This window comes from Oryza glaberrima, chromosome 11 (assembly GCF_000147395.1).
Source record: "Oryza glaberrima chromosome 11, OglaRS2, whole genome shotgun sequence".
NCBI classification, from domain to species: domain Eukaryota; kingdom Viridiplantae; phylum Streptophyta; class Magnoliopsida; order Poales; family Poaceae; genus Oryza; species Oryza glaberrima.
Window position 1 is genome coordinate 8041218 of NC_068336.1, and position 72089 is coordinate 8113306.

Genomic DNA, 72089 nt, shown 5'->3' on the forward strand with positions numbered 1-72089 from the left:
GTCTAAAGGGATCATCCAACCAAGTTCTAGTCCTTTCTCTTCTCCGGTATTGTTTGTTAAAAAGAAGGATGGCACATGGAGGTTTTGTGTCAATTATCGACATTTGAATGCCATTACTGTGAAGAACAAGTATCACCTTCCTATAATTGATGAATTATTGGATGAGTTAGCTGGAGCTCAATGGTTCACTAAGCTTGATTTGCGTGCGGGATATCACCAGATCAGAATGCATGTGAATGATGAGCACAAAACTGCATTTCAAACTCATCATGGCCATTTTGAATTTCTAGTGATTCCTTTTGGGTTAACTAGTGCTCCTGCCACTTTCCAAAGTGTGATGAATACAATTCTGTCTTCTCGGCTCAGGAAGTGTGTTCTAGTTTTTGTGGATGACATCTTAATCTATAGAAAAAGTCTGGAAGAGCATCTACAGCATTTGCAGACTGTTTTCCAGATTTTGCATAAGCATCAGTTGAAGGTTAAAAGGAGTAAATGTTCCTTTGCTCAAAAACGGTTGGCATACTTGGGACACATAATCAGTCCTAATGGAGTTTCTACTGATACTGAGAAAATTCAGACAGTCAAATCCTGGCCAGTGCCTGTTTCAGTTAAAGAGCTCAGAAGTTTTCTTGGATTAGCTGGTTATTACTGCAAGTTTGTGCGCAATTATGGCGTTTTAAGCAAACCTTTGACTAATCTGTTGAAGAAAGGGCAGCTTTATCTTTGGACTTCTGAAACCGACAAGGCTTTTGAAGCCCTGAAACAAGCACCGGTGACTGCACCAGTTTTAGCCATGCCTAATTTTTGGCTGCTTTTGTTGTGGAAACTAACGCATCCGATAAGGGCATTGGTGCAGTACTCGTGCAGGACAACCATCCAATTGCATTTTTAAGCAGAGCTTTGGGGCCACGTCATCAAGGGTTATCCACTTATGAGAAAGAGAGCTTAGCAATCATGTTAGCTGTTGATCATTGGAGGTCTTATCTACAGCATGCTGAGTTCTTTATCGACAGATCATCGTAGTTTAGCCTTATTGGATGATCAACGTCTCACCACCCCTTGGCAGCATAAGGCTCTCACCAAATTGTTAGGTCTCCGTTATCGAATTATCTACAAGAAGGGTTCTGATAATAGGGTAGCTGATGCATTGTCATGTTATCCTAATAATCAGCAAGTTGAACTGTCAGCATTGTCTGTGGCAATTCCAGATTGGGTTCAAGAAGTTGTGGAAGGTTATAAAGATGATCTTGATTCTTCCTGTAAGATTCAGACTTTGTGTATTAATTCTGGGGCGGTGCTGGATTTCTCTCTGAAAGATGTGGTTCTATATTTTAAAAACCGTCTTTGGATTGGTAATAACATTACTCTTCAGCAAAAGATTTTGGCTAACCTACACTCTGCGGCTGTGGGAGGACACTCAGGTATTCAAGTGACTTATCAGCGGGTGCAGCAACTATTTGCCTGGCCTCATTTGCGAGCTTCCGTCACTCAGTATGTCCAAGCATGCTCTATTTGTCAGCGAGCAAAATCTGAACACGTCAGGTATCCCGGTATGCTCCAGCCTCTCCCAGTTCCTGACCATGCCTAGCAAATGGTTTCATTAGACTTCATTGAACGGCTTCCAAAGTCTGCTGCATTTAATTGCATCCTTGTGGTGGTTGATAAATTCTCTAAATACAGTCATTTTGTGCCGTTAAGCCATCCTTTCACAGCCCTGGACGTTGCTGAAGCATACATGCAGCACATTCACCGGCTTCATGGTCTTCCCCAATCTCTGATATCTGACCATGACCGTATATTCACCAGCACTTTGTGGACTACTCTTTTCAAATTGGCAGGCACTCAACTTAGAATGAGTTCTTCTTATCATCCTCAAACCGATGGACAAATGGAACGGGTGAATCAATGTTTGGAAACTTACCTCCGTTGCTTTGTTCACGCGTGTCCATCTCAGTGGAGCCGATGGTTCGCACTTGCAGAATATTGGTACAATACGTCTTTCCATTCAGCTCTGGGGACAACTCCTTTTGAAGTGCTCTATGGGCATAAACTGCGCTATTTTGGGTTCACTGCTTCTTCAGCTTGTCAGTCTGAAGATTTACTGGATTGGTTGCATGAAAGGGAACAGATGCAAGCCTTGATCCGCAGTCATTTGATCTGGGCTCAGACCAGAATGAAATCCCAAGAAGATAAACATCGCTCGGAACGTTCCTTTGCTGTGGGCGATTGGGCATATCTGAAACTTCAGCCGTTTGTTCAACAATCGGTGGTCACACGAGCTAATCGAAAGTTGTCTTTTCGATTTTATGGACCGTTTCAGGTAATTGCTCGCGTGGGGGAGGTGGCATATAAACTAGCCCTTCCGGCTACCAGCTTGATCCATCCGGTTGTCCACGTCTCTCAGCTCAAGAAGGTGCTTGCTCCTAGTGAACAGGTTCATTCTGCTCTTCCTGTACTTCGTCCGACAATAGATGAACAGCCTCAACCTGTCCGCATTGTGGAGCGTCGTTTCATCCACAAGGGCGCCAAGATGGTGGAGCAGATTCGTGTGCAATGGTCAGGTGCTGATCCAGCAGTCCTCACCTGGGAGAATCCACATGAGCTTCGTCACCAGTTTCCATCTGCCCAAGCTTGGGGACAAGCTTCGTTTCAAGGGGAGGAGAATGTCACGCCGTCATCCCCGGCATCAGCCCAAGACTCCCAGCCCAGGAGGTCCAGGCGTGAGAGGAGGCCTAGTAGTAGGTTTCCCACGAGTGTGTGGACCCGGTAGAGATTGGTCGGGCCACTGTCAGTGAGAGAGATCTAATGGCATGTTGCCATATAAAGATCGGTAGAGAGAGAGAGAAGGGTATGAAAAGTATTGTACAAACAAAATCCCCAAATATTCGAACTCTCCTCTGCTTGCTCATCCCTGTCTCAACTCTGTTCTTCCTTCTTCCTCCTAAAATCGCCAAATCCTCCACCGATTTCTCCTCAATTTCTCTAGACCAGCTGCTGAGAAAGTTAGATCGTGACACTATATGGGTGTTTGGAAAGCCTGATTTAAAGAGGCTGTCAGAGATGCTCTAAAGCGAGGGGCAGAGGCGCAGAGCAGCAAGCACGAGCCTGACCGACTGCGGCGGGTGCCTGTGGTGGCGCTGTGCACTTGTTTATGTGTCCCTTACTCCCTTATTGCATACTTATGTGCTTTGTGGGTTGTGGGCTTGTGGCAAGGGTTTGATGGCTCTCGTCCAGCTTGGCCGTGGACCTATGCTGGTTAGCTGGGCTGCAGCAAGCTGGGCCGTGGTGACATGGTTTGTTTTGATGGGCTGTTTAGTATAGCATATGTGTGCGGAATAAGATCACTTTGACTACCTCAATTTACCACCTAATCTAAATCGTATCACTCAACCGCAATACCAGAAATCTCGACCCCTAAACTTACAAAACCGGTGCAATTTGACTCCCTTGGTGGTTTTGGAGGACGGTTTTGCAAACGTGGCCGCACACGTGGCAATGTTGACCTGGTCTTTGTCCCACATGACATTGACGTGGCGCTTATGTGGCATTAAAATAAAAAAATATATGTGGGCCCATTTGTCATTAAAAAAATTGTGGGATCCACTAACATGTAGGTCCCACATGTCATCCTCTCTCTCACTACCCTTCTTCTTCCTCCTCTCTCCCTTATTTCTCTCTCTCCCCCTTACATGAGCCGGCGGCAGCCTCTGCACAAAATCATTTGCAATATTGGTTAAAATCATCTACTTGAGAAGTCCTCAGACTCTGCACAAAATGGATTAATTCTCTCTGAGCAAAATGAGAGAAGTCCTCAGACTTTGCTCACACTCTGCACGCCATGAGCATCACTACATCAAACTGAGCAAAATGGACTGTCTCAAAAAACAAAAGACCCATGAAATTACTTGAAACCAATCAGCCATGCAGAATCTAGCTAGGCAGCTACTCTTCCATCACGAGATGGAGTTCCTCCACCTTCTCGGCCCCTTCCACATCGGCGCTGGACATCTTGGCCAGTCTGCCCAGCTTCTTCCACCTGCTGCTCCACACCGACAAGAGCACGAGCGAATGGGGATCGGAGCCTGACCTGATTGGTAGAGGTAGAGATGCCGCATGGGGGATTGGGATCCAGAGTTAGGGCGAAGCCTGAGCTGAGCTGCTACGCCTACGCGCCGCCGCGCACTTCGGCGAGGCGGTACCACGCCATGCCGTGGCGGAGGAGGAGGAGGAGATATGTTGATCACTGTCCGCCGGTGGCGCCTCGTGGTAGGGTTCGCTCCCTCCCTCCGCCGCCCCCGCCATTTCTGCCTTTCTCGGCAGCGGTGGCGGGCGCGCACACGTGCCGTTCATCGCCCGCCGTCGCCGCCGCCGATCCGGACGGCCCTCCCCACGCACAAAGACAGGGTCAACACTGCCACATATGCGCCATGTCAGCAAAACCACCCTCCAAAACCACCGAGGGAGTTCAATTGCACCGGTTTTGTAAGTTCGGGGTTCAAGATTTCTAGTATTGTGGTTGAGGGATAAGATTTAGATTTGGTGGTCAGTTGAGGGTGTCAAAGTGATCTTATTCCAATGTGTGCTCCAGATCTTCACATCAACTCAGCTCGTTATCAATTCCTAACTAGTCAAACCGAGTCAGTGGAGGATCCAGAAAATTAATTCGTTGATGTCATAACATATCTATCGGTGTCATAGTATGCTAATTATGCTTAGATCATGGTGTTACAATATATGGATAAGCAGTTTTGCTATATTTTTTGCTGAAAGTCGTCGGTGTCGCCTAACACCGGCCCTTATACCCGGCCCTTATACTGTAGATCCGTCCCTACCAAGCCGAGTAGAGCTAATCACGAGCCGAGCGAACTAACGAGCCACAAGCTTTTCGTTGAGCTCTACACCTGTCACATATAGTCATTATTGGCGGGTGGCCGTATGACCCAACACAACACTTGTGATGGGTGTTTGTTGCCGTCAATCATATATGAGTTATGCCTATTTAGTTCGTGAAAAGAAATTTTTTGGGTGTCACATCGGATGTATCTTTGACCGGATATCGAAAAGGGTTCTCGGACACGAATAAAAGAACTAATTTCATAACTCGCCTAGATACCGCGAGATGAATCTTTTGAACCTAATTAATTCGTCATTAGCACATGTGGGTTACTGTAGCACTTATGGTTAATCATGGACTAATTAGGCTCAAAAGATTCGTCTCGCGATTTCCCTATTAACTGTGCAATTAGTTTTTTTAATCTATATTTAATACTTCATGCATGTGTTAAAAGATTCGATGTAATGTTTTTGGTAAAAATTTTTGGGGAACTAAACCAGGCCTTAAATAGGTGGTAAACTGCCAAGTCATAGGGGAATCCACATCTATGACGGGTCATAATTATGGTTTTTTATAAATATTTCCTCTATCACATAAAAAACGAACATAATACTATGAATCTGTAGAGAAATTTGTCTAAATTTGTAATATTATAATGTATCATATCTTGTACTATCAATTCTGCTACTAAGGGCCTGTTTAGTTCGCGAAAAGAAAATTTTTAGGTGTCACATCAGATGTTTGACCGGATGTTGGAAGAGTTTTCTGAACACGAATAAAAAAACTAATTTCAGAACTCGTCTGGAAACCGCGAGACGAATCTTTTGAGCCTAATTAATCCGTTATTAGCACATGTAGTTACTGTAGCACTTATGGCTAATCATGAATTGATTAGACTCAAAAGATTCGTCTCGCGATTTCCTCCCTAACTGTACAATTAGTTTTTTTTATTTATCTATATTTAATGTTTCATGCATGTATCTAAAGATTCGATGTGATGTTTTTAGGAAAAAATTTTGGGGACCTAAAGAAGGCCTAAGAATGTCCTCTCGACACACATGAGTTTAATCCGTAGAGAATGATGTCCTCTCGACACACGAGTTTAATTTCTTATCACTGACAAGGCATCTATCTGACAGACATGAATCTGGCTGGCATGTTCCTTTGTAGTAGTGTGTACATGGGAAAGGGATTGAGATCACATGCAATAAAACTTAGGATTGCAAGTTAATGGCTGTACGGTATCTCATCTATTCATTTATCAGATCAATCATGCAAATCAAATGCTACATTACCATTGATCGCTACAGTGGTTTTCCATAATATTCTTCCTTATGTGTGAACAGTGCTTCAAAAATCTCAGCCCTTAGATGCAGTTTCGATGATCCCAGTGTAACTTCTTAAGTCGCAGTCACACTCAGTACTACAAAAGTGATTGTTCTGAACGAGCCTCTATGATTTTTGCAAACGGATCATAACTAGTGGTGTCTATAAAAATCGAGCGCCATTTTCGCATACGGCTACTTAAGACGCCCGTATAAAAAAATCGATTTTTCCATACGGGCCTTTTAAGATGTCCGCATGCGGCTCCTTTAAGTGGACCACATGTCAAAATATATTCACATCAACAGTTTTTTCCTTCCTCACCACTTAAAAATTTTTCATCTCTTCTCCTCTCCTCTCTTTCTCCTCTCTCTGGTATCTCATCCCTCCCTTTTCTTTCTCTTCCTCTCTCTCACTCTCTTTCTTTCCCTCTCTCTCCACGCGGCCGAGGAGGAGTCGCCGGGAGCAGGCGGCAGGCGGCGCGGCCGAGGAGGAGGCGCTGGGAGTTGGCAGCGGGCAATGCTGCTGAGGAGCCGGCGCCGAGAGCAGGCGGTGCGCTCCGCGATGAGCAGGTGGCGGCGGGAGCGGGCAGCGTGCGGCGGGGAGCGAGCGGCGGCGGCGGATGGCGGCGGGCGACGGCCGGGCAGCGTCGGGTGGCGCGGGTCCGGCGCAGGGGGCCCTCCCTCACATGGATCTAGCGGTGGCTCTGACCCCCACGAGGACGACAAGTGGGCTGCGACAATGACGACGACGCAGGTGGTGGCGGCGGCGGCAACACCGACAACGACGACAAGTGGATGGCGACGCGGGCCTCGTCCTGCCATGGTCCGGTGGCGAGGGGCCTCGTCCCGCCCAGATTCGGAGGCAGGAGTGGCCAGCGGGATCGGGGGCGGCCAGCGGCGGGAGCGGGAGCTGGCGGCAGCGGAACCGTGGCGGGCGGCGGCGGGAGCGAGGCCAGGTGGCTGCGGGCGGCGGCAGGAGAGGGGGCAGGTGGCGGCGGGCGACTAGGGTTTGTTTTTTTTTTTTTTGAAATTTTTTTCGCGGTTTTTTTCTCTTTGCATGCGGTCGGCTTAAGCGCCCGCATGCAAAAATCGGATTATTCGCCCGCACGCAAAAAGTGGCGAATAATTTTATTTGTTCGATGAAAATTTTATTTTCTTATAATAAAACTTACCCGGAGCATTTCCTTCCAGCAATTGGCAGACCCACATCAAATCGACCGTGATGGATGGACCACAATCTTATCAATGCATCGTATTCGCATTGCCAATTGAAGACCAGTTGACTCTGTTCTAAAAAGAAGGACCAGTTGACTTTTGAAATAGAAGGTTCGAAACGGATCAAAAGAAATTACGTTTACGAAACGAAATGTGGAGCACGCGCAAGGTTTGTCGTTATAAAATGGAATAAGTTGTGAGATAGTCTCGTCAGTCTCATGCTCCACATTTCACACTGCATTCTGTTGTATCAGAGACAGGTAGTAGCAATTTAATTAGGAATAGGGTGTCTCTATAGCCAATCATTTGTAGATGGATATGAAGATGGAACGCGATTTCCACATGATCAACGGGGACGGAGACTCAAGCTACGCCAACAACTCTAGTATCCAAGTTTGTAGCCAACTCCATTAAATTTGGAACGCTTCTTTTTTATTTCCTTTTACTTTTTACCGCTAAACGTAACGTAACTAATTATTTCTTTTTTATCTTTTTTTTTACTCTTTACCATGGTTTTTTCACTGAGTATCAATACTATTTGTTTGTATATCTTTGATAGTAATAGCAATATTTAGACATGCGTTCTTCATGTTAACTTGAGGGTTCAACCAAAATTTTGATTGGAATTCATCCATGTATTCATGTACAACAGAGGAAAGCCATTATTGCAACTCAACCAATGGTTGAGAACGCCATACAAGATGTATGCGCAGATCTTCAACCTCAATCAATGGTCGTGGCAGACCTAGGGTGCTCTTCTGGTGCAAACACACTCCTCTTTGTTTCAGAGGTAATCGCTACGGCAAGTGAAAAAATCCCTACCGATAATAAAACCAAGGAGTCCACCATGGAGGTCCAATTCTTTCTCAACGACCTACCTGGTAATGACTTTAATCACATCTTCCGGTTACTGGAGCAGTTCAAGCAGTCAACCATGCAGCACTGCACCCACAGAGGGTTACAACCTCCCCCACACTACGTTGCCGGTATGCCGGGATCCTTCTATACTAGGCTCTTCCCTTGCAATAGCGTTCATCTTTTTCATTCATCCTTCAGCCTCATGTGGCTCTCTCAGGTACAAGACATTATGTTTGATGACTTCTCGCATATCATTGTTGGTGCTACGTACTATTGTCCCATGTAGACAAATTTATGACATTTGAAGTGATGGCCATTTGAATAGGTCCCAGAACATCTTGATAACAACATGAATAAAGGCAACATTCACATAGGTGTTAGTACACCTCCGTTGGTAGCACAGCTCTATCTGAATCAGTTTGAGAAGGACTTCTCTCGGTTCCTCCAGTTGCGGTGCAAAGAGCTTGTGCCCGGTGGCAGGATGGTGCTCACAATTCTTGGGAGGAAGAACAGTGACGTGATTCATGGAGGTGGGGCAATAAATAGTAATTGTGAGTTGCTTTCACAGGCACTGCATACTCTTATAGCAGAGGTATAGCTTTTAAGGAGGTATAATTTTTTTTCTACATTTTAGCACATCTACAAAAAATTGTCATTCTTTACTGCAATGCCTAAGGTAAAAGGAGTGACATTTTACTTTTATTACATAGAAAATTTTAATTTTTATTTGAAATACTTAATTTTGAACTATAAAAAGGTACATGTAGATTGGTCTTGTAAGGTACTCGTACACTTTCCGGAAACTTATAACATTTACAAATATATTCCAATATATATCAAAGTTATATCTTAAAAACTGAAAAAGTCAAATGTCATGTATGGTTTACCATGGGATGAACCTCCTGGTCAATCTAACTAAAGGTTTGTGATGAAAGAAGATGCCATTTAACTCTTCTTATATTGACTCTTAAAAAAAGGGGTGTGTGGAGCAGGAGAAGCTCGACTCATTCAACATGCCAATGTATGGCCCTTCGCCAGATGAGCTGAAGCAGCTGGTGCAACGGAGCCAGCTATTGGACATGGTGGACATTCAGGTCTTTGACCTGACGTCTGATGCCGTGGAGAAGTCTAAACTAGAGGTGGGCGCCACCGCCTCTGCCACACAGGATAATGTTCATGAAGCAATCGGCCATAACAATGCCGCGACCTTAAGGGCAATAATGGAGTCCCTGTTCGCAAACCATTTCGGGGAATCAATAATCGATGACCTCTTTGCAGTGTATGCACACAATGTCACCCAGCAACTTGAGACTCCAGAGAAGAAGGGTGGCGTCACGGTCATTTCTATGTCATTGCAGACAAAGGTGCTAAAGTGATAACCAACTATATGAGAACTTCGTGCGGTGCATGCAGTGGGAACATTGCATAACACAGAACAACAATTACGAGTTGTGAACTGATTAATTTATATTTGCCATATTTCATGTGCTTTCTGTTTCGTGTACCTTGATCAATTACCAAAGCATTTAAATGATTGAGATTTACTGGTTTGGCTTTTTGGGAGAAGATATATATTTTGCCATTCAAGAATCATGGAAAGGCTACAAACAATTGAAATAATGTGGCTTATCAATAAATAAGAGAATTAGCATTAACTACTAGGGGTCGATAAATTTTAAAAGTATATAGGATTAGGTAAACTGGTCGCCAACCCATGCGTCACGAGGACTATTTTACTATCATTACTTAATCATATCTTGAATATGATGCTAATTAAATTTTACTAATATATTCAAAAGGAAAATAAATTACAAAATTATATAGAAAACATTATATTATTTTTTCTACCTCTATTGATTTTCTTATATTAATAATTAATAATTTTTGAATGAGTAATGTCAGTGTCAAGGAGAAGGCATACCTCCTATATATGTGATCGTGGAATACGGCAATACACTAATGGAGAAACCATCTTTACTGGGTAGGCTAAAAACCACATTAGCCCCACTAAACATATTTATAATCCTGGTTCAAATAGGAAAGTGCTACTTTTTGATCTTTACTTCACCAACCGGGAGTAAAGATAATTTTTAGTCCCCGTTTGAAAAGCATCAGGCCCCCATTATTATTAATCCCGGTTGGTGTTACCAACCGGGACTATAATCCATGCGGCTTATATAACTAACACTTGGCGAAAATCTCGATCGATCCGATCCCCTCAATCTCTCTCTCTCTCTCTCTCTCTCTCTCTCTCTCTCTCTCTCTCTCAGCGGCGGCGGCCGGCGGTGGGAGGGGAGGGGAAGTGGTGGCCAGCGGTGTGAGGGGAGTATACGGCGACAGGGCGAGCAAGCTGACGGGCTGCAGCGCACGAGGAGGTGGCGGGATAGGCCAGCAGGTGGTCCAGCTGTGGAGGCGGCCTCCCCTTCGCTGGATCCGAGAGGGGAGGCGGCCAAGCGGCGACGGCGCCCTCCCTGGAGTACTCCTCCTTCACTCCTCCCCTTCCCATCTCTCTCCTCTCTCGGCTGAAATAACCGGGACTAAAGATAGATCTTTAGTCCCGATTAGTACCACCAACAAAGCCCATCAAAGAGGGTTATTGGCCATGCCAATACCTGCTTATACAGATGTTAACTTTCCAATGGTTCAATATGCGGATGATACTCTCATTTTCTTGGAAGCCTCTGCTACTCAACTTTTTGCTCTTAAGGCACTCTTGAACTAATTTTCTCTCTCCTCGGGATTAAAAGTGATTTTTTCTAACTCATGTATGATCCCTTTAAATTTGTCAGATGAGAAAGCACAGTTGCTAGCTTCTACTTTTGGCTGTACACTGGGTACTCTCCCTTTCAGATATCTGGGTCTTGCTCTTGGCACTACTCGCCCAAAAGTGGTTGATTTTTCTCCACTCACTGATAGAATTGAGAGAAGATTAACAGCTAGCTCTTCTTTTCTCTCTTATGCGGATAGGCTAACTTTGGTGAATTCAGTTTTGTCTTCCCTTCCAACATATTATATGTGTTCTCTGTCTTTGCCAATATCAGTAATAGACTCGATAGACAGAGCCAGAAGGCATTGTTTGTGGAGAGGTAATGATCTGAATTCTTCCAAGAAATCTCTAGCAGCTTGGTCTAAAGTCTATAAGCCAAAGGACAAAGGTGGGTAAGGTGTCATTGATCTAAAAGTTCAGAATAGAGCTCTTCTCATGAAACATCTGCATAAATTCTATGGTAGGCCAAATATCCATTGGGTGAATTTGATATGGTCTTCGTACTATCTAAATGAAGTGCCCGGGATTGCACAAAGTTGTGGCTCCTTTTGGTGGAAAGATGTCTTTCAGTATCACATTATTTTCAGAGGAATTGCAAACCCTGATCTAGATTCTGGGAAGGACATTCTTTTCTGGGAAGACATGTGGGAAAATGGAGTTCTCTCATCCAAATGACCAAGATTGTTCTCTTATGCTAAACATAAGGACTCAATTGCCCAACACATGGCAAGGGGCCCTCAGGATCAGTTTCATCTTCCTCTCTCTCATCAAGCTTATGAGGAGTATAAATATCATGCTTATATATATGAAGTCAGTCTCTCTATCTGATTCCAATGTCACTTGGCAGTACATTTGGGGAACAGGAAACTACACTTCTCAGCGCTTTTATAAGCTTTGTTTCTGGTCTCTGTCGCCTCCTATGACCTTCAAGCTAAGTTGATCTGGCAAAGCAAGGTGAATATGAAAATCAAAGTCTTTGGTTGGCTTCTTCTTATGTACAGAGTGAACACTCAAGATCTTCTTGATAGAAAACATTGCGAACCCTTGAATGCTTCTTTATCATGTTCCATCTGTTTAATTAATGTCAGAGAAACCAGGGAGCACCTTTTCTTTGATTGTGCATTTAGTTAGGCTTGTTGGAATAAATTGGGATGGTGCTGGAATTCATCTTTGGAGTTTCATCAGATGCTTCATAACCTTTGTTCGTCTTTCCCGCACCAAGCTTTCATGGATTTGTTTCTACTTGCTGCAGGAATAGATTAATTTTCCAAGGCATTTGGCTCTCCGTCTCAAGTTGGAAGAGCTACCTGAAGTCTGATTTGAACCTACATTTAATTAGGTTCAAGGAATCCATTCGGCCTTTAGTTCAATCATGGATTGACCAGTTGTAACTGTTTTATCTTTTTGTTGCTTTCTTTGTAAATAATTTCTGCTCTTCTCATTAAATATATCGTGGGGGCCTCCCTCCCTGTTTTTGGGTCAAAAATATATCTAGTTGAACCGATATATAAAGCTTAAGCTAGTCAAATTATAACCCATGGTTCCAATGAATAGGGTAATCAATGCAAATTGGCCATAAATAAAGGAATAAGTTCACACCACCTAGTGACATTCAAAAATAAATGCACATTTGAAATAAATAGAGAATTTAAATATATGATCAACATGCTCAAAGGGACCGTGTTTGGGATCTGTATGACTTGCCTTGCAATAATCGGTCTTCAATTAATCTTCTGGAACACTTCCGACGCATTGACGAACCTCCGTAACGACAAAAACGACAAGCAACACACAAAACGAGGAAAAATACTAAGAAACTCCAAATAAATAGTACATAAAAAGTAAACAAACATGTAATTCATGATTTTAGATGAATTTAGAGACTTGAACGGTCTCATTCCGACTTCATATGGATAAGTTATGAATTTTACAAGATTTATTCCAATTAAACAATTAAAGAAAACTATTCCACTTTAGTTAAGCAATTTAAAAATAATTTATAGCTGAGAGAAAAGATTAAAACATCGTGCGAAAATTGTTGGATCAACTTTGGTAGATGACATATAATAAAAAGGAACAATATGTCATTGAAAAGAGGGAAAATGATTTATATTGATTTTGGACTGCTGAGATTGATTTTGACCGAGAGTTGACTGTAATCCAACGGATTAGAGTGAATCCGATCTATGGTTTGGATGGAGGCCACGTCTATAGAACACACAGGCACCACGGAGAATGGATGAGCTGACGTGGCTGTTGACATTAGTGATGACATCATCACCAGCTGCGATCGGCACGGGACCCTATGGTCGCCGGTGATCTAGGGCACGACAGTGCTAACTGAGGACACCAAAGAAAAGAGCACGATGAGGGGAGATCACCGAGGGGCGGCGCGACGACGGAAGATGACTGGAGGCGAGGTAGAGGCGGCGACAGGGTCGGGTCAACAATGGCAGCAGCTTTCCGGCGAACTTTGGCAAACGGGAACGGGTAGACGGCCTCTGTCTTAGCGCTGCGATGCCAAGGAAGGCGATAGAGAGGTCCGGTGACCACAGAGTGGACGACAGGGCTCGACCACAGATCAAACCACGGCGGCAACTCACTGGTTCAAGGTGACAGGATACTTCCGGCAGGATTCGGCGCAGCTGAACGGATTGCTGGGGTGGAGCCGAGGGAGGTGGCGACGCAGATCGGTAACGGCCGGGGTGACGGCGCACGGCGGTTGGAGGTAGCGGCTAGCGGTAGTGAGAGAAGGCGAGCTCGGTAAGAGGGATTTAGGGGCTGTTTGGATGGGACTAAAATTTTTTAGTCCCTGTCATATAAGATGTTTGGACACTAATTAGAAGTATTAAATGTACACTATTGATAAAACCCATTCCATAACCCTGGACTAAGTCGCGAGACGAATCTATTGAGCCTAATTAATCCATGATTAGTCTATATGATGCTATAGTAAATATATGCTAATTATGAATTAATTAGGCTTAAAAAATTGTCACGCGAATTAGCTCTCATTTATATAATTTGTTTTGTATGTAGTCTATGTTTAGTACTCCAAATTAATGTCCAAATATTCAATGTGACAAGTACTAAAGTTTAGTCTGATGTGACAAACACCACACTTGGTCTCTAGAAGCTGAAACTAATATTAGTGTTTAACCTTCTTTATAACTTACATCAAAATTAATCCTTAGCATTTCTTTCTAATAAATTCCACCCAAAAAGGTAGATCAATGTCTCTTCTACCATCCCCAATCTTAACTCGAGATATCATTGTTTAAATCTACAACCTTGAGTCCACAAATCACCTAAATAATTTATTTAATGCAGTGAACAGTATAACTAGCCTACTTTACCAAGTTACTATGATAAAACCATTGCAATTTAAATCTTGCAACATGATCCATCTCTGAGACTAAACATTTATCAACACTTTTTAGCATGAACCCACATGTAAGTCTCAAATCATATGAATGAAATACCACACCATGTCACCGAATTACCCACAGATGTATGTGGGTAAAAATAAAGAATCAACATGTAACGCCCCGATTTGTGTTCGGGATTAAAAATTATTAAATAATGCATTCCAGAAATTATATTAAAAGTTAAAGCAATTTAATCAAGTGAAATAGTGAGGGAATTAAATTTTCCTTTAAAAATCATGGCCGGGAGTATTTTTGTAATATTCTTTGTGCTCTAAAATACTGTCTGAAATTTCCCACGAATTTTCGGAGCTCGAGAAATAATTTAAATAGCACAAAGTTCAATAAACCCATTTAAAATAAATAGAAAACAAACAGAATCTCCCTTTCTTTGTCTTTGGGCCGCCCCGGCCCAATCCCCATTTTCCCTCCTGCAGCCCACGCACCCCCTCCTTTCTCTCGGCCGGCCTTCCCCTCCTCTCTCAGGCCGTCGGCCCGTCTCCCTCAAGTCTGCTTCGGCTCCCCATGCCGATCTCCTACCTCCTCCCCTCGCTGACAGGTGGGACCCTTGGCCCCACCCGTCAGGTCCATCTCCTACCTCCGGCCTACCTTATCCAAACCGCCGCCACCCCACGTTGCCCGCCGATCCCGCCCACCTCCTCCACACCGCGCGCGTGCGCCCGCCCGTGGGACCTCGTCGCCCCACTCCCCGGCCTCCTCCCCCACTCCCTCCGCGGAACCGGAGCCGAGCCGCCACCTTTTTCCTCTCGACGCCACCCACATCACCGGTGGTTGCTGCCCCAAATCCACCTCACCCCAGCCCTCTCTCACCATCCCGAGCCCATAAAAATGGACCCCGGCCTCCCCTCATCCGTTTCCCCAACTCGCCGCTCCCTCCCGCGCCTCCAACCTCCCTCACACCGCCGAGCCACTGCGCTGCCGCTCTTCGGCAAACTTCGGCCGGCCGACGCTACCGAGCTAGCCGTCGCCGTGCCTCGACGCTTGTGCCGGCGGCTTCGCCGCACCACGTAGCACCCCGGCATCCACTCCCTCTCCCCAAATCGCCGCCGTAGAGCCGCTTCCACCACCAACCCGAACCACCACATCCTCCACCGCGCTCCAGCCGCGCCAAGCCGCCTATCTGGTCGACCCCGCAGTGCGCCGTCACCTTCCCTGACACCGCAGCCGTCGTCCGCAGCCCGTCCACCCCTCCTCCTCCAATCGCCGCCGGAGCCCATCATCCACCGTGCGCTGGTGAGTCCCTCCATTGCCGCCGCCTCGCTGGCAATACCGCAAGCCGTGGGCCTCCTCACCCCCTCTAACTCCTCTCGTTTTGTTCGCTAGGCCCTCCCGGAGCCGGGAGGGCCCGTCCGCCGTTCGTCGTCGTCCTCCAGTCGCTCGTCGTCGCCATTCGCCGTCGCCTCCCTCTGCGTAGGCCGAATCCTCCCCCCACGGTGAGCACCCCGGGTTCCTCCTCCTCTCCCTCCTAGCGCTACGTGCCGCAGCTTAGCCTCGTGCACCACCGCTTCCCTATGTGAGTCGCCGCCTTGTACTCAGCCGGCTAGCTTGCCGCCACCCCGCTCGCCCGGGCCACAGGTCCCCTTGTCGCTGACCTTGTTGTGGAAATTCTAACTAAGACAAGTGCCCCTTCTTTGAACAATTTGAATCCTATGATTTATGGGCAAATGTTTTATATATAACTATGCAAGCCTATTTGGTAGAAAACTATACCTTATGGATGAAATGGTAGATACAACCTATTTGTTGCATGAACCTCCTTGAATAATTTCATTCCTTGCTTTTTGTAACTATTGGAATGATTCGAGCACCTTGGTTGTACTCTAATGGGTCTAATTATACTTATTAAATGCTATATACTTAGCTTTGCCTAGTTCCAAACTTTAAAATGGCAATGGAACAAATCCCTGTTGTATTTTGGACTCATTTTGAACTCTTGAACAGAGGTGTAGCCTTGTAAATTTGAGAACTAAAATAATGAAAATGATGAATTTTAGACTAGGGTAGCAGGTGGTTCATATATGGTGTTTAGTTATGTACCTAGAGGGGGAGTGTTTGCCGTAGTCGCGTTAAGGACTGAACTCAATGTTAGTTACTTATGTTTATAGTACGACATCATGTGCTAGTATGTGATAGTCATAGCTTACTACGTTGCTCATTATTTAGCCTGACATCTTGGTAGGTGGGAATATGTATAAATTAGTCTTAGTGATAATCTAGAGGAGCTACCTATTTACTCGCTGAGAGTAGTCTAGGCGTTTAAGTTTGTCCAATATAACGGTACAGTGCCTTGTGGGGAAACACATGGGTTTGCCGCCACTGCGTTAGGTTAAGGCGTGGGGCCACCACCTAGTGGTTCTAGGTCATATGCCTAGGGTGAATTCATACTTCTCGTGTTGGTGCAAGGTTAAGTCATGAGCAATGTAACGGCTATGTTGTGAGTAGTAAATCAGGTACTTCAATATGTCGTGGCATGCGTTGCATGATTGCTATTTCACATCATGTGGGTACAATGTACGAACTCTACAGAGTAAAAACTAATCGATTAGCCGTGCTCGTGTTCATGAGTAACATGGGAGCATGTATTGAGGTCTGAGGATAGGTTTATATTTTCTAAATGCTTTTGAACTTGATGGACTAGTACTATGATCACAGACATAACATGGCATCCTTATTTGAGTTAATCCTTGTATCTGGGTTGGTAAGGATTGGGGCGTCATACCTCACCTTTGACGGGCCAAAAAGGGACCCATCAGAGGTGAGTGGAGTCATCACTGGCTACTTAACTCTAACCAAGGCCGAACCCGTCAAAGGTGAGAGTTTAGATCCATGAGAGATGATCTGACCTGACGTAGTGAATATGTCTTCGTTTCAGCTGGTATCCCATTTGCTAGACAACCATGTACCAAAGTACCACAGTGTGATCTTCATTTTACTTGGCGCCTTAATCGACAATAATTTTTTTCCCATTGTACGTTTTGCTCCACAAGTAGGATTAGACTGGCTCCTTGATGGAAAAAAAGCAAGCAGACCAGGACAAATTATATGTAGAGATTGCTCGCAAAATATATATATATACAGAGATTTAACTTTCTATGTATCTTTTCTATTATTGGGCCAGCCAACACAGTCATCTCATTCACTATTAGCAAGTACCAATATATTTTTTTTAAGATTTTGGATGTTGTATATGGTACAAAGAAGGCATTTACTGAGTCCAACTTCCATTGACCTGTTTCAGGGTTAAATAAATACTCCACAGTTTGATATGTAGGCAAAGGTAGAATGGGTGTCATTAGCCCAAGAACTTCATCAGGCACCCACTAGTCATGACAAATTTGAATAGATTTTCAGTTCCAAGTTCCCCACATAAACCCCTTTTCTCTAAAAATTTTTTACCTTGCAAAATGCTGCATGAAGTATAAGAAGCTAAGTGAGGAAGCAAGCGTTGTACATGTATGCCGTAGTACTAATGAGGTGGCTCATATGTTGGATAGAACGAGCGAGCTCGCAGTTCACTAGTTATAACCACATTGTACCAATGTTTGAAATAGCGCGCTAAGGCATTTAGCGGTTAGCTTCTCAAACAGTTATAGCGGGCTAAATGGAGCTATAGCGGCTAAATTGTACATGAGAACAAATAGCTCGAACCCCTAGAACCCTTCTCAAACAGCTATAGTGGAAGATAGCGGCAGCAATAAAATACCGGGAGATTTAAAACCCTGATTGTATCACTGGCTGTATCTAGCATATTATAAACTCTTAATCTTTGTCTGAATGAATGAGCCAACCTTGATTTAAAAAACAAATAAGCAATGCACAGAACATAAAATCAACAGCTCTGATCATTTCCACTTGTAGCATATAACACTAGTAGAGAGCACCGTAGCAGTGCTCTTCAAGAACATCATAATCATTCAAACAATACATAATCTACATTGATTCACTCAAAGGTGACAATAGAAATTAAACAGAATATGAAAACGTTATACAAATTGACAGTTTCAGACCATATCAAGGAATTCGGGCATAGAAGGTCCTAACTGCATCCGGAGCCTCAGGATGGGCCATTCACCAAGCACCTTGGTAAAAATGGGCATTGAAACTGACAAGATGCAAATTCCCACAGCTAACCATGTAAGCCGAGGGGCGAGCACTGTGTATAAACCAGTTGCAAATGCCGTAGTTGTTGCCATGTATGCAAACCACATAAGCTGCCTAGTGAAGGATCTATAATAAAGCAAGAATTCAAGATCCTCCCATCTTGCCAAGATGATAACATGGCTAGGGTGTCAGAGACCAAGAATGCTTGGAATGCAAACTTTCTTGACATGATAGGAAGCCCTTCACTTCCTGAATTAGAGCTGTATCCTCCTGGCAAGGTGAAGGCAGCGGCAAAGGTAATTGTCGCAATTAGGATAGCCACTAAGGAAGTGTTGGTTGTGTATATCTCAGTTAGCCACTTTGCATTTATCCTTGATGTTTCAGTTACATTTCGTTTGGCTTTCTTGTAAAGATTAACAATTGTGGACTTACTTCCAGGATCAGCTTTCAACATAAGCATTGAAACTTCACTCTGCATGGAAGGTACAATGAATCTCACAATATAATAACGAAGCTCCAATTTTGGAACCATCCATCATATGTTAATAGAGTATTGGTATCAAAGACACTGTTCAGTACTAAAACCGTATATGATAATGAACTATTACAAATGTTTCTAGTTCTATGATAGAGGTAATTCACAAAGGGTTCAAAAATACATGCAACTACCGCATATTTTTACTCACATAAAGACAGGCAATTCATGAAACAGTTTGTGATGTTGGTTGCAAACTGCGGGCCTATGATATGGCTTGTGTGGTGGTGTCACATAAAAACTAAAATCAATTGAAATATCAAATTGTTTGCTATCAATTATAAATTTATAATCGAGGTAACAATAAAGATGTTAGCGTTTCTTCAAATTACACAGAGCCAAACTGAGCCTAATAGAACAGTATTAAATGGGGTTGATAAGCAGACTCATACATCTGCTTTATGATTATTAATGTTAGATATTGGTACCTCATATTTTGTAAATTCATCCCTCTGCAGATTTTATAGGGTGTATTTCGATTTGAACGGTCAAACTTGGTGGATTTTGACCCAGCAATTAGTCAAATTATAAATATATTTAGTTCATTAAAAATATATTAATAGATCCATGTTTAAAAGTGCTTTCATATAATGTTTGAGTTATAGCTATTGAGATTATAGTTTATGAGAAGTCAATACTCAAAATGTAGTCTTGAATATTTTTTCGAATAAATTCAACCTATAAAATTATAACGAGATAGTACTATACGGGAACATATCAGATGCACACCAAGCTTCCCATACACATTCCGTGTACACCAACTAGCAAATATCATGAAAAATTCTAGGAAAAATTGGACATCTGCAAAGTCTCATATTCAAATGGAAAAAGTCCTAAGTACACCTTGAACATTCGTGGTAATACGAATTACCACCCTGAATTCAAATATTAGCCATTTAACACCCTTAACAATTCAAACCTGACAAATAACACCCCCAACTCAATTCGGAGTGGTTTTTGTCCTACATGACATACACGTGGCAATCCAGAAAAAAAAGAAGTTAAAGTGGTGGGATCCACATATCAATTTATCCGCTCTTCCGGTCTTCCTCGAGCTTCACCAGTCCACCCTCAACTTCGGTGGCTGTAGCACGTGGTGGTAGTAGATTGGGCACGGAGGTTTGGCAAGGGCGATGGATGCGGGTTGGGTGCAGAGGTGACTAAAGCTATGACAGTTGTGTATTGGGAGTGGAGGCGCTACAGCGGCGGTGAAGGTGGGTTCGGTGTGGAGGTGACTACAGCCACGGCGATTGTGGATTAGGCGCGGAGTCCTTGCAGCGGCAGCAGCAAAGTTCTCGCAGACGGTGATGAGGTAGATGTAGGAAGAAAAGGGAGGGACTCGCAAGGAGATAAGAAACCGAGAACCACCCCGAAGCGGGGAGGAGGAACCATGCGAGGGGCTCGTGGAGGAGGCATGGAGGATGGGGTTGTGAGGAGGTGGTCGCGAACCTGGAGCTGGTGTCCGCTTTGGCCTTGTCAAGCTGTACGCAGCCGCCCTTGGACCTTAGTCGAGGTTGGGCAGTGGAGCTTGGGGAGGAGCGGTGGAGTTTGGGGAAAAGGGCGAGATGCCACCGATCATTCCTGTGTGCTCACCTCTGACAGTGGCAATGTCTAGGCTCAAGACATCGAGAAGGGGAGGACAAAGGAGAACGCCACCACCGAGGAAGAAGGGGAGCGGCCTTGAGCTCCGCATCCTAGCTTGGATGAGTTCCTTCCATTCCCAGATCAGCGTCTGAGGAGGGCTTGGAGCAGTGCGTGAGGGGACCGGTGCACGCATGGCAGTGGACTGTGATAGATGGTGGCGAGGGACCGGCGAGAAGGAGGAAAGCGCATAGAGGAGGACGAGTGGCGAGGTCTTCACCTTGCCATCGCCGTTTCATTCACTGTGCAAAAGGGGAGAGATGATAGAGAGGAGAGAAGAACCGTAGGTGGGCCCATAGAATTTAAAAATGATTTCTTTTGACTGATCTGCCACATGTATAACACATAGGACAGAAACCACTACAGATTGAGTCGGGGGTTATTTGTCCGGTATTTTAATTCAGATGACCATGATAGTTTAGGGGATAATTCCTATTTAAAATCATTATATTTTAGCTATAAAACAATATAATTAAAAGTATGTGTTCAATTTTTTAAGAGTTTTAAGAGTAAAAATCTATCAGAATTTATCTTTTTTCCACTAGAATATAATTAATTTGAAAACAAGATTTCACCTATAGGTGTAATACTATTAAAAGTATGTGTTCATTTTTTTTGTGAATTTTCTGTGATATTTGCTAGTTTGTGTACAAGACAAACTTCTATTTGTTAATTATGTATCACTCACCTTTTAATACTACATCAACATGAATAACTGATCCTTGTATGTATTTTTCTTTCTGTGATGAAACGAATAGTGTCCCTACCTAAAACTAAAAAAATATACTTTGATGCTAATTCTTATCAGGATGAAAACAAATTATGATTAAGATAAGAAAAAAGTGCATCTAGATTAACCCAGAAAATAAAAAACAAAGCCATCTAAATGTGGCACTTTATTTTTGTTAAAGTTGCTGTCTTTTATGCTGAGCAAGTTTAATACTCCCTCCATTTCATATTGTAAGTTATTTTGATTTTTTTTCTAGTCAAACTTTATGTTTGCCTAAGTTTATAGAAATATATATTATCAAAAATATAACAATATTTTTCTATACAAAACAAACATATTATCAAATATATTAAATGTTAGTTTTAATGAAACAAGTTATATATTGTAGATATTGCTAAATTTTTGTGTAAACTTGGTTAAAGAAGTATTACTAGGAAAAAATCAAAACTGTTTGTAATATGAAAAGGAAGGAGTATATGGCTTGTGCAAGTTTACTTAGTTCAATGACGGATAAGAAAAAAATTCATTTGACCGGTAAATTGGAAAGTTACAGTAGAATATACTGAAAACATACATACCCAGTTTAAAGTCTTGGCATGTTGCATGGCCTCGCTTAATTCCCAAATGGCTGGATCACGATTCTGGTCAAGCATTGTGCAGTCTATGCGCGCGCCTTTGCGAAGTAGAGCAGCCACAATTTTGGGGTTGCACTTCCGGACGGCGTGATGTAGAGCAGTCTTTCCTTTTCCATCTCGCATGTTAATTAATTTTCCAAGTTGTGGTGCCCCTAGGATGAATTCAACAAATTCAGTATGGCCAAACTCTATAGCTTCATGAAGAGAAGTCCACCCATCTGCCTGGCAATAAGGAGCATCTGGACAATGCCTGAGAAGCTCTCGAGCAACACTCACATGGCCTTGAAATGCAGCAGAGACAAGCAGAGGTTTTCCAGTCTTGCTGTTCCTTGCGTAACCTAAAGACCAATCATGTTCCAACAATACTCGTAGCATTTCAGCCTTGTCCCAACGTACAGCCATCTGCATTGGAGTATTCCCAGAGTCGTTTTCTTCTCTGGCCAGCCATGGACGAGACTCCATAATTTTCTTAGCAATATCTGAAAACAAATTAGGAGGAAATTAACAATTCTTGACAACCAAGTGATTTGTTTCTTTTGAATAACAAATTGAATAACAGTGATATAGTTCTCACCTATATTCCCGTATTTCACAGCAGCATGAAGAACATTGTAGCTGTAGCTTCCTGAATGAGCTGAACCAGGGATTGCAAACAATTCCTCAAAAACATCTTTGTAATCTCTAGTCAACGCAAGATACATAGGGGACTCATTGCATTTGTTGACACCTTGGGACAAGGCAGGCTGGGTCCTTATCAACTCCAGAGCAAGGGCCTTGTGGCCACCGCGAATGGCATGGTGCAGTGCATTACACTCATTATTATCATGTCTCAGGATTGAATCGCTAAGCCCTGGTTTATTGCAGCGCCTGAGCAAAGAAAAGGCCAAAGAGGCATGCCCGCTTGTAATGGCGGTCAGCAGGGGGGTCTCCCCATCGGAGTTGACAAGGGAAAGCAGAGACTCGTCTAGCTCCAGCACGGCGTCGCAGAATCCGCCATGGCCATGCATGGAAGATATGTGGAGGCAAGTGTTCCCCTCTGCAGTTCTTGCGAGCACCATGCTTCGGTTTCTGGACACCGTTTCCTTTAACGTACTGTCTGATTCTTCAAATGAACCACGCGTAGCTGCTTTCAGCAGCTGTCTATCCATCAGAGCATTCCCCCTGGTGCATGCTTTGATGGCTCCCCTACATACATCTTCTGGATCTTCTAGCAAAGAACTAGCTCCGCCTGCAGGTTGCTTATGCAATCATACTTGATAGGACTAAGGTTGTTTTTCCGGTTTGGTAAGAGAGAGAGAGAGATATATATATATATATATACATACATATATATATATATATACATACATATATATATATATATATATATATATATAAGAGTTGCTACCGTCCAGCAGGCTGCCCGGTACCAAATCTGGGCCCTTGATTTTGTCCGATCGAATGAACAGCAAGGTCTAGTACCTCCAAGTACATTTTGGTCCATGTGATGGTACTGGCACTATTGAGAGAGGTGGAAGGGCAATACTGTATTTTCACGTGTGAAGGGCGATACTGCATTGCCTAAGTCTCTCGTTCTTATCCATCTGCGCGGTGGTGATGTGGCGGCAGCGGCGAGGTGGTCGTGGAGAGGTCGATGCGTGGTGTTGGCGGTCCCGGCGGCGAGGTGGCCGTGGAGAGGTCGATGCGGCGTCGGAGGATGGCATTGGCGACCGCGACGGCGAGGTGCCCGTGGAGAGGTCGGAGGAGGCGCTGTGGCAGCAGCGGGGGCATTGGCAGCCATGGTGGCGAGGTCGTGGAGTCGTCGGACCAGACGGCTACGACAAGCTGCTTGCGGGGCGGTGCTCCAATTATCCTCGGAAGGTGGTGCTCCGGGGCTGCAGTGGCACTAGTGGTGGAGTCATCTACAGCCAAGGTTCCAGCGATAGCGCGGGTTGTGCTCCAGGTCGTCGGTGGTCGAGGAGATGCCTGATGCAGTGGTGGTGCTCCATTAGTCGTGGCGGAGGGAGGATAAAATGAGCGATGGGGTCAGGCGATGATAATGCGGCGGCGCGAGGATGGAGATAGGGCTCGCGCGATGGGGTTGTGGTCTCTCGCTCCCGATCCTACCCCATCAAGCTGGACGGCCGGATTTGTTTCAGTACCACCTGGTACTGGTACCACCCGGTACAAAGTGTTGGATGGTAGCAAATCTCTATATATAATGATCATCACTATATATTTTTTTTAGAAACAAAGTACAAACGCGGACGCTCAAAACGTGTGCGCACTCATCCCTATAAACGCACATACGCATACCCTAGAATTTTTTTATGTTATAGACTTTCTTTTTTTTAATTTTATTAATAGACCTTGCCAAAAAATATTTTCGAAAACTGAACCTTTTGGCCACGCCAGCTATGCGTGGCGTGATAGAGTTATTTGGCCGCCAAAAAGTTCAGATTTGGAAATACTTTTTGGAATGATCTATTAATAAAATTAAAACATAAAAAAGTCTTAAAAAATATTTCCATACCCTACCCCCTATGAGCATCTCCAAAAGACTGGGATATATAACATAGGCACCTCCCTATTGACGGATACATTGCTTACCACTTAAATAATAATTAGCGGTAAATACGAGCACAAATGTCTAAGTCTAGAACTTGAACATAAGTGGGTTGGTTCCACCACAAGGAATCTGGGTTGGTTCCACCACAAGGAATCTAACTAGTTGTGCTACGCTCACTTCGCGGCATTACCAATATTTGATTAGGTTGAGATGTGTAGGTTATATTTAGTTTACTACCTACGTCATGTTTTTAGGAGAGAAGATTCCAGAATTACAAAACTTTAATAGGGGAAGTAATTTTTGACAATGTTTAGATTGTTAGCTTGCCAAATTTTGGTGAAGTCGAAATTTGGTAGGGTTAAATTTGGCAACAAATTTAACAGCCCCTTAGTTTTCAATTAGGACCAGCATTGCCCTTTTTATTCTCTTGTATGAAATTGAAGAAACTGTAAAAAGAACCTTTAGATCATTAATTAGATATCAGCTTGCTATTCGTCAGTCCCTTGATTTTTTTCTTAATTATCAATAATCTACACTCACACAATGTATAAGCAACTCTCCTTGCCACTGACTATTCGAGCCACTCCATCCCTCGCAAACCACGCACCACGTGTCGTACAGTCCATGTCGTGCCATCCATTCGCACATCTGCCACCGCCAGCGAGCTCCTCCCACATGCCAGTGAGCTCCGTGTTACGAGTATATCGTAGTTAGAGTCATGTTAGGATAAGATTGATTTGTATGGACTCCTTCCATATCATACTATCCAACACTCCTGAAGGATCAAGAAGGGATGAAGATGAAGCTATCCTCGCTGTCGTCTGTCCACCACCATTCACGATAGCCGAGCTGCCATCCGTCCGCCAATGCCATCATTGTCATCATTCGTCCCTGAGCATAGCCGACGTGGTCTTTGTACATATGTCCGGGCTGTCCTCGAGCTCGACCTTGCTTGTGTCGTCCCTGAGCTATGCCACCGCCGGTCCAACACCAACCTCTGCCCGCTTCATCCTCAATCTCCAGCACGCTCGTGCCGTCCCTGAGCTCAGCTGCCGGGGTCGATGTCCGAAGCTCGACGCCCTCCACCTGTGGATATTATGGACACCCCATACCCCACATGGCCTGGATATCTGACTGGAGATAGGAGGTAGGCCGAGTTAGGGATCATGTAATAGATTAGGACTCAGGACTGTTGTTGCCTTCTTTCCTACAGCAGGTCTCATGAGTCTTAGTTACATACAATTATGTAATAGACAACAAAACATATACCGTGTCGGGTTGGGTTCTACCTTTGTAACCCTGTCCCTTGCATCTATAAGGAGGGCAGGGGGGCTCTTGAAAGCATAATCACAACTCGATCGTCAGATGAATACATCACTCGGTGGATCCAATTCACGAAACAAGAGTTGGGTATTACTTCTCATCGAGAAGGCTTGAACCTGTCTAAACCTTGTCCCCTTTACTAATCTACTTTTGATCTCATGCACTACTCCCTTTGCTTATTGTCGATTTCTAGAATTGGCAGTTGGCATGTCAGGTAGGGGTTGAGTCGAGTTTTCCGCCGACAAGTGCGATGGGATCAACTTCAGGAGCTGGCGACTTCGTCTTTCCACCTGGACAGGTGTACCACTCCAGCAGCGTCTACTTCATCACCGACACTTTTGGCAAGATCTCCCTCCTTGTCTCAGATTCAAACCACTCAGGGAGGGCCACATCCACTCGGCCGCGTTCGGTCTTCCGAACATGGCTGAGACCTACCAAAAGGTGGCTTTTCGCAGCTCGGATTTGATCCACTTGGGAAGGCCGTACACCTCCACCAACATGGTGACTTATCGTCAGATATCCATGCAGCTACCTCCGCTCCTCGCCGCTACTTTTGGATCCTGATCTCCTCCACCACCTAGGTTCCGATCAGGGTGTGCTTCTGCCAGATCTGGATCTGGGCCTAGGGAGGTGGGCATCATTATTCAACACATGGATGACTACTACAGTATCACGGATAACCTCGAGTACTCCAACAGCTTTGACGACTACAGCAGAGATACCATCTACGACAATGATATCGATGACCTAGTTCCGATCTTTGAAGTCTTCATGGCTGCTACAGCTGGTCCTGAGGATGACAAAGCTGCCGCAGCTTGGTTGGCAGGGGAGCTTGCGAAGGAGCAAGCACGCAGGGAGGATGATCGTCGTCGAGAAGAAACCCACAAAGCGGAAGAAGAGCATGTAGCCCATAGGCGAGATCTAATCCTAAGCAGGCGCAACGCACACAAACAACATCATTCAGCAGACTCGCATCGATGACACCAATGTCTACGCCACGCCTCAACAAAATGCTGCTGTCGCCGTCACGCTACTGGATACCCTCCTCGATGCTGCCCATAAGCCATGACTCCTGCATTGAACAGAGTCAACACCATGATTGTCGCAACCGCTGCTCAACACGACCAAGGAGCTGGAGGCTCTCAGCGATCAAGGTCGAAAGGATTGAAAAAGTCAGTCATTCACAACCACTGATGAAGGATTCCTCGAAAAGTTAAGGATTAGTAGATCCAACTGTAGAATCCATCACTAAGACGCCCAGAATACTAGTCGGCAATCAACTTCCATCACCCCACCCGTCTAGGGATCGCCGACCACCTGTGGGCAGTAGGGAGCATACACTCTCCAATGCACAACGCCGCAACGACCGAGATCGGAGGCCAAAGGGGTCAGTCAACAACCATAGCAATGATCATTGTGGGTTCATTGTTTGCGGGACTCAACCAGAGGTCCTCAACAGATATATTTTCATCTTTGCAGATTCATTGTTTAGTATTCATACTAAGTGTTCTAGTATTAGGACTCTAGATAAAGAAGGAAGTTTCTGTGCATGTATTAGATTAGTAATTAATAACTTATAGACATAGCATGTAGGTTAGATATTACCTTTGTTTGTTGTGTATCCCATGGATTTGTCAGAGGTAGACGTCAGGTGGTGACAGCCATGAATCCCTTCCAAGTAATCCTCCACATTCAGGTGCATCACAGAACTATAGCTAGAACCACGCTGGCAGACCAGCTGGAGTCAGTGCCCGAAGCAACCAATAGGAAATTACCTTTAACTTAGCTTAGATAATTAAAACACATAGAAAGTCATCTCTAGGGCCTAGCCTGCTTACCCGAAGGTGAAATGCTACAACGGTATTCCATGCGCTTACGGATTTATCTGTGGTCGTAAGAAATACCAACAATAGAGAATGTTTGCTTTCAAGTTGTTGATTTCGAAGCGGTTTACCACACCATATTGGGAAGTCCAGCTCTTGCAAAGTTCATGGCCGTTCAACACTACACCTATTTGATGATAAAGATGTCAGTTCCATGATGCGATGTCAAGCAAGCTTTCACCTGCGTCAAGGAAAGTTACAAGATGGCCCAATCCCATGAGAAAGCACTGGAGCTGTGTCGAATCCGACTGACCGCATCAACATCGCAAGAAAGAGAAGTCAATGCCAAGAAGATACCCAAGTTGGGAGAAGGCGATGCCAAAACAAAGAAGATTACCCTTGATCCAATTGATCCTTCCAAGACCGCCATTATTGGTGCCGAGTTAGATTGCAAATAGTAAAGCAGATAGTATTGGATAGCATATTCTGAAAATTCCGGGGGAACTAAGAGGAAGCGAGCTCATGAAGCATGAGAACGAAAGAAACCAAGCGAGCTGACCGTAGCAGCCTAGTCCTTTGATTCAGAAAGATTCATGTTACAGTATATTAGTCATTTTCCCATCATTTGTCCCACAGGTTTTTAAGATGTTATCAAAATTTGAATTTTATAAATTAATCCAGAAGTTGATTTTTTTTTTTCATCGCACTTCATATTAGATGACAGCAGCGGCGGTCAAGGCGTGGGCTCCGCACGACTACGATGGCAGCGACAGAGACGGGAGTTCATCAACTAGTACTGCACACAGCGACAGAGACGGTAAGCATTTCATATTTTGCCCACAGTTTCAGCCGCTGGCGTCGGAAATTTTCAAAATTCGAATCGTAATCAGGAAAAGTAAGAATGGGCCAGAAAACAGACTTACGCAAACATTTAGTTCGTAATACCCTGACTATCCTTCATCCGGCGCATGATATAACTCCCGGCAACAAAGACAATATGGTGAATATGGATGGCTCCCAACCATGGAAGCATCACCAACCATATAGGCCAAATAATACTAATCACATGAGGATGGCCTCAGATGTAACTGACGGGATCGATTATCCAAAGTTTCCAAAATCGACACCGTAATAGCTTGTAGAATGGGAAAATAAAATAAAATTCACAAGAAAAGGACATGATGATCAAATCGTAGAAAATGAAAACGGGGCAGAAAGTAGCTGAAAATATCGCACCTTGTACATAATCTTAGAGCAGTTGGCTGATGGCTTGAAGGCGGCGCAGAAAAACCTAAGAGGATGGTTTCATGGCGATGGTAGGCCGGAACTTGTATTTAGAGGATTTTAAGTCAACACCGGTTATCCACAGCTTGTGATCAACGGCTCAACGCTCAATAGGTCATTTCCCTGTTTTTATTATCATTCAGTTGCAGTCATGATGTTTGTACCATAATTTGGCTTATAGTTATTTTATCTAGGGTGGTGAAATTATTCGGATTAGCTATTATGTTTGTCGAGTGATTTGTCAGAGGGTTGGTCAGATTTATGGGCACAGTGATTTGTGTTGCACCGAGGAGATCATGTGCAAATCATTGAGTGGCCACAGTGATTGATCTGGCATGGAGAGACGCATGGACGAGCTGAGCTTAGGTGGTGGTTATTTAGAGTACTAAACATAGACTACTTACAAAACTAATTGCATAAATGAGAGCTAATTTACGAGACAATTTTTTAAGCCTAATTAATCCATAATTAACTTATGTTTCATGTAACATCACATAGGCTAATCATAGATTAATTAGGTTCAATAGATTCGTCTCGCGAATTAGTCCAGGATTATAGAATGGACCTACGTTTAATACTTCTAATTAGTGTCCAAACATCCGATGTGACAGGGACTTAAAAATTAGTCCCCTATTCAAACAGCCCCTTAGAATGCGAATAAATATTTCTATCGATCTTCTAATTCAAGAATCAAGATTCACTTGTGGGGGTTCCGTAGCAGCCCCCTCCGCTAAAATTTGTCCTTGGCGATAGGCGCTCCGCAGTCACACATGATCGCTAGAGCCTTGACAACAGAACAGAAGTAGAAGCTACCGGATTCACGCCCGCTAAGAAAGCTGTCTTTGCACCCCCACCTCCTTTATCACTGAGCGGTCATTTAGGGGCCTTAGCTGGTGATCCGGGCTGTTTCCCGCCCCCTGCTTTCAATAACAATAAATTCCTGCTGGTCGACGGTCGGACGAAGGTCACCGGGGTGACTATGGAAGGATTCCGTGGTTTTTTTAGATGACGGAGAGAATGTTTTACCAAATCCAGCAGGGGATCAGGCTCAACCCGCTTCATGCTTCAGTACCAAATGAAAAACAGCCTTCCCAGCCAATCTTCAAGCCAGAGGCGAGGGACAACAACCTTTGCATCCTGTAGAAGGCAAGCGGTAGGTAAATTGTAATTTATCACTTTTGTCGATAGGGGAATCGGAATCATCTTTTCTAGGAAGATGGAACATTTTGGGTTTGGGCTATTGGCATCCATGCCGATGCAGATGGATGACAGTTTAAAAAAGAGATGGCTGTAAAAAAAAGTGAGAAAGGATGGTAGAAAATATTCTCAATCATTATGAGAAAAAAAAAGAGAAAAAGACGTTCTCATCAATGTTCTTGAGCAGCATGAGAAAAAACAAAATATACTTAGAAGAAAAATCATCATATTATTAGTTGGTGCTCTACGATCGACTCTATTATTCAACTACCCAATACGAGGAGAAGCTGCAGGCCCCATGAGTAATAAGTAATAAAGGTAAAATTATTATTGCCAACTTATTCGATCAATTTCTAGGTAGAATGATATGTTGTAGGCATGGTACTTGGGTGAGATAAAATATGGGTAGCAACTCCTGATTAACAACCTATCTTTTCTCTTTACTTGGGACGAGCAAAGATTTAGCTTGGGAGTGTTGTTGATAGTCGTTAAGTACCAATTTCAACCCCCCAACAATCATAAAAAATAAAAGGGAGAACTAACATTTCTTAATTATACATATATCAATAATAAATAATGTATTTATACTACACTTACAGAATTAACATGTATGACAGAGAATAAGTACCACAATGAAGAAAAAATGAAGCCGGCATATAAAGAAACATACCTCGAAGAATCACATGCAAGCACACGGATTGAGGGACCCACAAGTCAGCTCAAACCGACTCAAATTGGGGCCAAACCACCTATCGAGAACCATCAATAGAGACCCACATGTCGTCCACTCACCAAAGGCGGTGGACCTGGTTCGACTGAAAAAAGCTTGGTGGCCCCAACACTCCCCTTCCACGTGTTGACTCCTCGGCCACTCCTAATGATGGTTATGCGTGGTTACTGGCCCATAACCACCATACAATCATTATTACAAGGTTATAAATAAAGAAGAGCTCTTTACTTCACAACACCCCTCCAGGAGCAATTCTCTCTATCTGTTATATTCTCTATAGTTTTAGTAGAAATAAACCTAGGAACTTTGGTCCTATAGTCTCCTCGAAGTTTCCAATATGTTTTTAGTACTATATTTCTTGTAAGACTATAGTGAAGTAATAGAATTATCTTCTTTATTTATTTATGCTCATAGTCCGTGTATTTCTTTATTGGATATTGGATATGTGTTCTATGAGTAGTATATATCTCATATATCTGCTTCATCCTAAGCTAGTCGATACATGCTACGGTAACAATCCAATAACCTTTATAGGTTTCTCTAGCTCTAATTTATCCATCCGTAGAGTGAATCATAGGGGAGCTTGATGACATTTTTTTACTAGCATAAGCATGATACTTAGGTTAGATAAATCTCAGTGCATGCGGGTGTGCCCCATAGAAAGTAAGCTAAGCGGTAGTTGGTGACAACCATGCCCATCCTTTGTATTCCTCAATATTCGCATATGATGAAAGAGTGCGTAAAATGTCATATAACCACATTGATAGACCAACAACAAGTGATTTCTCGGTAGAACCTGGGTGCGTGGAGCCAGGGGCGGGTCTGTGGTCCCCGGACCACCAAAAAATAAAGAGTAAATTTCACAAAACTACATGTTTTGTGGGCCAAGTTGCAGAAAACCACACACACTTTGAAACTTGGCACTTAAGTACATATATTTTAATAGTGTCGTTTCACAAAACCACACTATCAATGAATGGATTCACCCGCGAGATGACGTGGCTGTTTTACATAGGACGAGGACGTGGCATCCTATTACCAGCCATTGCACGAAATTAATAGGATATGCCACGTCGTCATCCTAGATGGAACAACCACGTCATCACACGGATGAATCCATTCATCGATATTGTGGTTTTGTGAAACTAAACTACCAAAATATATATGTACTTAAATGCAAAGTGTCAAAATGTATGTGGTTTTCTGTAACTTGAACCATAAAAATGTAGTTTTGTGAAATTTACTTAAAAAAATAAAAGTGGCGGACCCTATATATATCGGAATTAAAAGAAAAAGAAAGAAAGAAAAACCTGATCACAAAATCATTCGGAGGCACCTTTAATTTGGAAACTGAAGAGTCGCGCCTCCTCGACTCCTCAACTCGCGCACGCGGCACCGTACGATCAAGCTAGCGCATCCCCTCCTCAACTCCTCATTTTTCGCCGCGCCCACCACCCGCCGCCCGCAACAGGAGAGCGAAGGAGCAATTCCGCGAGCGCCGCCCGCCGATCGAGTGGCTAGCTAGCGAGACGAGACGATGAGTCCTCTGTCCGCCGTCCGCCCGTCCACGCCGCGTGTCCGATTGCCCGTGTCTTCGACTCTCCCTCAGTTGCTCCTCGGTGGCGACCGGCGGACCGCGACTCCTCTCAGCTCTCGTCATCATCATCGTCGACAAACGAGCCACGCCGTCACGAGCGTTAATTGAGCGACAGCGTCTCAGCCTCAACGACCGAGCGACGACGACCACTGTCGACATTCGACGTCGAGTCATCGATCGACGCCCCTTCTGACCAACGATCAGCGATCGGTGACTCGGCGCGGTGGACGTATGTACGGCGTGGCATTGTGGATCGGCGGTCGCCGGCCGGCTTCTGTTTTAGGTCCTTTTCAATTTTAATTCTTATGCATTGTGATATTAAATTGTAGAATTATATTGTAGATTTCTGATAATTGAAGAATGAAGAAAGATGAAGATATTGCATCTCTTTAAAGTGGATGAGGAAGATATAGTAGACACTTTCATGGCTAATATACGGTGCAGACCCAATTAGTATGGTAATGTTCTTCTAACTTTCCTACCCTTATAAGCTTTTTAAGTCAAAATTTGACCTAATTATTAACTTTATATGGTTTGCATGGTCTATTATATGGACACGACTACAGGAAGCACATGCACTCGTTAATACTAAACAGCGACCATCATTTTTATCAAAAATAGTACACTGTGTATCCCCCTGTTGCCCTTCTTACTTAAAAAATAGTAGCACCTAGCACGTGCATCCCCATTACCCATTTAAATTTCAAATAAATTTTTCTCTTAAATTATTTATCCGATTAACAATCCGATTACACCATTGTGTTCGTTCTAATTAAATCTTTATAATAAGATCTTACATGATTATAGTATGATGAAAAATATTTATGTTTTTAAATTACTTTTATTATATATGTAAGTTATTTTTATCATATATATAAATTACTTTTAGATTTGATTAAATTACTTCTTTTACATTCATAATGCTCTGAGTTGATTTTCATAATTTGTGGTGATTACATTTTATTTCTAGATAGACCAATATTTTTTTTCGTACAATGGATTTACTTTTAGTGTTGTGATAAAGTTACTTTATTTTTTTTCTAAGTTACTTCCATAATATATGTAAATTACTTTTAGGTTTTATTGAATTTACTTTTATATGTCTAGGAAGTAATTTAGTGAAATCTAAAAGTAATTTAGATATATTGTAAAAGTAACTTGTAATTTTTCATCAAAATATAATCATGTGAAATCTTGTTATAAACATTTAATTGTTACGAACACAACGGTGTAATCAGATCATAAATTGGATTTGTAATTTAAATGAAAAATTTATTTGAAGCATATGTGGTAGGAAGATATTTTCTACTTACTTGATAGACTAGTATTATAGTTAATTCTTTCAGACTATATCTAGACAAAAAGAGGTGTCTCTCGTTAGCACGAAAACGAGATGTCTCTTGATTTAGATTTTGCCCTATTATATTAGGTATACTTGTATTGTACTCCCTCCATCCACAAAAGTTACGTATATTTCACATTGGAGTTTTTCCAATTAAGTTGTTCCTATTTATAGTCTTTATGCATTCAAGACTTAAATAAACAGATAAATTAAATGTTTGATTAGAACCCATGGAGTTATCTAAATACTCATTAGTTGCATGGTTGCATTCACTCCTTGATTTTGTAACATCCAAGATGATTTAATTTCTCCTTGGTCCTGGTGGCAAAAGTAATAGATGTAACTTTTATGGATGGAGGGAGTATATATTAGCGTCATTACATTTATGGTGTATAAATAAAATGATTCGGACCACCCATATCTTAAATTCTAAATACGCCACTACCTAGAACTAAGTTCTATGTTGTAAGTATGTGCATGTTAAGTGTATATTAGACATGACTAGTATAGAAGTACAAATGTATCATAGTTCTCTACATTAATAGAGAGGTAAATCTCATGTATGTCTACTACCTTAATCAGTGTGGAGCCCTTATATCACTTTGCTTGTAGCCTGGTTCTAGCATACAAATGGCAAGAGCAAACACAGAGGGTGAATACCACAGTTTTGCGTTTCAAGAAATTTCCCAGCATGTCACTGTCTATATCTTTGAATTGTCAAATACTGAAGATCGATGGGTATTTGTTTGGATCCTGGAGGATATATAGTCCTCTGAGCTAAGTGATTTAAGCATTAGTTAATGAAAAACATATATGAGGGCAGTCTGATTATGATTAATTTATTAATTAAATACAACCATATATTTAGAAACTTCTAATATGTGAATAATATAATTTGGTCTTTCATGTCAACCAACTATTTTGTGAATTGAATGGTAAATTACTTGATAGGTTTGCAAGACTCACAAATGGGTAGTCACAAATAGATAGTTGTTAAGTAGTTGTTCATTGAAAATTATTTCTCTGTAACTTTTTAAATATATATATGTTACTATTCATAATTTGACAAGCTGCGTTCAGAGATCCTAGATGGGAACTCTTTCCCAACGCACAGAAAACGAAGCTATTCATTAACACGTGATTAATTAAATATTAGTTTTTTTCAAAAATAGATTAATTTGATTTTTTAAGCAACTTTCGTATAGAAACTTTTAAAAAAACACACCGTTTAGCAGTTTGAAAAGCGTGCGCACGGAAAACGAGGGAGAAGGGTTGGTAACCCTGAGTATATTGGATTCTGACAAATGCAAACTACATCTATCATGGCATGCGCAATATTCCTTCTGATATTGTACATTTCAGTCACACAAAGTTAAACATTACAATACTTTCCCCGAAAAAAAAATTACAATAGTTACCTGGCACTTGCCGGCAACGTAAATGAGGAGCCTTAGCCACATATCTCTGATCTCCATCAGTGTCTCGCGCCACGGCCCAGGTTGTGCCTGCTCTTTCAGGCATTCTTCGTAACCAAACTCCAGCTGATCTTCGTAATCAAAGCATGGACAAAAAATATCCCTCATGTTCTCCCTCAAAGCATGTGCCTTTGCCTGATCAAATGCTTCCTTCAAAAACGTCGGATGAATTTTGTTTGTCGTACATCCATACCCGATCCATCTCTAAAAAAACATCTTTTATGAGTCGAATTGTACTATTATATTAGTCTTCACACTCTAGTGATTCCAATAACATTAATTTAAAAAATTAAAAATTACCTACAATTACTACATTTGCAAAACTAGTATATTCCTCGCAATTCACTAAAAAAATGAAATAAATTGAGGATACTAAACAAATAGTATATTCGTCGCATACCACTAAAATTTTTTGAAATAAATGATTGAACCTAAACAAAGATTAAATTAAAGTACTATGAAATACTAAATACTATTCAAATTTATACATGAAATAATATATTTATTCAATAAAAAATTGTCCATTTCAAAAAGTGTAAAAATATTCTCTTTTATCCCATGAAAATTGAAATAAATAAAGGCAAACCTAACAAAGTATCCATTAAAAAGGTATGGACTACTAAATACTTTTAAAAACATGCCATGCAAACAATATATCTTAGCTAAAAAACACTCAAAGTGCCTACACTACTGCATTTAGAAAAGTGCAATTTTCATCGCATTGCACCGATAATAATTAAAATAAACGATAGCAAATGAAGGAGGACAACAAGCATGTCACCTTTTATATAGATCCGAAGCAAAGATTTTGAGGTTGAATCCTCCCCCTCCCCCTAATTTGTGTCAAGTTTAGGAGAGAGAAAACACCAAGCTAAAATAGGGCAGGGTTAGGCTGTGGCTATATAGCCCATGCATCATCGCGTGCGGTCATGTTACACGCCCACACGGGAGTGACCCGGCCCGGTCGCTCGGTTTTTCTATATGCGGCGGCACTTACGACCCGCCTGGAATCTACCGGGGCTGAGATAACAGTTCACTGGCTGTAAAACTGATCGCACGGTCCAGAATGCCCCGATGAAGAACTTCAGTGGATTCGGTGGCCCAGTTTACTTCGTAATTCGTGCTGACGTCGCGTTGTACTCGCGTTACGTACGTTTCTAGGCACGAGTGAACCGTTGATCATATCGCGTGCTAGTGATTACCTCGTGTAGAACTATCATCAGCGTTTGCAAGGTACAGCATTAACATGGACAGCTACTGCTGGTTATACACTCATACTGCTGGAGAATGCCGGCCAGCGGCCATGCTGGCTGTGCCTTGATCCTCCACCAACCACCAATAATCCACCGTCAGAAGACCACTATGGAGAAGACAATTGTTTTAACAGTATTAAAAAAACGAATATTAGGAAAGGAACTAATATCAAATAATTAGAAGGGATGAGACTTCGAACCCAGGTATTTGAATAAGATATGAGCAGGCGTATTAATTAATACCCAGGTATTTGAATGATATAAGAGGGCTAATTGGGGTAGTTAAGGACATTATTACTGATTCTTGTTAACATATCTTTGGAGAAGTTTCCGGGTTATTTTGACTGAAATTATTTTAACTCTTAGCATATTTTGACTGAATTTGAACAAATTTTGACTAAATTTAAAAATATTTGACAAAAAACTGAAAATTTCAGGGAGATTTGTGCTTGCTGGTGGGGGCTGAAATTTCGAACCATGATATGAACTAATCCAACTGCTCTAATTAGCTGATGATGTGGAAGCAGCTAACGGTGATACTTATATAGGAATAGTAGATAGGATAACTCTGGTTAACAAAGGCGAAATACTTTACAATGTGCAATTTGATGAAAAAGAAAAGGCTGATGCCTTCATCTTGTAGTTACCAAACCATGTGCTTCACACACAGGAAATTGTCCTGAAAGCATCCATTTTTTATGAGCACACATTGCCATGTTGATTTGGTCTAAACAAAGGTATCAGCTATGAAAGTTAATGAGAACAATACAACTACATCACTACCCTACTAAAAATTGTGTCTACTTAGTTCATAAATCAGTAATTGCTAACTAAAAACTATTACAGTGAATGGTAAGTATTGTAATGTTTAACTTTGTGTGACTGTGAAATGTACAATCAGAAGGAACATTGAGTATGCCATGATAGATGCGGTTTGCATTTGTCAAAATCCAGTGTTGTAAGCTAAGCTATAAGTCAAGTTATGAATGGTAACATATATTTAAGAAGTTACAAAGAAATAATTTTCAATGTACAACTACTAAACAGCTTTGTGGACTATCTACTTGTGACTACTTATTTGCGAGTCTTACAAACCTATCAAGCAAACTTACCATTAAGTTCACAAAATAGTTGATTTACCTCAAAGACCAAATCATTTACTCACATATATATTAGAAGTTTCTGAACATGGTTGTATTTAACTAATAAATTAATCACCTTAGACTGCCCTCATATATGTTTTTCATTGATTTATGCTTACATCACTTAGCTCAGAGGACTACATATCCCCCAGGATCCAACAAATACCCATCGATCTTCAGTATCTGACAATGCAAAGGCATAGACAGGGACATGCTGGCAGAGTTCTTGAAAAGCAAAACTGTGGTATTCACCCTCTGTGTTTGATCTTGCCATTTGTGTGTGCTAGAACCAGGCTACAAGCAAAGTAATAAAAACTATTGAGAGAGACACAACCTCCCTTTTCTCATTGTCACCAGAGCTAACCCACCCAAAACCATTACCTTCCTTGAGAGTGTTTGCTTGATGCAGAGACCGTATTAACACCCACGACATATAGCAATTCTCAGATACTACTCTGATCATGGAGCATGCCATGGTGAGCGTTGCGACGGGTGTTGCGAGTGCCGTACTCGAGAAGATCTCCACCCTGATGGAGAAGGAGTACAGCAAGCTGAAGGGTGTGCGCGACGAGATTATCTCCCTCAAGGACGAGCTAAGCAGCATGAATGCTTTCCTCCTAAAGCTGTCAGATATTGAAGAACTCGATGTTCAGGTCAAGGAATGGAGGAACCAAATCCGAGAGCTCTCCTACGACATCGAGGATTGCATTGACGGTTTCATGCACCGAGTCAATCGTAGCTCAGACAGCTCTAATACGAAATGTTTCTTCAGAAAGGTAATTCACCAGGTGAGGACACTTGGAGCTCGTCACGCAATCTCGAACGACATACTGAAGCTGAAGGCTCGCGTTGATAGCGCAAGTGAGCGATTCAAGAGGTACAACATTGATCCAGCCATCACAAGTTCTAGTGCTATTGTACCTGTTGACCCTCGGTTACCAGCACTATATGCAGAGGCAGAAAGCCTAGTTGGTATTGATGAACCAACCAATGATATCATCAAGTGGTTGACAGAAGGGGATGGTGACTTGGTTCAAAAGCTAAAGGTAGTATCCATTTGGGGACCCGGAGGTTTAGGGAAGACCACTCTTGCCCGTCAAGTATATGACAAAATTGGAAGACAATTTGATTGCCAAGCATTTGTGTCAGTGTCCCAGAAACCTGATATGAGAAAAGTATTCAGAAATATACTAATTAGTGTCACCGGGGTGGAGTACATAGGAATTGAAGCATGGGATGAGGAGCGGCTCATCAACAAACTGAGGGATTTCATCAATTGTAAAAGGTATTACCTACTTTTACTGTTCTACATATCAATCTTGAAATAAAATAGCTACTTCTTTGGATTGTATATGATGATCATTCAGATCCTTGAACAATATATACCTCTTAATCATGTACTACTGTAGTTTTACTAACACATACTTCCATGATAAAATGCAAAATAGGTACTTTATTGTAATTGATGATATCTGGAGTACCACAGACTGGCAAACAATCAGATGTGTTTTGCTGGACAGTAATATTGGTAGTAGAGTATTAGCCACAACACAAATCAGTTATGTGGCACAATCATGTTGTCCTGCTGACCAAGATAAAGTTTTTGAAATGAAACATCTTAGTGCTGTTCATGCTGAAAAGTTATTTCTCAAAAGAATATTTGGATCAGGAGACAGTTGCCCTCCTCACTTAAAAGAGGTATCAAATGGCATATTAAGAAAATGTGGTGGTTTACCATTGGCTATCATCACAATGGCCAGTTTGTTGGTAAATAAACCACAAACAAAAGAACAATGGGAGAAGTATCGAGATTCTATTGTTGAAAATGATCCCATTGTGAATCGGATGCAAAAAATCCTATCTCTTAGTTATGCTGACCTTCCACATCATCTTAAGACATGTTTACTGTACCTCAGTACATTTCCAGAAGATTGCATAATAGAAAGGGATCGACTAGTACGGAGATGGATAGCTGAAGGTTTCATTGCTACCGAAAGTGGATGCAATTTAGAGGAAGTGGGTGAAGACTATTTTAACGAGCTAATTAGCAGGAGCTTGATACAAGTGGTGGGAATCAAATATGATGATCGAGCTAACACTTGCCGCATACATGATATGGTTCTTGATCTTATTGTGTCTAAGTCGATTGAAGAAAATTTCATAACATTTATTGGTTACCATAATCGTGTGTGCGGCCTACAAGATAAGGTTCGTCGGCTGTCCCTTAACTTTCATCATCAAGAAGGTAATACAATTCCTTCAAAAAGGGTTGTTTCATGTACCCGTTCACTAACTGTTTATGGGTCGACTAATCATATGCCACCTATTTCGGACTTTCAGTCTTTGCGCGTGATTAACATAGAAAATAATGATACATTGGAAAATTACTACCTTAATGGTATAGGTAGATTGTTTCAGTTGAAATACCTAAGGCTCAGTGAAGTAAGTATCAGCAAGCTTCCTGAGGAAATAGGCGAACTACAACAACTGGAGACACTAGAGCTAGAGCATACTAAGATAAATGGATTACCCAAAAGTATTACTCGGCTTAAGAATCTGGTGTTTTTACGTGCTGATTACACGAGCCTGCCAGAAGGAGTTGGAAATATGAAGGCTTTGCAGAAACTGTCATGGATAAAAGTTAACACTAGTGCCCCATCAACGACGTTGCATGAAATGGGCAGTTTGACTGAACTAAGATATCTTGATATAAATTGGTGTATTGGTGATATGTGCAGTGATATGAAAAGTTACACAGAAAGCTTTGGTTCATCCATCATCAAGCTCTGCAAGCACAAGCTTCAGTATCTGCGTATCCGATCAGAAGGCAGTCAAGGATGCTCTCTCGGTTTCTTGTTGAATTCTTGGTCCTGTCCTCCTCATCTCCTTCAGAAGTTTGATATGTACACAGAATACTATTTTCCAAGAATTCCAGACTGGATAGCCTCGCTTTCTAAGGTCACATTCCTAGATATTAAGGTTAATCCTGTGGACGAGGAGGCTTTTAGGATTCTTGGGAACTTGCCTTCTCTCATTACTCTCTGGCTGTGGACAAAAACAGTAGTCCCCAAGAGAAGATTTATCATACATAATGTTGGATTCAAACATTTGAAAGAATTCTACTTTGGTTTTTGGAGGATTGAGATGGGGCCAATAAAATTTGAGGTTGGGGCCATGCCTAAGCTTCAGAAGTTTCTTTTTGACATAAAAGCACAAGGAGCAGGTCCTCCATCTGGAGATTTTGACATAGGCATTGAACACATATCTTCCCTCAGGCATCTCCGTATCGGTATAGATTGTATAGATGCAAGACCTTGTGAGGTTGAGGTCACAGAGGCTGCTGTCAGGAATGTTACCAGTGTCCTTCCCAGCAATCTCCAAATTGAAATCGAAAGACACAGGGCAGGACAAATGGTAAAAGAAAAGATGGGGAGCACAGATCATGATGGTGAACAAAACAGGGGTATTGGTAAGCATCAGGAACAGGCAGTAGAAGATGGAAGCTCACTCAAGACAAGAAAGAAAATTCTAGAGCGTGTAAGTACGCATAGCTTTTTGAGATAATGGATAGAAATCCGGCCTCAATATCCGCAAGTGGGTATAGACAGGCAATACATAGTTGTTCCTCCATTCTCACTCAAGACAAGTGAATAACTGACACACTTGCATCCACTGTTTATTTTATTTTCTTCGAAACTGAGCATATATGAAAAACTGAGCGTTGGTTAAAATAAATCTGTATACTGAATGTATGACTTTCATGTATCAAATATAAATACTTAAGAACCTATTGATACTCAAAGGTTTATCAGATTGACTAGTTGCTTGTCCAAAACTACAATTATTGAAACTCCGTCTCTCCCTATCTAAAATTTACTGTAAATGGATATAAAGATGGACTACTATGCAAAAGGATTTCATATGGATCTCATACCGGAAGTTTTAGGCATCTTGGGTATCATTTCATTTATAGAAGAAGTCTTATGGCATTCTTATTTATGCTTGTTGGGGGAACATTTGGAAGGAGCGTAACAGTCATATTTTCTACTATGTTTGTTATGACCTTGAGCAGGTGGCTCGGTCAATTCAGGATGACGCCTTACTATGAAGGCTAGCTAGGGAAAGCGACTGGTAAATTACTGATCATCAATCTATATTTGTTTTGCCTGTTGTCAATTGTTTGCTTTGGGTGTGGTTTTTCAGATTGTTTATGATTGTACTACTGAAATTTCTAGCTGGCCCCTATATTTTACTCTTCAATTTGATGCAAAATTGAGCTTCTGTCTTTTTTTTAAAAAAAAAAAAAGTAGATTCCCTATAAGGGAAAACCTCACAACTCAGCAAAACATCCCATTACTGCTGCGCCTAAGGGTGACAAATATGAGAACCTCAGTTAATGTGACTATGCCACCATCTTGCCTAAACTGGTAAGAGAGGAGCTAGCCATCAACACAGCCCCAAGCATTTCGCCTTCTTAGGCCGACAACAAACCTCAAGAAATCTATGATCCACCTGACCAGATGTGAAATGATTGAGCTACCTATGAAGTCTATCGCTCTGATTCCTTAGGAAAATGGAATGCACAAAACTGCCCGGACATCGTCTCGCTACTAGTTATCAAGTCAACCTGGTGTGCAACATCTCCAATGTCATGATGCGCCATGAGCAACCAGACGAAGGTGAGGAGCTCCCCTCCTCTGCCCAGCTGCTGCGCGTGCAGCTCTACCTGGCACTTGCCGGCAATGTAAATGAGGAGCCTCAGCCACATATCTCTGATCTCCATCAGCGTCTCGCACCACGGCCCAGGTTGTTCTTGCTCTTTCAGGCATTCTTCGTAACCAAACTCCAGCTGATCTTCCACTAGCTGGTAACAGGTCTCCAGAACATCCTGTTTGCTACTTCCTTTCTTGCTGATCTTCTCGTAGAATGCTGCTGTTGTGTCATCGGCAGCGCCACTAAGTGGCAACATGGAAGGCTGGGCAACCAAGAGGTAGACAATGTAGTTGGATATCTTTCTGCATATGTCCATGATATCAGCAGTGCTGCTTGATGCCGTCTCGCTCTCTGCACCAGTGGCCTCGTTGTCAGGCTGTTTTCGCAAGTGCAAGTCCGTGTATATATGCAACAGGACAATGTTATCGCCGAAAGAATTAGCTGGGATATTCAGTGTGCAGTTGATAATTGGTCGAAGATTTGCCCAGCTTTGCTGCTGTGTGATCCTTGTAAACTCTTCGCGAGCGAGCCGCCCCACCCATGTCACCATGATGTCCATGATGTCCTTGTCAACCTTGACATGCTTAATGTGCCATATCTTTCTGAACCAGAGCTTCTTGTTAACCGCATTCAGCATCTTTCTTAGAATAGTAAACAACTTGGATGATGACCTTGACTCATCAAATCCTATGGAGGAGCTCAAGAAGTTGTACTGTCCCATGGAACTCGACCACAGTGGCTTCTTCTCCGGCCAACCAATACAACTACACAGAATTAGCCAAGATATGTGGACTAGCCTATTACAGTTTTGAGCTCTGAAAAATGCCCATGTCCATGGTGACATCGCAACGAGGAAGAAGGAGCAAACATCGAGAACAAAGCCACCGATGAATAATACATAGGTGATCGCAATGTCAACTCTTTTGTACTAATGTTTGTTGCTTGCAATTAGGAAAAGCACAAATGCCGCAATCATAAAGACATGGCTGATGAACCGGAGTATAATGCCACTCCTTGTCTGAAGCACCATGGCCTTGGTGTAGAGATCATCAGACATCATGGCAAGCTCAATCTCCAGCAACTTGGGTACTTGCTCCAGGGGCCTGTCTCCTTGGAATCTGAAGACTTGACGCTCTTTCATTTGCGAGATGGTGCGTCCCGAAAACAGATCATGGACACAAAGAATTGATTGTAGAACATAGCAGATTGTGTCAATGTAGCTTCCTTTGTCAACCTCAATATTCAGTTTTGGCAATTGCCAACTTGTTTCCCTGAGGCCATTTCTGCTACCACACTTCAGTGCCCACGTCCTCTCGCCATACCTGATTATTCCAGTATGAAACATGAGAATGGCTGGAGCTAGAAGTTGCAGGTTGTGTCGACCTGTCGATTACCAAAAGGCGTATAAGGCTAGGAAGACCTGGATGCACAAGTTCAGCAGGTGCCTCAACCACAAATTGTTGTCCTCGATGGAGAAAGCGGTCATGGTGTCCTGCCCGCCAAGATGGATAAGGAGGAAAGGTACCCAGAAGAATGCTAGTTGGTTGCTACTCCTACTGAATCCAACTGATGATATATTGACACACTGAACATTTTGGGAGATGAGGCCAAGGGCATATACTGCAACCATGTCTGCCCCCACATAAGCTAACCATATGATAAGTCTGAGCAACATGTTAATATTGCACCGTCTGATTCTGCCAGTGAAGAAGAGGAAGATTTGCAAGATGAAGCTGAGGAGCACCACTAACTGGATTTCCCACTCATTCCATAATTGTACCAAGCCATCCGTTGTTGAATTCATGTTCAATTTGGCACTTATAATCTGGATCTCTCCAATGCTCTGCTAAGTTGTAACAAGAATCTATGTGTCAGTTTGTCGCTTGTCAATGCATGTGTGTGCAAGTATTTGTTTCCATTGTAATCATACTAGTAATAATAAGTATACTAAGAGATGGTAAAAAAAAAACAAGACATCACTAGATAAGATACAGCCTTTACTTGTCTCCATTGTTTGCCTTTGATTATTGTTTGTCAGGTTTTCCCCCTTTTATATGCTTGGCATTGAGTATACTGAACTAGGAATTTTATACGTATATCGAGTGAATTTAGAGGTGCATCTACGTTTTATTCAGAATTTTGTATTGATGTTAGTATGTTACCAAGAAATCAACATATTCTATCCCTCCATTGCAAAAGAATTTCACGTTGAAGTTTACAAAGTGTGAAGTGAAATTGTCACAGTAGCCTTGCTGTCTTGACATACACAAAAAAGTTTTTAAATGTATGGGTAATAAATGTTCTGAAGAAGTATGGTTAAAAACGCATGGAAGTATGAATACAAAGTTACCAAAATGAAGAACAAATAATTCGAAAAATACAACAAAAAGGAACTATGAGTGGATTCAGATAATACTTCAATTTAGCCACACATTATAGAAACATTATGCCTAGATGAATTTAAAAGTAAAATCCCTAGATTACTATGGTTCAGAACATAAATACATGTCAATAATATTTTGGAGGGTATATAATTACACAATGATAGTAGTTTCTCTAATATTATTTTGTAGTTCTGCACAAAACATGCTAGTTTGGTCTTGGGCAGTCCTGCTAGTTAGAGATTTTAAAAAAAAATTGGTAGAAAAAGGTGTTCATACTGTAAAGAAGTGGCTCTACTGTATTTTTTCTGGTTTTGTGAGTGAACCAGCATTAGTTTCCTTAGAGCATAAGGAAATAATCATTTCTTAAATGTAAAGATTCTCTTCTAGAATGAATGTGGGTTCGCATCCTCTGCCTCTGTGGCAAAAGGCAAAGTTTGCCGTTGCTTTCATCCACGCCATCCCTCATTCAATCAACCGCTTCCATCAATCGTGACTAACTAGCAGCATTTAATTAGAGAAATTGAAGAAAACAATCTCAAGCGGCCGGTAAACCAGGAAAAAAAACAAAGATAGCAAAAAAATATATTTGATATCCATTCATTTAGAAACATGAAGAAAATAATTATCCCACCTCCGTATTAAACAACCCACAACTGTCTCTCTAACATTTACTCCCTCCGTCCCAAAAAAAATACAAACTATAGGTTTCCGTGTCTAACTTTGACTGTCCGTCTTATATGAAATTTTTTTATAATTCGTATTTTCATTGTTGTTAGATGATAAAACATGATTAATATTTTATGCGCGACTTGTCTTTTTAATTTTTTTCATAATTTTTTCAAATAAGACGGACAGTCAAATGTTAGACACGGAAACCAGGGTTTGTCTTTTTTTTAGGACGGAGGGAGTATTTAGGAAAAAAATGTTTCAGTTGTACATGAGTATATTTTTTCTATAATTCTTATAGTCAAATCAAATATTGAGAACTTTGTTCGTAAAAGTATTGTAAGGATTTTTTTAAATATGTTTAGCAATGCTAATGATTGTTTGTGTTTTAAATCGATCTAATTAACACAACTGATTGTATCAATTAATTGACTGTTAATTGTCCATGACGTGGGACGAAGACATGCATCCATTGATTAAAAGATAAATGGGCAGGATAGAAGCAACGGCAAACTGGGCCGTCGGCTTCAAAGGCAGGGGATGCGAACCCCTAGAATGTAAGGACTAACCATTCTCTTCTAGAATGTAAGAAGAGTGACCCAATCAGGAGCGGTGCGCCGACCTCCGACGCGGCCGCCGGCGAGGAGGAAACCTGGACGGCGGAGTCGGCGCCGCCGCACGGTGCTCCTCCGGCGAGTGAGAGAGTGAGAGAGAGAAGGGGAACAAGGGGAAAGCTAAAGAGGATGGCTGGCAGAGTGGCAGGTACTAGTGTTGTGTTGTTTTGATTTGACTGACTTCGCTTCCTTTTTTTTTTTTAAGGACATCAAACTTTTACTTTTGGGAACCAAACTAATGGGATTCACTTTAGCATATGATTCTTATCTTGCATGACACCACTCCAAAACAGGGATCATCTACTTTCTCTTTAACTCCCCTACAAATGGGTGGTAACATTTTCTCTTGGAGCTTACTGATGGCACGTGAAACGAAAAATATTATTAGTGTAAGATAAATTAAGCATTAGCTATTATAAATTTTAAAATTGGTTTTTCCTTTTTTATAAAGAAACTTCTGTATGTAGAAAACATTTGCAAAAATAATTACGTTGTTTAACCGTTCAGAAAATGTACTCACGAAAAACAGCAAAGCTGAGAAGCTAGAAAGAACAGTGCCCAATGAAGGATGGACTATCACTTCAAGAAAATCCATTGCTTTCGGGTATGTTCGGCTGCCCTTTTACGACTGCTCTGCAAGCAGGCAATAGTGGTTTGTGCATTGTCTGGTTACAGTTGTAGCAAGCCTTGAGCCCCTTTTGCCGGACGGGGCCTTTTTTTTTAACGAAGTGAACTTCATACTTTTATATTTTTTTAACCAAACTAAAGGATGGACTTCACTTTGGTCATATGATTTTTGGCATGCTACTTTCACTCAAAAAAAATCAAGCATGGCACACCACTCCAAACCCTGTTAGAATTTTCTTTTGGCACATAAGATTTTTTTTTTTCTAAAAAGAAGTCCATTTCACTCCCCAAACTATTTCAATGGAGCACTTAACACCCTAAACAATTTATCGGCTTATTTTACACCCCCGAACATTTAAAAACGGTTCAACTTATGCCCTATTAACATTTCTCCTTTTGTCTCTCTCTCTCTCTATATATAAATCGTATTTTGTGCTAAAATTTGATAGATCAAAGGAGGGAAATACTGTTGAGTGAACAATTTTTTAAAATAGTTTCAGGGGTAAAATTAGCTAAAAAATAGGATAGGGATTAAGTGATTCAATGAAATAGTTCGAGGGTGTAGATAGATTTTTTTTTTACTAATATTTTGCAGGATTTTATAAAAGCCGCTTCAATCACGTATAAATTGGAAATATTTTATGTTTCAACTATTTATAGGAGGTAAGTTGATGGTGAAAGACGGACTTTCACTTCAAGAAGATGTATCCTATAGCTTGCATGCAACCTGCTGCAGAAACAATGCTATTTATGTCATGAACTGTATAGAGGGACGAATGGAGGAAAATCCAGATGATCTGCCTGCAAATGTACATATATTCTGGTGTCAGTCACGTATGTAATTTGTCTATCAAGCAGAAACCGATGATATAGATTTAAAAACAAGAGTCTTTCTTCCTTCATTTTCTTTGGTACCAGTTCTGAACCAACTCAGGCACTCACCCATCAGTTCTTTGCTCTTTATGCGGTAGGACTGCGGCAAAAACAGCTTCCTCAGGATGTTGAATTGAACCACCTTCTGAATACGAATTTCATTGTGAGGTTTTCCAAATTGCGCCCTTCTTCAAATGTATTGCTGCAAAAATAAGAACACTTGTTTCACCGGATATGTGTGCAGTTGAATCCCCCATTGATCATTCCAACCGCACGAGTTTCTGGAACTCAGTAGGTTCCACCAAAAGATTAATTGAAAAACATCATATAAATATCAGGATTATAAAAATACAACAATATTTTTTATTTTTATAAACAAAATCCAAATACACAATAATAGTTGTCATTTTATTGTAATCCCCACAACAGAGGGTTGCTTACCCAATACATATGTCATATACTCAAACATGGTTTTCACAAGCATAGTTGTGATTCAGGATACAGTGGAGTAGAAATCTTCGATTACAGCACGAATAGCTATTGGGATACGGACCCAATGGCTGCTTCCATCATGCCAAGCAAGGCTACCAAATGTATAGTCGCCCTGGAATTTCTGTCTTGCCTTGAATGTTACCTTGAAACACTGCGACCTTGTGTTCTTATCAAACACCAACATCTTATGTTTAACTAGCATATCAATGCCAGCAGGAGGTTGAAGAAATGCTTTATACACTACATCAGGTTGGCCTACATTGGTGACTGTCCTTGATATTGTCTGTGATGTCTTGAGATTGGGGATGGCAATTGATGGGAGATTAAGGTCAAAGAGAGAACTTTCAATTGCTGTGCAGCTTCTATTCGTGTTTGATCCAATCATGCAGTTGAACAACATTTGGTAATCCAAAGGATCGATATCATATATAAGTCCAGGATCGCTTGCCTTAGTCGGATTAACAAATCCAGCTCCATAATCGAAAGGATCTGCGATCTTGTTTGGGGTTGCATCAGCTACCAATGGGAGACCATTGTTATCCGTAATGTGTGCTGCACAGAAGTTTTTCTAGTATTGAGAAACTGGGATATCCATTAACAAAACTATGGTGTTGAATAATTTCTCTCAATTTGTATGAAATTACTTCCTAATGTACTAATAGCAATTAGAGTTGTACTTACCAGTTGTCATGATTGCTGATTTGAGAGCAGCAGGTGACCAGTCTGGGTGGAGTGACTTGAGCAAGGCCACAATGCCTGAGACATGTGGGCAAGCCATTGATGTCCCTGAATTGAAGAAATAGGGGAGCCCCAGTTTTTTGTATATACCAACCTGTGGTGCTGCTGCTAAAATATTCACCCCAGGTGCAGCAACATCAGGCTGTTTGGAATGTGTAGAAATAATATTCAAAATGTTAATTACATTGAGCCATTGACATATATACTAAGGAAATACAGTTCAACTTCAATATTTTCATCAAATTAAAAGTAAAATAAACGGAAAAACATTACCTTAGTTGTTGCTGCATCTTAAAAAATAGTATATAAGCACACTATCATTCAAGGATTAACTGGATGCAACAAGGAAAAATAGTGGTAGATTGAGCGCAAATTTGCATAACAACGATGAGGTTACTCCCATAGTCTCATTTTGGGTGTTTAGATAACATAGAACCAAATGGAGCCAAGTAAACTTGTTATCTCTATTGGGCAAAGCAAGGACCAAGACCAATCTGGTTGCTTCATCGATCAGTGAACATAACCTGTCCAGAATGGGTGTGGAGGACTAAAGCATGTCCCAGCATTATAGTGTCAAATATGGCATAGCAGAGGATCCCTCTAACCACATAGTTGTCCGTATATACCCCACACCTACATAGGCATAGCATGCATGGACATGTGCATACTAAGGTCCCGTTCTTTTCTCCAACAAGAATTGGATGAAGATTAAGATTTTCGTAGCACGCTTTTCAAACTGCTAAACGGTGCGAACTTTCTATATGAAAGTTTCTCTAAAATATCATATTAATCTATTTTTCAAGTTTGTAATAATTAAAACTCAATCAATCATACGTTAATACCACCTCGTTTTGCGTAAAAAACTTAATCTTCATCTTCATCTTTAGGACAAAAGAATACCACCTAATGGTTCCAAGCATTTAATGTGCAGTGATGTGATTCCAAGGCCATCAGCTTTCTAAGGCTCTGTTCGTTGCTGGAGGTTCCCAACCGGAAACGGTGCACACGGAAAACAGAGCGGTCCATTAGCGCGTGATTAATTAAGTATTAGCTATTTTTTTTCAAAAATGGATCAATATGATTTTTTTAAGCAACTTTCGTATAGAAACATTTTACAAAAAACGCATCGTTTAGTATTTGGGAAGCGTGCGCGTGAAAAATGAGGCGAAGGGACTTGGGAACGAGCACTTATGAACAGAGCCTAAGAGTAGGTACAATAGCTAGATACAAGCCCGCACATCAGTTTTAGCAGTGAGTTGGAGGTGAGAGAGTATATCATCGGGCGACTATTTAAGCGCTAGCTGCACTCGCGCTCCCATGCATGCTTGAGCAATTCAACCAATTCAATGCCACTTGTGTCAGGAGAGAGCGCATGGGACAAAGAGGAAAAATAATACTTTAAATAACAACGCATTGATTAAACAATGATTTTTTCTGATGTGGTAATTTTTGGAGTAAGTAGTGGGCTGTACTACTAGACTTGCTGTAAGTGGGTTAAGGACTCGAGGTGGATATTAGCATTGGCTCAATTGATTACAGGCCCAGTGGCTCATGTGTATTGTGTATAAATGGAATTAGTCTCTTGTAGCTCGAGTTTAGGTGAATCTGGACAGTATATATTAATCCAAGGGAGCCAAGTTTACCAACTTCTAACCTTTAAGGGGGTTGTTGCGGTCCCAAAATAAGTTCATTTTTCACACACCCCTCACATACAAATGCAAAACCAAAAAGAATAGAAACACTTTATCAAATCCTAGTGCAATTATGCCCCTCTTTATCTACTCCCGATGTGTTTATCTCCAACTTTTACAAACTCTGGTGTAATGATTGCTCAAAAATGAACTTATTTTGGGACAAATGGGAGGGGCCAAAAATTATCTTATTCTGGAACGGAGAGAGTATTTGGCACAGCAGTGCCAATAAATGTAAGACTAGTACCATGTGCCATGACATGCGTTATCTTGTTTATTTGCATCCATACATCTTCAATAAGATAAAAAGGATTTTAATGCTAAAATAAAATTTCATGTCTGATAAATATTGTAACTATTGTTTTAAGGTTCCAGAAACTCTTCTTTAAGAGATCAAGCATGGAAATTGAAAGTCCTTCATTGCGTCTTAAAGCATAAGATACAAGTGGTAGTCATTGTGATTGTCCAGAACTATTTAACTGATTACTTGATAAAGGTACACCATGCAATCCCTAAATAAGCGAAGTAGATTTTTTTTCCTTTTATCATTATATTAAATTTAAGAATCTGTAGTTTTCACAACATTAGCTAAGATGAATGCTACAACATTACCATAACACATTTTATTTTTGTGCATTTGAAAACTCAGTTCCAACATTACTATAAATTGACAGACATAGAAACCATTTATAGATCTACTGAACTATGATTTATCTGCACAGGGACATTCCACTACAGGGACATTTTATTTTTGGTCATTTACATGAGAAAATAGTTAGTGATAATCCCAGATATATACCTTGAGAACTGTAGGGTAGATGAAGCTTGGGCCCCGAGATGAGAAAGCTGCCATCTTTGGAGCAGGAATTCCTCTTCCAGTAGTTGTTTGACTTGGAGAAACCTTTACCAGCGGGCTCTGAGTTGTGCTGTCAAGAAAATGGAGAACTGTGTAAAACCAATTGATTTAGCAAACATGCATGTATATGCCAAGGAAAAGCTCTTTGGCTGGTATTTTGAAGAGTGGGTTACAAATTGCATGTCTTGTTTATATGTATAATTTATTACAGTATCGCCAATGAAATGTAATATTATACAACTTTATTTATATGCTCTTATATTCTGTAATAAACATTATCTCCATTTGTCTCTTAATTCTTTCACTATGGTACTATGCTTTTTCTCAATAAACTTATTTCCATTTATTTAATTTAGATATCCAAAAAGAACATTCAAAATGAAATGAAACTACCCAGGAACATGTCCTTCATTCAGAGGTGGTCAAGAATGCCATTACTCATGATGAGAAATGGAACTACTTTTTTCCTAACTTTGTGTTCTCAAATATCAATTGGTTCTGTCTTCAGATGAACAATGTTCAGGGTTATGTAGTATTCCCTCAAATTTAGGGGAATAATTTGATTTCTTACAAAATTTTGTTCGTAAAAGTAGATCAGGAACACTCTAAAGATGCTAGAATGCTGACAATACAATTGCACACAACATCAAAATAGCATTCCAAAAGAAAACGTTAAGGAACTAAATTATTATTAGACATGTATGTAAGTTCTACAAAGATCAAATTAAGAAAATAAGATGTAAGTTCATTTCCTATTTCTTGTCTCCTCTTTCTCTACAACAAGTCGCTGCTGCATGACAACCGACAGCAGTTTTTTCCTTCATGGTCCAAGAGATCATTACAAACAACATCCATTTCTTTAGTCATTTTATTTTTACTAGATGGAGCAAAAACAAATATTAACCACCCATTTCGTAGTCTAAGGGCAACATTGCTAATTTGCTATATGCAATTATGACTTGAACGCCAATTTTCACTGCTTGACGTGCTATTTGTTAAATGGTAGTGCCCTCTGCCAGTTTTTTCTTCAATAAACAACAACTTGCTGTGTAAAGCATGCATATGAAAATCCTAACTTTACGCATACCTGAAATATTGATGAATCCTGAAGGCAACCTCTAAATCAACAGAAACAATTGGGATAGTCAAAGCTTGAAATTGCCAAGTAGCAAGACGGTCACTACTTCGCTGTGTGAAAATAAATCCTTTCCCTCCACTTTTAACCAATGCTGTTGCTAACTCAACCAATTGTGTGGTAGTGAAAATGGCATTGAGATTAAAGCAAAGGATGATGTTCCCCTTCACATCTGTACTATTTGCAATAGTCAAATTACACCTGCAAAATTAAGAACTATTTCATTTGAAAGTTATGCTAATAAAGTTTCATTGCAAAAAAAAGGCTTGACAAACAATGACTTCAAATTACCAAAACTAAGCAACACAGAGTAGGTGATATAGCTAGGAAAATTAAGAGCATATAGTATAAGCATACATGTCATTATAGTAGAGCTTGAGCGTGTGAAACTGATTTGCTTTCCGTGTTGCCACAAATAAGGATTGTCCCTGTAATCATTGAGAAAGTGGAATGATGCGAACTGACATGCATGCAGTACAACATGAAACTGAATTTAATAATCTATACAAGCACATAGCTAATTATGAATTTAGAGTTGCACACAAAAAGTATCATGGTATAAATAATTTATAATTATCTGTTAGGAATTATAATAATTTATAATTGAAAGTATCATGGTCCCATGTATTACTTACGAGCATCATAGACATAATGGTTATTCTGAATTAAATTTCAATAAAACTAATAAATAGATGAGACCTACTGCACGTACGATTAAGTGATAGAGAATACAGTGTTGCTTGCTTGAGGTCAATAATTCAACCCCCGTGATCCTTAAAATCATGACATACGCAGGGTTCATCTATGTATTTTATACTAGTTTTTTCAGTAGACGGAAGAAAATACCACAAGCGTCTGTCCATCTCCAAGAGTGACAACAGTAGGAAACAGCCGGTCCATTGTCGATGCTGCAACTGTTAACAGCCATGGAGCAACACTGTTCACTGTCTGGGTATATGGCCCATCATTCCCAGCTGCATATATCACCGGTATGCCCTTCATCACTGCATGAAATGCTGGAGTGTGCCCTGTTGGGCTGAGTATGGAGAGTGACAAGACGTCAACTCCATCATGTATGGCGTCATCTATTGCCTTGAAAATGGTCGCCTCACTGCAACCGATGCTCCAGCAAGCCTTGTAGACAGCAATGTGAGCTTTCGGGGCACCACCCTGCGCAATGCCAGAAGCCAAACCATAGAAGCTAACGTTGCGGACAACACTGCCAGCTGCTGTGGAGGCCACATGGGTGCCATGGCCATCGAAATCTCTGGGGGACAGGAATTCACCTGCAGCTTCAAGTTGGCTTTTGTTGAAATCATCAGCATACCATCTTGCACCAATGATCTTTCTGTTGCAACTCTTAGCTCTGAAGGACATGCCAGATTGGCAAATCCCCTTCCATTTTGCAGCAGGAGGAGCATAGCCAGTGTCATCAAAACTCGGTGACTCTGGCCAGATACCTAAAGGTGGGGAAAAAATGTCAATTTGTATCATGGACTAAATACTTTCATCAGATAACTCAAGTAAGATATAGATAAAGATATCATTTCCCATGTGTACTTGTCTTAATATGATTTTGTGTTCTTGTTAAATGATCATGTGAAGGTGGCTAAATATTCCTCATGTATAATGGGATTACATATATATCAACTGATAGCTCAAATTACTATCCAACACTGTTTCCAATTATCATATATATTTACCATCTGAAGCCACACAGAGAAGATGGGATCATTGTAACTTCTACTTGTGACTTACCTTGTAGAGTACTACAGCGCAGCTCAAAAAGAAAAAAAAATAACTCGCCTTACAAAATGGCCTTTTATTGTCTGTGCTCATCTGTTTGACCAAAAATTTTGGTTTTGCGATGCCTAAGTATAGGGGAACGCAGGATGGGAGCCTGCTACTATCGCACAGAGCTGGTAATACTAAATCATAGTCACAAGTAGATGAAATCATGGGCAATACCATAACTTGTGGAAAGACAAGGGGATGGAAAGGAAAATAGAGCGAGGCACGATCATGGAGTACCCTGGGTGCAGCCTTTCTCACCTTTCTCTGCTCATGGCCTCTCCCACCTTTTCAATTCCTTCTAAGTTCTAAGTCTTCCCACTGCCACCATCTCACCTTCAGAGTTCAGACAATTCATCGAACACCTTGTGTGCACGCGGTAAAGACAAGCACGAATCGTTTCCACGGAATGGTTTCCGTCCCCATAACAACAACCATGCATGCCCCGCCATGGAGGAAGGGGAGGGATGAGGTCATCACCATCACCTCACCGGCATGGAAATGAACCGCCTGGCGCCGCGCGGCCTCTTCTCATGCCGTGAGCTGGAGGCTCTGGCGGCGGCGCCACCCCGTGCGCTCTGGCCAGCTGCTGTTCTCGCCGCCGTCGAGCGCCCCAGGTTCGCGGCAATGGCGCGGCAAGATCAGGGCATCAGGCGCCTTCCTTGTGGGCAAAGCTCGCGTCCCTTCGCACGCCGGCGGCGACCGCGCGAGCGCAGAGAGAAACGAGGAAGCGAGAGTGGGACCTCCTCCGTTGGGTACAGTTTTTTTACTTGGCACAGCTCCTAGTCTAACTCCATCTCTCTTAAGTTTTCGTTCCATTTAAAATAGGAGCAAAGTTAAGTAGAGTACTCTTATAAAACAAACTTTGGTTTATTTGGCCAGTTCCACCTTTCATGGAGCAGGAGCCCAACCAAACAGTTTCATCTTCACTTAAAATAGGAGCATAACTAGGTAGAGTACTCTCACAAAATGAACTAGAGAACTATACCTAGGTTTAGGACCTGTTTGTCACAACCACAGCTCCAGCATCATCTTTTTTGGAGCTAGAGCTCAGCCAAATAGTTTCGGCTCCACGTAAAACAGGGATGGAGCTAGGTGGAGTGCTCTAACAAAGGGCATGTTTGGTACAGCTCCTACTCCTAAATTTAGCTTCAGGAGTTGGGTCTGTAGTGGAGTTGTGGAGCTGCCTAAACCCAGCTCCACAACTCTAGTTCATTTTGTGAGAGAGCACCCAGCTCCACTCCCAGTTTTAGTGGAGCTGAAACTGTTTGGCTGAGCTCCAGCTCCAGGGCTGGAGCTGTGCCAAACAGGCCCAAAATGAACTAGAGAAGTAAAGCTAGGTTTAAGCTGCTCCACAACTCCACTCCAAACCTAACTTCTGGAGCTAAATTTATGAGTTGAAGTTCTACCAAACAAGCCCTTAGGCTGCTACACAATTTCACTTCAGACCCGACTACTGGAGTTAAATTTAGAAGTTAGAGCTCTACCAAACAAACTCTTCGATGAGGACTAATACACTAATTTATTTGTTAAGTTAACTTTATAACTTTATAATAGAAAATCAATATTTCATTCCTCCATCGAGAACAATGAGAGTGGCTGAGTGTAAGTGCATCTGTTTTGTTATGAAAAAATGAACTCCAGAAATATAATATTCAGACCTGAATCAATAACTCCGATGATGATCCCCTCTCCCATTTTGGCATGTGCCAGCAGTCCATTTGTCTGATTATAGGGCAGTCCCATGAAGTCCCAGCTACGAGTTGTAACAACATTATGCATTTGGTTTATCCACACACTGGCAACTCCAGGTAGCCCTGTATATATGACAAGAATTAATTTATAGGTAGTCTCTTTCAGAAGGTATTTCATATATTAACCTTGGGTTTCATAAGCAATCAAAGCACCTATATGGCTAGATCGCTTCTGAAGCATGTAATTAATTTAGAGCATTCTTTTAATTACCTCTGATGTTTCTTGCTTGTGATTCGGTGAGCATTGCAGAAAAGCCAGAAAATCCATGTTTGTAGCTGTAGACAATTGATTCCGAAGCCAATTCCTCGCTTCAAAACAAAACGAAACCATAAACAACGAATGCTAAAAATATCACATGGTAATGTCAGATCTGATTTGTTTATTTATTTATTTATTTTTGTGATGAAGATTTGAACTCTATATTCAACCAACGGATTAATTTTTTGGAACACAAGTTAATAATATAAAGCAAGGGGAAACAAGAAAAAAACTGTGAGATGGGGTACTGCAAAACTATAAAACGACATCAAAGAACATAAATCACAGCAGTACAATAGCTCAAATATAACAGTAGTTGGCAAAAATAAAAAATGCCAAACCATCAAACTACGGTAACTGCAAAATATAACCATATCACACTTTTTGAAGTTGAATTGAAATATCTATCTATTATTATATACTAAAAGTCCATTAAACTTCCTACAAACACTCCTAAGCCACCACTTGGCACTCTAATAAATTAGAGAAATCCAAGAAATTCTAGAAAAAAGCAAAACATCTCACCCTTGATTTTCACTTAATATAGCGGGCCCATTATTTTGCACCATTAGATCTATATTAAACAAAATAAACCAAGATCCCATCCTCTCCCGCTCCCCTCATGGGCCTCCACTCCTCACGTAAAGCACGTACATGTACGTGTACGTATGTTACTCCCTCACAACCTCTCTTTTCTTCATCCCATCCATCTTCTAATTTTTTAGATAATAAATTTATTACGTAAAAAATAATTAGATAACTAAATAATTATAAATTTTTACAACATATTCTATTTATCTACATTAGCCATGTGTTTTGATATATAAGAAATACATCGTTTAACAAATACTCCTACAAATAGCAAAAAATAAATAACATATACTATCAAGTGGTCGCAAAAAATTTTACGTCATATCTGCTTGCTCACTGTGGCCTGCTTAATTTCTAGCTAGAAAATAATAAATATCCATTAAATTAAACATCTTGTATCACAATATATCTGTTATATACTAAAAGTCTATTAAACTTTCTACAAACACTCTTAAGTTGTTACGTGGCTTTTTACGAACGCTCATACATCGCCATGTGACGCGGTAATAAATTAGAGAATTGTAAGAAAAAGTGAAACATCTAACACTTAGACTATGGATCCGTTATTTTGGACCATTAAATTATTAGATCCATTAAAATATAATCTCTCACTTCTAATATACCGTTTCTATATGAGAGAAAATACATCCAAAAGTGATAAAAAAAAGATCGAAATAAAAAAAGATAAAAAACCAAAAAAACAATTACAGATTGAAAAGAAAAATTAACAGCTAACATATAAAACGTCCAATCCGGCAATCTGCTCACCTCTCAAGCATGTATATGCATCATCTGTTCTTTTTTTTTTCCATAAGTTGTTGAGAGCTAAAGCACCATGGTTACATCTGTCTATGTCCTCTTCATGGAGGGTTACATGCATGCGTGCATCTTGCATGTATTAACTTATAAAAAATATATATGTTGGTTTTATGCTCAGCTTAATTCTTTTTATTACTGATAATCTACCATCTATCTATCTATTAATTATATACCGAAAGTCCAATAAACTTCGTCTAAATGCTACTAAGCCACCACATAGCATTTCTATAAATGGTTCTAAGCCGCCACATAGCATCCCTATAAACGCTTCTAAGCTACCACGTGGCGCTATAATAAATCACATAAATTCTAAGAAAAACAGCATTTAACCGTTGGTTTTCATTTATTTTGCTAGACCATTGTTTTATCCATGCATTGAATCCATCTTAAAAAACTACCAATTTAATTTATCTCTAAAAGTCCCCACTTCTAGGTGTAAATAAGTATGTACCCACGTAGCTCCCACGTTCCTCTCTTTCGTTTTGTTTTCTTTGTGAAGTCCAAAGAGCAATACACTGTTAAAAAGTTTGAACTCAGCCCAAAACTATAGCTGGGATTTAAAATTAAAATTTAAACCTCCTTTGAATTATAGTAAAAAAAGTGTGCGATTGGGATTCCTATTGATTGCATCACTATACCGTCCTTTAATTTGCACGAATACATTATAGTAAGTCTGATGAAAAAATTCATATCCTACTGATACCATGCAAAAATAAACATAGGAAAGTTCAAGTCCATTAAACATCTTATGAACACTCTTAAAATTGTACATGATACTATAATAAATTAGAGAAAATAATAGAAAATATCAGAAAAAGATAAAATATAGCACGTTTAGCAGTCTGGGAAACGTTCTCACTATGAACTAGATGGCCCGTACATTGCTGTAGGAGAATTGTGTAATAAAATAGTAGATATGAGTAGTAGAAAAAATATCTTATTTACTATATGATTTTCTTTCATGTGCTTGTATATTTTGTACCTTCATCAATTATTCAAAAGTTATAAATGGTTGAGTTGTATGGTGTGGCTTTTGGGGAGAAGAGATGCAATTTGCACCCTTGATGAATCATCCAAGGGCTAAAAACAATTATGGTGTTGTGGCTTCATGAGAGAAGAGAGAATTAGCATTAGCTATACTTATTGGGAATGAACTTTATAGATATATAGGATAAGGGAGTAGCCACTCCGATAAGTTCTTTAGAAAGCTACTAAAACGCTTAATATGTAGTATACAATATACTTGATCAATTATTACGAGGTATATCCACACTACCACTATCTACTAATCCCTAAATCATATTGCTTACGAGGTATCAATGCACGGTGCACATAACAATTAGCTGATATCCAAAAAGTTGCGGTATATCTCTATAGAAAATAAAATTAATAAAATAGTAATAAGATGCATGCGTATGTTTTTTCCCTTCGCATGGGATCGAGAAAATCAAGCTGCTAACGGAAAGGTTGTTTGGTTAACTGCAGTTTATTTATGCAATGAAAGATGATGATTTCATCTATGTGGGTTAACGAATTTTAAAATTCATATTATTTCTGTACTATGTACAAAATTCGATTACTATCCAAAATCTGTTTATTCGCTGTTTTACACATGTATTTCTAACATGTTTCTGGCCTTTATACTTTTTTTTCAATCATGTGTTATAAAGGAACATTCAAATTCTTTTGCCGAGAGACAAAGTCATAGTATTCAAAATCCTAATAATAAAATTTAAATAAGATGCCCGCGCAACTACGCGGGCTACCTTACTAGTTGAAAGAGAAATTGATGGTCAAAGATAAGAGATTTGTTCAGTCCAACAAAAAGTACATCTAGATACCAGTAACTCACGGTACCAAATCATTTTCAATCGTTAAATCTAGCTAGACAAAATGGGCACGGTTAGATCCAACGATCGGAAACGATTTGGTACCGTGAGGTACCGGTACCTCGAGATACTTTTTCTTATACCAGAGCAAATCTCTTTATTATATAATTTTGCATTTAACTATTTGTCAGGGTTATGGATACCACATACCTAATAGTGACTAAATCTCGGCAGGGCCCACCACATACCATGTCCTATACGGAAACAACCTGTGGATATAGAAGGAGTTCCGGATAAGGAAAGACAACCAGAGTTCTATATGGAAACGACAAGGACTACTCGGATTGTATCTATATTGGTTTCCCTAGTTCTACTTGGACAAGGGGACACCTATGTATAAATACAAGGCCCCCTAGGAGGAGAGGGGACATACGGCCACCTCAATCAACACCCACCACAATCTACGAAACAACAGAAGCCACAACATACAAGCCAACATACTCCAAGACAAGCCGCCGGATATCGACATCAGAGATATGCCTGGATCGATCTATCCAGTATCTACAGAGGCCGGCCGTAGGGATCTAGCGCTGTCTCTGATCTCGCCGGGCACGAACTCGAGGAGGAAGACTACCCTGTTGTCGACTACCTACAGACCGCCAAGTCGACAATAGTTAGATAGGCTACCCCAAATATTGTACTGGTGTGATTATGGTGAATAAGAGCAATACCGGTTTCGGCCAACAGGATATAGGGTTATTACCTGACAATTCAGGGGCTCAAACCTGTATAAAAATCCTTGTATCTGTCTCTTTTACCTCAGTCTCGCGTATATCTTAGTACCAACGATCCCCATACTATGCAAATACCGGAATCGCGACATCAACCGTCGACACTATCCTATCTTGTGAGTACAACATATTTTTTTAATGCAATGGAAATGGTTAATATCTCCAGCCTCTGTGATTGAACGCAACAAAAAAGTGTGGTACAACTTCATGCAGTGTTTTTGATAATCACACTAGCTCAAATTTTGCATCAGTGAAGCAAACTTCAGATGACTAAAGGTGCATCCAGAAATGTCAATGGTAAAGTTTTGTGGGCCATGGAATTATATTCTGACTTTTTCAGTTTCTGGACCATCGATTAATAGTGAAGTACTAGAGCCGTTCCCATCATCATTAGTCCACATCGAACGTACGTAGATCAGAACAAAACTGATGCTAATGCCAGTAATATCATTGGACAACACACGAAGATAAGGGGGTGTTTGGGAACTAGGGACTAAATTTAGTCCTTTTCACAAAAGTATAGGACTTATACTTTTGTGAAAGGGACTAAAGTTTAGCCCCACTTTAGTCCCTCCAACCAAACACCACCTAAAAGTTGATTCCAAAAAGAAGAATATCACTGAACCACGTCATCAAAATGCCAACTTATCCTCCTTTCCTAATTGATTGCATTGGGTTTTAGCTTACTGTTGGAACCCTCGCTTAAATCAAAACTTTGCTCGGAGCCTAGAAATTAAGACAATATCATATCTATACTTTATATAAATTTATAGTCCTCTAAATTTAAAGCTAAAGATGCAAACCACGCACTAGCAATAATTACATATTTCACATCATACAAGCATACAACATCATCTACAATTTATTTAATTCTACAAATCAACATACAAGCATATCCAATAATCACCCCTCACATCATTTGCACAATATTTTAACAAATATATATACCATTTTTATAATATTTAACATATATTTATCGATATATTTCACATTAAAGCGTGGGCATCATTTGTTTGTTTTATCATAAGTACTAATAAACACTGATGCTTCGTTATTTGTCCTTTCTACTCCTAGCTTGATTGTCAAAAAAAAAATATTTTGAGAATTGCTTAGTGATTTTGGCAACAAAGCGTGGGGAATCACCTCGTTAATCATATAACTAGATCGAGTCACGCAACACTTAAGCGAACAACCTAGCGATGACAAGGCATGAATTTCATGATCTTGGTAAGAACAAAAAAATCTAATTTAGTTTCATGTAGCTTTGTCCAACTTTCGGAACCTTTTGAACTACAAATTGAATATGAACAGTTGCATCGAGCCTGCGTATAAATTCAAATTAAATTGTGCGTTTTTGTTTTGGCTTACCTGCCGAGAACTGTGGCCAGCATGGTGTGGTGTGAGGCAGTGACAAGATCAGCATCCTCATGTTGCCTCTCCCCCAGGTAGACGATGTACAACTGCAAATTTAACTTGGATTATTCATCAGTTCTTCAGTTAAACTCTCTCTACACATGCTTCTTCAAGTTCATATTCTGAAAGTGATCTGACCAAAATTTCTACAAAATTCATACCTCTTTCGCTTCCCCCGGTGCTTCGGGCAATGCAAAACAGGGGCCATGCAAGGCCAAAATCACAGCAAAGATGAGAGCACATGCAGTTGGAGCACTCCCAAAACCAAAGAAACCCATGTTCTTGTGTGTTTCCTGTGGATTATGTTGCAGTAAGTTCGGTGGCAACTGCAGGCAGGGCCCTTTGCCTTTTTATGCCTGCTCATTCTGAATTGTTCATGGTTATCCTGATGTAGAACCGTTGATTAGTCCTGATGTATCATTTTCATTGAATGTTCAGAGGATGGAAATGCCAACATTTGTCAAGCTGGTCAAACCGTGGAACATATATAATGATCTGTTGATCTGTTGTTTAGACACATGATATAACTCCCCTGCGTGACTTCCTGATGCATTTTCCTGCAAATTCAGAGTGTTTCTCGAGATGTTTGAACCTGATTGGATACACATAATTGCAATCATTTTTCCTCTGTGTAAATTTAGAGCTGAAGAGTTCTGAATGTTATAAAACTATTAAATAGTTCAATGGGCTAATTTGTTTAATTGCAATGGGTGCATATGCATTAGCCACATGCATGTTATCACAATGGTACTGTCTCATTTTTGTCCATATAAATTTTCCAATGGTCATGTCGGTTTTATTTGCCTGACCTCCTCGTTTCTTTGACAGAACTGATGAAGAATAGAAGAATTGTAGGCTGTCGGAGAGAAGAATTCCTGCTATATAGTACTCCCTCCGTTTCGAAATGTTTAACACAATTGACTTTTTAGCACATGTTTGACCGTTCGTCTTATTCAAAAACTTTTATAAAATATGTAAAATAATATGCCTACATAAAAATATATTTAACAATGAATCAAATGATAGGAAAAGAATTAATAATTACTTAAATTTTTTGAATAAGACGAATGGTCAAATATGTGCTAAAAAGTCAACGGTATCAAACATTTCGAAACGGAGAGAGCAGTACCTGTATTGTTTTAGCAGTTGGCACCCGCGAAGATTGGTTACGGTCTTGCGGAAAATGTCAAGTTTCTCACTTGCGCTCTTTCATCATAGAAACAAAGTTTATTGCCGTTACTTTCAGGAATCTCATGTTATCTATAAAGGGCCTCAAATCAAAAGAATTACTTTTACCATTTTGCAAGTTAGATTTTCCTTGCTAACAAGGAAAAACTCTTTACAAAAGTTGACTAGTAAAATCTTCACAGAGCGCCAGCGTGTCAGGGGCACTTTTTTCAAATAAAACACAGGGACTGCTATACCATGGGAGCCTATCCAGATGGTATATCAGATTTTGATACCTTATCGGTACCAAATTATCAGTTGATACTTGTCAATATCAGATATGATAGCCGTTGGTATCAACTGATATTTATTGGTATTAGATCTAGTACCCATCGGTGCCAACTGATACTTATCGGTACCAGTCAATACCTTGTCGGTATCGAGCTCGTGGGCTCATTGTTGACGCCGGTGCTGAGAGGGGGCTGCCGCCCGTTGGATGTCAGATACTACGGCTGTTGCTTTGGACCACCGCCGCCAACAAGGTCCGTGGGACAAAGCCACCTACGGCGTCCTTCCTCCATCGAGCTAGCTTCTCCCACCGGCTAGCATCCTCCTCACCACTTGCTGCTGCCCGCTATTATCCTCACCGGGCGTCACTGAGATGGGAACAGGGAAACAAAGGAGAGATGAGAAGAGGTCCTAACATGTGGGGTCCATGATGATTCAACGCTGTTGACTTGGGTCAAATTGGCACGTTGGACAAAACCACCCACTGTACTGCCATGGGATCAATATTGCATTGGTTTTAACACTTGTGGGACCCATTGTATCTGGTATTTTGTTTGATGGACGAAAATCCAACTCGAGTCAAGTTAAGGGACCTGAAGTAAACTTATTCCTAGCTCTTTTGCATGGACGGCCCTACTTTAGTTGCTGGTGGTCAGATACACATCCTTGTCAGTCATGATTTCCACAAAATCTGATCCAGTCAATGAACAATGTTGGGCCGGCCTTCTTTATGTTCGTTTGTTTTCTTCGTTTCCCCTTTGTCCTCTCTTTCATAATATGATATGATAGAGATGGCATTTTGACATAAGACACATTGTTTGATAATATTAAATATATGCATTAACACCGGAGCGAAGCTTACTGATGACTTGTATCGGCTTTTCTCCCCATAAAATTGTGCTAAGATAGATGGTCCAAAGTATAATTTGCTCCAAATATAAGTAGTATGCATCCATATATAAGGTAAACTGGCACGTGTCGATCGGCGTCGTATTTATCTTAGTACTTCTCCTCTTTGTAAATATGCTTGACTTAATTTGAAAACTTTTACAGCACATCAGTAAGTATATACTGCTAGAACAAATGATCTAACGATGTTGATTGATTCCCCTCCCCACTTAATAAAATTGTAGTTCAAAATTAAAAAGGGAAAAATTATCTTTCTGTGTAAAGAACCGCTACTTTGAGCCCTATTGCATAATCGCTGAAACTTCATGCATCTACCTAACGGGGTTTGAAAAATAGTATTCATCCGTTTCACAATATAAATCATTCTAATATTTCCCACATTTATATTACATTTATATTGATGTTAATGAATCTAGACATATATATCTATATATATTCATTAACATCAATTGATCAATACGAATGTGAAAAATACTATGTCATGGTTATAGATACCATATACCTAATAGTAGTTGACTAAATCTCGGCAGGACCCACCACATACCATGTCCTATACGGAAACAACCTTCGGATATAGGAGGAGTTCCGATAAGGAAAGACAACCAGAGTTCTATATGGAAACAACAAGGACTTCTCGGATTGTATCCATATTGGTTTCCCTAATTCTACTTGGACAAGGAGACACCTATGGGTATAAATACAAGACCCCCTAGGAGGAGAGGGGAGAATCCACAGACACCCACCGGGGGAACCAACACAATCAACATACACCCACCAGAAGCTGCAACATACAAGCCTATATACGCCAAGACAAGCCGCCAGATATCGACATCAGAGATACGCCTGGATCAACCCTATCCGGTACCTTCAGAGGCCGGCCGTAGGGATCTAGCACTGTCTCTGATTCTGTCGGGCGCGAGCTCGAGGAGGAAGGCTACCCTATTGTCGACTACGAGTCAGACCTTCAGACCGCCATGTTGACAACAGTTAGATAGGCTACCCCACATATTGTACTGGTGTGATTATGGTGAATAAGAGCAATATCGGCTCCGGCCAACAGGATGTAGGGCTATTACCTGATAGCTCAGGGGCCCGAACCTGTATAAAAATCCTCGTCCCCATCTCTTTTACCTCAGTCTCGCGTATATCCTAGCACCGGCGATCCCCATACTATGCAAATACCAGAATTGCGACATCAAACGTCGACAGTAGCGCGCCAGGTAGGGGATTTTGGTGCTTCAGGATTTCGACGAGAAGGGTTCAAAAGATGGATTCTCCAACAATAAGCTACTCGACGACTTCGGCTGTGAGGAGATAAGCTACTTGACGACTTCGGCTGTGAGGAGATCTAACCCGACTGAAGTACATCTTCCGACCAGATTGGAACCATCATCGTCATCGACAACTTGGTTTATCGAGATCATCCAAGCCTCAAGATACGCGGCGTACCAAAAGATGTCAGATCATATGATGTCGAACGAGTACGCAATAAGGTAATTGGTAGATTGGCTTTTCAAATTGATCTACTAATTTTGTAGATACATCCGGCATGTATCTACAAAGGTACGCAATATTTTATCTGCAATTTATCGTACCTATTCAGATCATACAGCATTGTCAGATCCATGATTTATTATGTTTACCTAGAGCATGTCCTTTTATACAATATCTATTGCGCGGATGTTTCCGACGTTAAATCGACTACGGTCTAACGCTGGAGGCTCGCTCTATTATCTTCTGTATAAATCATGCTTGTTTACGGTTTACATAATGTCTGATATTTACATCTGCTCGTTATATCCTGATAATACTAGAAGATCCATGCAGTTTTTGAGTACATACTCGATATTCTCTGCTATATGTCTTGCCTTCTAGAAAATATTTTTCAGAAACATTTGAGGACTCGAGTAGGTTGTGGTCGAGTACACCCCACTATCGAGAACATTCTCGACAAATGCGGAGTCGTCACACCCAACTTACCAACGAAGACCGACGACCTATCTCATAGCATCGGCCATGGCTGGAGTACTCGAGAAAAGGTTGTTAACGGATAATTCCTCGCAAACGCCGTCGGTTTGATCACCCGACATGATTGCGAGCGGACATCCGGATATGCTATAAGTTGGGTATGTGAGTCATGCTGGCCACATGATATGCACATTTAATAAACCAACTTTAGCGTTCCTATAGGTGATTAAGAGACTCCTACTCCTGGTTCTCGAACCAGTAAAACGTAGTGATCTCTCTCGCCTCACTTTAAGTGGTCGAGTTACGACAACTGCCTGGTCCTCGACCAGCGATGTAGCATTTCTCCCACTACTTCTACTTTAAGTGGTCGAGTTACGACTACTACCTGGTCCTCGACCAGCGATGTAGCGTTTCTCCCACTACTTCTACTTGAAGTGGTCGAGTTACGACTACTGTCTGGTCCTCGACCAGTGATGTAGCGTTTCTCCCACTACTTTCACTTGAAGTGGTCGAGTTACGACTACTGCCTGGTCCTCGACCAGCGATGTAGCGTTTCTCCCACTACTTCTGCTTGAAGTGGTCGAGTTACGACTACTGCCTGGTCCTCGACCAGTGATGTAGCGTTTCTCCCACTACTTCCCCTTTAAGTGGTCGAGTTACGACTACTGCCTGGTCCTCGACCAGCGATATAGCGTTTCTCCCACTACTTCCACTTTAAGTGGTCGAGTTATGACTACTGCCTGGTCCTCGACCAGCGATGTAGCGTTTCTCCCACTACTTCCACTTTAAGTGGTCGAGTCACAACTACTACCTGGTCCTCGACCAGCGGTGTATCGATTCTCCCACTATTTCCACTTCAAGTGGTCGAGTTACGACTACTACTTGGTCCTCGACCAGAGGTGTAGCAATTCTCCCATTACCCCTGCTTTAACAAAGTTGATATTAGGTACACAAGATCGCCAAGTGTTTTACGCAGAGATCCCTTACCATGACGACACCTAGCGTTGAAACCTATCCTACTGTCCCTTTACGCCGTCTTGACAAGGCCTCTGAGGAACCTAAGGGAATCTTGGCTGGGGACGCCCAGAGCCGATAAGGCCTTGTCGGATCCTTCAGAGACGAAAGACCATGTAAGATCTGGTCGTATAAGAGTTCTCGCCGTGCGTATTAACTAAGCCGTGTAATCGGAAATTGAGTTTTCCAACTTCATGGCTGGGGGCTAGGATCAGTGCTTGTTCAACCGAGGCAGGTCAAAGGTCCAAGAGCCTTATCATCCGAGAACGATTCTCCGACGACAAGGCTGGGGGCTAGGGAGAGTGTATGACTCTACAAACTGACTGATCGGAGTCGGTAAGAGAGAAGACGCTCATATACAAAACACTGGTCTGTACATTCAATTCACTAGTATGTCATATTATAACATGTCACCCTTTAAGCATTCGCTTAGGGACTATTTCTATCTAATATTCTTTTCTGAGTATTGATTTCAGGAAAAATCTATTCGACATTATCGAAGACTCCATGTTTCTATAGTTCTACACCAAGATCGACTAAGGCGAGTATGACAAATGTCGACAAAGCTCCGTCGCAGACTCTACGCCTTCTCGATCACTCGAGAACGGTTACTAGATCTCGACAAGGTATACGGAATGAAGAGATGGTGTACCCGCCGAAATAAAATTTCTTGACTTTAATCCAAATTCTCGATTACAGCAAAACGGGAGACTTAGTCGTACGATCTGTACTTTCTCGGTCGACATCAGAGATTGACTTAGACAAACCCTTTCGGTGCCCGCACGAGGCTGACAAAGGAAGTCCAACGTTATCTCTAAACTCACCGAGAACGGTCACATGAGCTCGATAACAGTTACTCCAATGTCTGCGCGCGGTTGAGAATATGAACTCGTTCATTTGCATTGAAGTTGGGGGCTATTGTCATGGTTATGGATACCATATACCTAATAGTAGTTACTAAATCTCGGCAGGACCGACCACATACCATGTCCTATACGGAAACAACCTTCGGATATAGAAGAAGTTCCGATAAGGAAAGACAACCAGAGTTCTACATGGAAATAACAAGGACTACTCGGATTGTATCCATATTGGTTTCCCTAATTCTACTTGGACAAGGGGACACCTATGGGTATAAATACAAGACCCCCTAGGATGAGAGGGGAGAATCCACAGACACCCATCGGGGAGAACCAGCACAATCAACATACACCCACCAGAAGCCGCAAAATACAAGCCTACATACGCCAAGAAAAGCCGCCGGATATCGACATCAGAGATACGCCTGGATCGACCCTATTCGGTACCTTCAGAGGCCGGCCGTAGGGATCTAGCACTGTCTCTGATCTCGTCGGGCGCGAGCTCGAGGAGGAAGGCTACCCTGTTGTCGACTACGAGTCAGACCTTCAGACGCCATGTCGACAACAGTTAGATAGGCTACCCCACATATTGTACTGGTGTGATTATGGTGAATAAGATCAATATCGGCTCCGGCCAACAGGATGTAGGGCTATTACCTGATAGCTCAGGGGCCCGAACCTGTATAAAAATCCTCGTCCCCATCTCTTTTACCTCAGTCTCGCGTATATCCTAGCACTGACGATTCTCATACTATGCAAATACCAAAATTACGACATCAAACGTCGATATACTAGAATGACTTATATTGTAAAACGGAGGGAGCCGAAGAAATCAGCCCACAAGCGCGACAGACGAATGCGTTAATATGCAAATGATCGAGGCACTCTAATTTGGCCCACTGGGCTCATTCGTTCTGGCAAATCTAGTTGCGTGTGGGATCAAACATCACAATTACGAACTTCCATGTTCATCGCCGATATGTGTATTGAAGACATGACAAGTCTAATGCTGTATTTCGATTTGTGTTTATTTCCACGCTAAAATTAGAAGTTTGACTAAAATTGGAAGTTTAAAGAAAAAAATTTAAAGTTTACGTGTGTAGGAAAGTTTTGATGTGATGGAAAAATTGAAAATTTGAAGAAAAAGTTGAAAACTAAACAAGACGTTGGAGGTAATTTTTTTTTACCATGTCACATCGGATATACGAATACATATTTAAAGTATTAAACGTAGTCTAATAACAAAACAAATTATAGAATTCGCCTGTAAACTGCGAGACGAATTTATTAAGCTTAATTAATCCGTCATTAACAAATATTTATTGTAGCAACACATTATTAATCATAGAGCAATTAGGCTTAAAAGATTCGTCTCGTAATTTACACGCAATCTATATAATTAGTTTTTTTCTATATTTAATGCTTTATGCATGTATCTAAACATTTGATCTGACAAACTGAAAAAACTTGTCAAGGGATCAAAACAGGCCCTAAAAGTACTTTTTTTTTCCCATCACGTTGTTCCTACTTGCCATTAGCCAACAATTTTGAGTAGAATCTACACTCAACAACAATTAAAGGTGGAATAGGCTTGGCTTCACTTAAGGTTGTGTCAAGTTTAAAGCCTAGGCAGTACCGGATGTTGCTCAAGATCTGCTCATTAACAACCACCATCAGCATGCTGTGCTCGTACTAGTTTTCTGAACCCAATTTTTCCTCTAGAAATCTCCTAATTTTTTTGTTTATCAATTGCAAGGCCAATCACTATCGGGAAGATCTTCTTAGTTGGCATTTGGATTTGAAAACCTTATTTTCTCTAGAAATGCCCACAAAACTTTGCATATCGATCGTCAGCACACACCCGTACCAGTGACACCAGTGAAGCATGAGACCAAATCAAAGCAACCTACATTTTCGTAGAAGAAATGGGGAAGAAACTGAAAAAAAAAATAATGATCATCAACATATTTATCTCTGTAAATCCCAATCTCACTTCGCAACTCCTGAATCACATGTGTTGTTGTTGAGGCTGAGTACCTGTTTGGGGAGTTTTTGACAGGTTTCTCCTGGAATCTCCAGCTGTCAGAAGCTCCCTCAAACAGTCTAGATTTTTACATGGATTATGAAAACTGTAGTTGTATAATCAAGAAAATGAATTAGAAGCCAAAGTTCGATTTGCTAGCTTCTCCAGATTTCACCGGCTAGCTTCTCTTAAGCTGCTTCTCATAATCTTAAACTTCCCTAAGGCCCTATTTGATTTACCACATCTGTCCCAAAATATAACAACTTTTGGCTATGAATCTAGACACACAGCTCTCCAGATCAAAATGCTTATATTTTGAGATAAAGGGAGTAGATTATTGAGCAAAATTACTATAAGCTAGATTATAATAAGCCGATATAGAATAAGCAGTTAGATGTTTGTTTCTCCGAATTATTAGATGTTAGCCACCAATAATCTAAAAAAGTACCTTTCGAGTGGATTACTAATATGGTTTATAAATTATAATAATCTATCATTAATAAGCTATCTGTTTGTTTCAGCCTACTTCTAATAATTCAGATTATAATAATGTTAGCTGAATCAAACAGGATGATGCGTTGGAATTAGTATTGTCAGCTACAAATTATTTATCATGTGAAACAAAATCATTACAAGGCTAATAATATATACACATGGATGATGTGTGTATCCATCAATCATACAATGGTAAAAAAAAATTAATATCCCATTACAAATAGGTTGTGAACAAAATATCCTAGCTAAGCCATCGTATTAATCAAGATTATCCGCATGGTGATTTCTGCCGACACGTATCAGAAAACGTCATTCACCCGGCATTAACATTGACGCCTTCCAACTGAAAAAGACATGTTTTTTTGCGTCTCATATCACATCATTTGCCAAGATCGATCACGCAGGACACGAGCGGAGTCACTATCGTTATTACTACCAGTATCAAACACATGGTACACGGGTACACTTGGAAGCCATAATTCCAAAATTCCATAAATGATCACATCTTTTTTTCATTGGTCCATAGAAATGCTACATTTGGAGCGAATAAAATGAAACAAAATTTTGATGAACCCCCGTAACGTTGTCTCGTGTAGCCTTATCTTTTCGTGTATACTTATACTTATCAGATAAAATTTAAATTTTCAACTTTAAGTTTGATGTTCATTTTGGGTATTTTTATCGTGGTTTATTTTTCAGCATTTGCTTTTAAATTGCTAAGAACACGTATATAAAAGTTTTATTTATAAATTATTTTTTATTTGTAAATATATTGTTTCGTTTTTTCCTTGGATATGCCAAACGATGGGCTGCTCCTCTTTGGGAATTATTTTTTTGGTAAGATTATTTCAACCAGGAAAACCGGTTTTATGTCTTGGGTTCCTGAATTTCTCCGTAAAGTCGATCGATTTTCATAACTGTCGAAGGAATGAAGATGTCGGTCGATGCTGGTTTAATTTCTTTTGGCTTGAGCCGGAATTGGTTAATTAGCATTATGGTTTCCGTCTACTAGCATGTTTTATACACCAGTGTCCTAAGGTGTGGGGCACATTTATTTTTCGTATGCATCTAACGATAGGTAATAATCTCCATGCAAAAAAAAAAAAGATAGGTAACAATCTCTTCACTTAATTAGGCGATTTATATACTATTGAGCGAATTATTATTGTGGCTTATTTACTTAATTCTAGAGAAACATTAAATGTATTAAAGAATAAAATTAACAAATAGTGGTTTAATGGAAGATTTGTTTTTAGAAAACATATTTTTTTCAAAGAGTAGGGTAATCAAGTGAATAAGATAAAAAAAAATTGACTAATTAATATATTTGGCAATGCTTTGTTAAAAAAAACTTTGGTTGGACCTTTCATTAGTAGCATTTGTGTCTTTGGGCTGTTTAGATTGGTGTCATTTTAAGTCATATCATTGTTTTAGCAGCATCACATTTAGCATATTCTACTAAAACTTGATAATTCTGTCAACTTAAAAAATGTTTTGTTTCATCCCAATTTATTTAAGTCTATGGGTT

General features: G+C 40.9%; 4 protein-coding genes, 1 long non-coding RNA gene and 1 pseudogene across 6 annotated transcripts; 3 read left to right on the top strand and 3 right to left on the bottom strand.

The window, feature by feature from the left end:
* Positions 1–7692: 7692 nt before the first annotated feature.
* On the top strand, positions 7693–9608 carry LOC127755638 (anthranilate O-methyltransferase 3-like). Its single transcript, XM_052281328.1, has 4 exons — positions 7693–7767; positions 8027–8449; positions 8558–8824; positions 9210–9608. The coding sequence occupies exons 1-4, from the start codon at positions 7693–7695 to the stop codon at positions 9606–9608; spliced, it is 1164 nt and encodes a 387-aa protein (XP_052137288.1).
* A 5125-nt stretch (positions 9609–14733) lies between these two features.
* LOC127755484 (uncharacterized) lies at positions 14734–15915 on the top strand. Its single transcript, XR_008013025.1, has 2 exons — positions 14734–15678; positions 15769–15915. It is a non-coding gene; the product is annotated as an uncharacterized LOC127755484 (long non-coding RNA).
* Positions 15916–17452: 1537 nt separating this feature from the next.
* LOC127755483 (uncharacterized) lies at positions 17453–23372 on the bottom strand (annotated as a pseudogene).
* Positions 23373–38262: 14890 nt separating this feature from the next.
* LOC127755658 (disease resistance protein RGA5-like) lies at positions 38263–41365 on the top strand. The gene is made up of 2 exons (XM_052281347.1): positions 38263–39086; positions 39250–41365. Exons 1-2 carry the CDS (start codon positions 38263–38265, stop codon positions 41363–41365), a joined length of 2940 nt encoding a protein of 979 aa, XP_052137307.1.
* Positions 41366–42156: 791 nt separating this feature from the next.
* Positions 42157–46239, bottom strand: LOC127755125 (uncharacterized). Its single transcript, XM_052280765.1, has 2 exons — positions 46134–46239; positions 42157–44357 (listed from the first exon to the last, which is right to left on the bottom strand). The coding sequence occupies exon 2, from the start codon at positions 43356–43358 to the stop codon at positions 42351–42353; it is 1008 nt and encodes a 335-aa protein (XP_052136725.1). The 5' UTR covers positions 43359–44357; positions 46134–46239; the 3' UTR covers positions 42157–42350.
* Positions 46240–47987: 1748 nt separating this feature from the next.
* LOC127753839 (subtilisin-like protease SBT3.9) lies at positions 47988–55155 on the bottom strand. Of its 2 annotated transcripts, XM_052279288.1 has the most exons (8): positions 54643–55155; positions 53877–54050; positions 53437–53760; positions 52948–53018; positions 52543–52791; positions 51399–51525; positions 48852–49050; positions 47988–48722 (listed from the first exon to the last, which is right to left on the bottom strand). In XM_052279288.1, the coding sequence occupies exons 2-8, from the start codon at positions 54021–54023 to the stop codon at positions 48172–48174; spliced, it is 1668 nt and encodes a 555-aa protein (XP_052135248.1). In that variant the 5' UTR covers positions 54024–54050; positions 54643–55155; the 3' UTR covers positions 47988–48171. The 2 variants fall into 2 exon arrangements, with proteins under 2 accessions (XP_052135248.1, XP_052135247.1); XM_052279287.1 differs by having other exon boundaries at positions 53437–55155.
* Between the last annotated feature and the right edge of the window lie 16934 nt (positions 55156–72089).

Coding starts and splice junctions, on each gene's coding strand:
- LOC127755638 (XM_052281328.1), top strand. CDS start 7,693: ATGAAGATGGAACGCGATTTCCACATGATCAACGGGGACGGAGACTCA. Junction 7,768..8,026: donor CCAACAACTCTAGTATCCAA/GTTTGTAGCCAA, acceptor CATGTACAACAG/AGGAAAGCCATTATTGCAAC. Junction 8,825..9,209: donor TGCATACTCTTATAGCAGAG/GTATAGCTTTTA, acceptor TCTTAAAAAAAG/GGGTGTGTGGAGCAGGAGAA.
- LOC127755658 (XM_052281347.1), top strand. CDS start 38,263: ATGGAGCATGCCATGGTGAGCGTTGCGACGGGTGTTGCGAGTGCCGTA. Junction 39,087..39,249: donor GATTTCATCAATTGTAAAAG/GTATTACCTACT, acceptor AATGCAAAATAG/GTACTTTATTGTAATTGATG.
- LOC127755125 (XM_052280765.1), bottom strand. CDS start 43,358: ATGTCACCATGGACATGGGCATTTTTCAGAGCTCAAAACTGTAATAGG.
- LOC127753839 (XM_052279287.1), bottom strand. CDS start 54,084: ATGATACAAATTGACATTTTTTCCCCACCTTTAGGTATCTGGCCAGAG. Junction 51,526..52,542: donor AGGATTCATCAATATTTCAG/GTATGCGTAAAG, acceptor TTTTCTTGACAG/CACAACTCAGAGCCCGCTGG. Junction 48,723..48,851: donor ATCAGCAATCATGACAACTG/GTAAGTACAACT, acceptor ACTTCTGTGCAG/CACACATTACGGATAACAAT.